General features: G+C 42.8%; 2 protein-coding genes across 9 annotated transcripts in view; both read right to left on the bottom strand.

The window, feature by feature from the left end:
• Nucleotides 1-3,373: 3,373 nt before the first annotated feature.
• On the bottom strand, nucleotides 3,374-38,031 carry cuedc1b (CUE domain containing 1b). Of its 7 annotated transcripts, XM_080006511.1 has the most exons (13): nucleotides 37,921-38,031; nucleotides 37,562-37,669; nucleotides 29,865-30,570; nucleotides 29,285-29,412; nucleotides 27,699-27,825; nucleotides 25,689-25,941; nucleotides 24,475-24,540; nucleotides 11,954-12,027; nucleotides 10,343-10,426; nucleotides 9,497-9,590; nucleotides 8,937-8,995; nucleotides 8,002-8,068; nucleotides 3,374-5,622 (listed from the first exon to the last, which is right to left on the bottom strand). In XM_080006511.1, the coding sequence occupies exons 3-13, from the start codon at nucleotides 30,180-30,182 to the stop codon at nucleotides 5,579-5,581; spliced, it is 1,314 nt and encodes a 437-aa protein (XP_079862637.1). In that variant the 5' UTR covers nucleotides 30,183-30,570; nucleotides 37,562-37,669; nucleotides 37,921-38,031; the 3' UTR covers nucleotides 3,374-5,578. The 7 variants fall into 7 exon arrangements, 3 of the variants coding, with proteins under 3 accessions (XP_079862637.1, XP_079862638.1, XP_079862639.1); XM_080006512.1 differs by lacking the exon at nucleotides 11,954-12,027; XR_013844313.1 differs by having other exon boundaries at nucleotides 5,604-5,622; nucleotides 8,937-9,590.
• Nucleotides 38,032-55,120: 17,089 nt separating this feature from the next.
• Nucleotides 55,121-72,089, bottom strand: part of LOC307235349 (vascular endothelial zinc finger 1-like) — an 18,903-nt gene continuing 1,934 nt past the window's right edge. Inside the window, exons 2-7 of one of the 2 annotated variants that reach the window (XM_080007398.1) lie at nucleotides 62,502-63,256; nucleotides 60,712-60,781; nucleotides 60,374-60,539; nucleotides 59,056-59,097; nucleotides 58,578-58,646; nucleotides 55,121-58,329 (exon numbers count right to left, since the gene is read on the bottom strand). In XM_080007398.1, the coding sequence (XP_079863524.1) occupies nucleotides 57,965-58,329; nucleotides 58,578-58,646; nucleotides 59,056-59,097; nucleotides 60,374-60,539; nucleotides 60,712-60,781; nucleotides 62,502-63,256 (1,467 nt within the window). In that variant the 3' untranslated portion in view covers nucleotides 55,121-57,964. The remainder of the gene's footprint in view (nucleotides 58,330-58,577; nucleotides 58,647-59,055; nucleotides 59,098-60,373; nucleotides 60,540-60,711; nucleotides 60,782-62,501; nucleotides 63,257-72,089) is intronic. The other variant, XM_080007399.1, reaches the window with a different exon arrangement.

Raw genomic sequence — 72,089 nt, forward strand, 5'->3', positions numbered from 1 at the left:
AGCCCGTCTGGCACCAACAACCATGCCACGTTCAAAGTCACTTAAATCCCCTTTCTTCCCCATTCTGATACTCGGTTTGAACTTAAGCAAGCCATCCTCACCATGTCTACATGTCTAAATGCAATGAGTTGCTGCCATGTGATTAGCTATTTGTGTTAACAAGCAATCGAACAGGTGCACCTAATATAGTGGCCAGTGAGTGTATACTGTATATATGTATATATATGGTTGTGCGTGAAAATCCCAGTAGGTCAACAGTTTCTGAAATACTCAGACCAGCCCGTCTGGCCTTTCTTCCCCATTCTAATGCTCGGTTTGAACTTCAGCAAGTCACCCTCAACATGTCTACATGGCTAAACGCAAAGTTGCGGCCATGTGATTGGCTGATTAGCTATTTGTGTTAACAAGCAATTGAACAGGTGTACCTGATAAAGTGGACGGTGCGGATGCACGCACACGCAAATCCGCTATCTCGCAAATTTCTAAAATCGCCAGGAACAGCCAAATAAGTTGAAAAACTTTTCTCGAAGGAAAATGTGATTTTTCCAGATGTGTTCCTTGGTGGGGTTTTTTTTTATTATTTATCTCTCAACGTATTTTCAAAACAGTTTGACTTATAAATAATAGAAAAATGTTAAACCGCAGTTAAATATTCCCACACACAATAGCTTAGTTGGGGAAACGCAGTTCACTTACCAAGACGCTGAATAGCACTGACCAATGGTTTCCTTTAAAGTCACAGTCCAGGTGAAGATCATTACTCCATATTCCATGTGACGTTAAGTCACAATGTGAAACCCTTTTGATAGAATTCAACATTTTAATCGTACATGTTTTATACACACAGGGAGACATCATTGTGGAGGGGGCATGTACCAACGTGTACCTTCGAAGAAGAAATGCTGACCTCACTTCCATAAACAAGACGAGGCTCCTTCGGTTTCACTTGTCTGTGAAAACTTTCATCTCCGTGTTGTTACGGATTATGAGAAGCGGGTGGCAGATCTAAATCATATCTTGGACCTTAATCTAACCAGTGTGATAGATTCAAATCAGTGTAAGCAGTGCATACTAGACTTAATTTTCCACGATGAAAGGCAGTTCTCCGACAACGCGCAGAGAACGACAGCTATGATGAATCTGATACCGGCGTTATCCCGGACTTGGAGAACATTTCAAACAGCGGATTTTAACCTGAATGTGACAATAAAACGAAAAATATTTTCAAGAACTACCGGAGGAGACTGACTATACGGCCTTCTTACAATGGAAGAAGTTGATGACATGATGAAGTCCGCTGAGGTTGGTGATGCAGATTATGAACAAGTAGTAATGCAAGAGATTCTCAATTTTACCTGCAAATGCAGCCAGGAGTCAAAAGAAAATGAAAAGAGGCAGCCCCAAGCAGGCTCTCAGAGTGTAGCTGGGGTAGGGTTGGCACACACACACACACACACACACACACACACACACACACACACACACACACACACACACACACACACACACACACACACACACACACACACACACACACACACACACACACACACACCTCATTGAAACAATGCTTCATTCCTCCTGAAAAGTGATGAAATTAAAAGCAATTTTCTCATGCAGGTATAGCATGCCTTTTGCATGTCAGTAAAGCAAAGAAACTGTGAAAAGAGATAAATCATTGCTAAAGACATGGACAAGTTTGTTGGTACCCTTCGACAAAAAAACCCCCACAATTTTCTTTGAAATAACTTGAAACTCAAAAGTAATTGGCATCCATCATTGTTTATTCCATATTTAATAGAAATCAGACTTTGCTTTTGATTTTTGATTCAACAGATCAAAAATCATGCCAATGAAAATGGCAAGGAAAAAAAGTGATGGGACCCTTACCTTAATATTGTGTTGCACAACCTTTAGAGGCAATCACTGCAATCAAGTGATTTCTGTAGCTCTCAATGAGACTGCATGTTTCAGCTCTTTCCCGAGATGTTCAATAGGATTTAGACAGGGCTCATAGAAGGCCACTTCAGAATAGTCCAATGTTTTTTTGTTATCCATTCTTGGGTGCTTTTAGCTGTGTGTTTTGGGTCATATCCTGTTGGAGGACCCAACCTGCGACTGAGACAGAGCTTTCTGACACTGGGCAGTACGCTTCACTCCAGAATGCCTTGATAGTCTTGAGATTTCATTGTGCGGTGCAGTTTCAAGGCACCCCGCGCCAGACGCAGCAAAGCAGCCCCAAAACATAACCGAGCCTCCTCCATGTTTCACAGTAGGTATGGTGTTTTCCTTTGAAAGCTGTTTTTTCGTCTGTAAACATAAGAGCTGATGTGACTTGCCAAAATTCTCCAGTTTGGACTCATCTGTCCAAAGGCCATTCTCCCAGAAGCATTGTGGCTTGTCAGTATGCATTTTAGCAAATTCCAGTCTGGCTTTTTTTTCTTCCAAAAGTGGATCAGGGTCTTCTTCCATGGAGCCCACTGTCACTCAAAAAGCAACAGATGGTGCAATCGAACACTGATGTACCTTGACCTTGGAGTTCAGCTTGTACCTCTTTGGAAGTTATCCTCGGCTCTTTCTACCATTCGCACTATCCTTCTGTTCAATCTGGGGTCAATTTTCCTCTTGCTGCCTCGTCCAGGGAGGTTGACTACAGCCCCATGGATCTTAAAGTTCTTAATATTTGCAACTGTAGTCACAGGAACATCAAGCTGATGGAGATGGTCTTATAGCCTTGACCTTTAACATGCTTGTCTATAATTTTCTTTCTGATCTCCTCAGACAACACTCTCCTTTGCTTTCTCTGGTTCATGTTCAGTGTGGTGCACACAATGATACCAATCAGCAGACTACTTTTCTCCATTTACATTGGCTGAATGACTGATAAGATTGAAGACGTGTGATACCAATTAAAGTTAACAGTTAGTTTGAAATATCACTATAATCCAATTATTTATAATCTTTTCTAAGGGGTACCAACAAATCTGTCCAGGCCATTTTAGAATAGAATTAATCTCTTAAGCAATAACTGATCTCTTTTTAAGGTTTCTTTGCTTTACTCTTACATACCAAAGGCATGCAGGTATACAAGAGGGAATTGCTTTTAATTTTATCACTTTTCAGGAGGAATGAAACATTGTTTCAATGAGCTGTAAGGATACCAACAAATTTGTCCACGCACACACACGGTTATGTCTTTTCCATATAGAAACATTTTCTCAATTTATACTAAATGTATCAAATTTGAACACAAATTTGTCTTAATATTCCAGTCAATACATTAGCGACTGTGCCCCCCATGTAACCCCATGAAAAAAAAACCTTTTTAAAATTTTCATCATTTCTGCACAGCTTTTCATACCTTGGGATCTCCTGTGTAATAAGAATAAAAATGACATCCTAATTATATTGACATTAGCTGGCACAGGGACTAAATGCCAAACCAGTTTTATTATTATGGGAACTCGACAGTGTAGTGTTTGGATAAAGTTACCATGTACTACAAAGATTTAGCATACAGCCTCCTGTTTCAGGTAATAAAATACAAATCAGGTCACATCAGACCAATTTACATAGACTATAAATCAATACAGATCTGGCAATCAGAATTGGGCCACATCTGGCTTGAATCAATTTGCTCATATGTGGCAATTGGAGTCGGGCAAAATCTCGCTTGAATCTCAGCCCAGTTCCAGACGCACCCACAAACAAATCAGCACAGAAAAATCTGTTTTAAGTTTTAACTTTTCATCAAACATTTCCAACATAATATTGTTTAGCAGTAGCATCGACATCACTGGCTAGTGCTGAAGCACTTGGAATTAAGATTTCTTGGGCAGCAGTGGTATTTTCTCTCAAATATTTTAAGAGTGTAATAAAAAGGTGCCTCCATATGGGTTAGGGTTTCTTCTAAACAAATGCCAAGCTTTAATTTATTAACCAAGTTAACATACCCATAAAACTCTTTCAACTCGGAAATATACTTGATGTTTAAAATGTAGATAATACCACAACATATATATTTCTAGGGAGAAAATAATTTACAAACCAGAAATACAGGAATTGAATGCCTCATTTTGCCTCACTTGTATGCCAAATAAGGTTGTAGGTTTTCTGACAAATTAATATGAAAACATTTTTGACCCGTTAACTCCATCTACATTTTGACATGGCTTTACACGACTAGTCAAGATTAACAAGCGTAAATAGCTCACGTTTTCATCCCAAAATGGAACAGAGCAGCTTCTAAGTGTTAACGCTGCAATATAACTTTCTCATTTCGATTATAAATCAAGCTATCGATAAGAGAAGTAAAGATGCTAAAAGATGTACGCAAGCCAACAGAGAAACTATTCATTAGTGTAGAGTTGATTAATGCCGAGTTGATTAATTTGGCTACAGTTATCTAAAACACTGAGCACATTAAGTAGGGTATTCTGGCCTTGCTGATAAAAGACAAAGTCTCATTTTTTGGACCTTAATACGGACAAATTCAGAACCATTCAGATGAGCTACATCAAGTTTCATTACGACGAGGGAGCGACGATTTGTGCACCAAAATAAAACAAGCGAAGGTGGAGCTAAATCAAAGAAACAAACAAAACTGCAACAACAACAAAAAAAACACCACATATTAGCATATCTAACAGTCTAGACTAGTCACAGTGACTGTTGGGAAAGCAGATAGGTATAAATCGTCAGAGGGTTTTATTGAATGACGATATTAGTTTGCTTCCGCCTCCCCCATCCGTCTCAAACATTAACTAAGACAAGCGTTTCCTATGGATAGATAAATTTAACATTTAATTCATATAGAAATTTGCTGAGTGTCCCAACACAAAATACCTTTACCACAATTTCTTCAGTTTCTTTTTGCAAAGCATGGCTTTATTGGAACAGCTGTCTTCGCCAGCGTGTTTTTAAGACGGCTCAGCGATATATTGGTGTCGAAATAAGAAAATGTGCTTGATCTCTGTTCTGTTTGTGACTGGTCTGCACCAGTTCTGTACACTCAAAGGCTTAATATGCTTAGACTCATAGGCTAGAAAAACTTACAGTTTCAGGTATTTTATTGAAGTTTGGATTGAACTAATCTGTCTGTGGCAGTGTTCAAAGACCGCTGAAAGCGATACTTTCGGCGTAAAGTAACAGCTTTAAGTAACTTGATCATTAACATGAAAAAAAAAACATCTTTATGATTTGGCTTCTAAATGCTCAGCCATAACTGCAGACATACATTGATACAACGGTTATGACTGACAAAACTATGACTATAACTGATGCAGCTCTGAGGGGTGTACATTTAAAGGAAGAATAAACAAAAATAAAGAGTACTGGTTGAGACTACTGCATATTTCTGTGATGTCCAACATGGCATGTCAGCTAATTTGTTTTGAGACAGATAATGCAGTCGTGGGCAATTATAAGCCTGATGTAACATTAACAAAGAGAGTCGCTGCTTTTGGAGCAAGGATCTTGGTTCATCTCTCCCACGGTAGCCTGTGTGGAGCCTTAGCTTGGCTGGTACGAGACAAGGAAGAGCCTGGAGAACCACCCGCAGCCCTGACCATAGGTCACGCTATGAATGCTGCAGTAACCCTCTAGTGGTTTGGCAGGGAGGATCTGAGGGGAAAAATTAAGAGGAATCTAGTTTATTACAGGTCCAATGGATCATTTGGATTCACACACACACACACACACACACACACACACACACACACACACACACACACACACACACACACACACACACACACACACACACACACACACACACACTTTCAGTATCTCTATATTTAAGAAAAAAGGTCCAAAGGTGTAAAAAAAAGTTTTTATATTAGTCTGCCATAAATAACTATGACTGTGGGGGGTCGGAGGTTGAAGTTCATTGGTGGGTTTTTATAATTTGCATAAGTTCATCTGATTGGAAGGGAGGTGTCCAGGATAGTGGGTAATTGGCTCAGGTGTCTAGGGGACAGGTTCCTGGCTGAGAGTTTTGGAACGAGAAAGGGAAGTGATGCATGCGAGTGTCTGAAGAGAAGTTTGTAAAACAAAAAAATAAAAAAATAAAAGGGACACTGTCATCCCAGGGGGTTATTTTCCAACTGGATACTTTAATAGATTGCACTCTTTACAAATACTTTCCCACATAGTTCTATGTTGTGTTTCTATTGAAAAGGTTCACGTAGACATGCACAGTTGAACAAAATTAATGTTACACCTCTCGCGCAAAAATAGAGAAATGCCACGTGGCTAACGTAGCTGGTGGAGCTCCAGAAGTGGATTCAATAGAAAAGCCTCGCACCTATACTGCGCCAACCCATCCTGTGGGGTTCACGTGTGCGTATTGAACTATAGGGGGCGTACTGAATGGTTCGATAACACACCGTGTACTTTTGACACACACACACACACACACACACACACACACACACACACACACACACACACACTTTAAGTAGAAAAGCCTAACCAGGGACAGGGGCCACAAATTAGCCTCGGCTAGAAATCCTATATGCAACACATCTGTTTTTGTAACCTGTTACAATGTTTTTTGCATTTGCCCTGACAAATTAATAAATAAAAACATCTGACACACACACACACACACACACACACACACACACACACACACACACACACACACACACACACACACACACACACACACACACACACACACACACACACACACACACACACACTTTGGCCCCTCAAACACATGTCGTGGTAATTATGCCTTTTCCATATAGAAACATTTTCTCAAATTATATTAAATGTATCAAATTTGAACACAAATCTGTCTTAATATTCCAGTCAATACACTAACGACTGTGGCCACACACACTTTGGAGTGAAATTTAACAGGATCAGTCTAATTTAAAAACTATCCATAATTATAGATAATCAGTTTGTAGACGTCAGTTTTCCTCATTACAGTCCTCAAGTATCCTGTGTGGTCAAAGTTTTAATTAAAAATCTACTGTTGCGCACCTGATTCAATTTATTCTGCATGAAAATTTGCAGCCCTCGGTTAAATCGGGTGCGCAGACAACTGACAGGGCACGGCTTCTATTTGTCGGAAAGGCTATATAATTGGTGCAGGCCAGAGAATCAGTTCAAAAGAACCAAGAGTCCAGGAGGGCAGCGGATGACATAATGTAGTAGAAGCATTAGTGATACTAACGCCCATTCTTCGGCAGAGGCAGGTGACAATAAGAAAATATAAGTCCGGCACTTGCATGAATAACAAATAACTCTGGTACAACTTTCAAGTAAGTGTGGTTATCTAGTAATCAAAAAACAAATGTGCCAATACGCCAGCAGTGAATTCCAAAAGAACAAACAGAATAACAAGCAATAGCTTTACTGCGCGGCATGCATGTAGGAAATGTCGTTTAAAAATGAGTTTTACTGGCATAAATGACTCACACGGGGCACAAACGAAAATAAGAACATGTAAAACAAGTAAATGCTTCTGAATTAGTAAAAATACTTTTTACTTTTACACCAATAATAAAGTCAGCAGGCTCTATCACATTATTTGATTTAACAAAAGTGTATGGCTCCCAAGCGACACCTTGTGACGTAGAAAGAGAATAGCTTTTGACCGTTACACATGCGGGTGAGCGCAATGAACGTCTTTAGAAAAGGTAAAAAATGTTGTTTTCTATAACGACACAGAAGACCTGTAACGTTATTAATTGATATTGCTATAAAATATTGCTCAATATATTCATATAGTCTTCATTGCAAAATTATATTACATTGTGCAATAGACTATTATACTACTATATTCTCAATATTTAATACATGCTACTGTCTCACTTTCACTATGTACTATATTATTGCCAACTGAATTAAAAACATTCTCCTTGTTCAGGTTTGGATTTTTGCTTTTATTGAGATTAATGCATTTTGTTTTTGCGTGTGCCCTGACAGGAGATGTTATTCGCCAAATATTAGGATTTAATCCACAAAAATGAGCTGGAAATTCCTCACCATGATACCGGTTCCTTGTGTTGCTCAGTCTCGTCCTGAGCTGCTGCTCTTTTGGACTGGGTGTCTTCTGGAATAAGGTATGGAAATGATTGTAAACACAGAAAGAATGAGAGAGGTTCTATCCTCATTACTCATAATAATGAATAATTTTTTAAACAATTTTGGTTGGATGTGATTACAGGGCGACAGCAGCTTGATTTTATTTTATTTTTTTTTTTTTTTTCCTCTTTTCTTTACGGATAGATACCCCATTTTTCGACCCAGGCCTTATTATAATGTTGGTTCCCATAAATTTTATAACTGCTCGTAGCACAACCTCGCTCAGGGCTTTTTCTGCTACATCCTCCTGTAAGCTCCCAACAGTCAAGTCTTGATACAGCATATCATACTGAAAAAAAAATGGTCAATCGTGCATTTAATAATTTTTTTCTGCTATATCCACTCTACACGAGAAATGTGAAGCTGCCGCTAATGGATGAACTTGCAGCAGCAAAAATTAGTCTTCAGTAAAATATTATGTCATTGTTAAAAATAAAACAGTGACAAAGATGCGCATAACTATAATGTCAGTTTTCAAAAAGGATATTTCGCTTTTATTTTTCTAATAGCACGTTTCTCAATAGTTAAAGCATTAAGCAAGATTGCGCTATGAATGGTGGGAAACGACATCTGAATAAGACCTTGATTGAAAAATAACTATCCCGCAATGTCCCTCCAGAGATTAAGTATCTATCCATCTAGCTATCTGTCTATAACAGGAAAATCCTACACATTCTATAATTCCATCAGTTCCCCGAGTGGTGGAAACTTCATGAAGAATGTTGAGAACTAACCTGTCAACGATATATTTAAATTTTACAATTCTTTGGCCATCCCACTACCCTCAAAAGATCCAGTGGATCGTGTATCCAAATGAGTGAAGGAGGCGTTCTTACCGCAGGGGTTTCCCTCCACGTCGTCCAGGAGATTGGCTGTGGAGTTGGCTGTACTAAGGCTATACAATAGCTGGGCTAAGGGTAACAAAGTCAGGCGCCACCTGCCCAAATGGAAAAATCTCACAGTATGTAATCTCATGTATGTTTACATTTTTCATATTTTTCTTTTCATGACCATTTTTTGTTTTCTTACATAAAAACCTCCAGGCTATAAAAAAAAAACAAGATTAGCGTAGTAAGTTAGAACTAGGTATACACTAGCAATTACAAAATGGGGATGGTAGCTCAGGCGGTAGAGCTGGTCGTCTAGTAATCTAAAGGTTGCTGGTTTGATCCCAGGCTCCTCCTGCTAGCATGCTGTAGTGTCCTTGAGCAAGACACTTAACCCCTAATTGCTCCTGATGGCTGCGTCCGTCGGTGATTGAACAATTGTAAGTCGCTTTGGATAAAAGCGTCTGCTAAATGAAATGTAATGTAATGTAATACAAAAAGCACGGTTGGTGAAAAGGTGCGCTGAAAAAAAACAAACAAAAAAACCCCCCAAAAAACAGAAAGGATACGAGTGGTGCTTGAGAAGTGTCCTCCTTTTGGATTTTCTTCTCTTCGTCTTCTCCGAGAAGGTTCTAGCGATTTCGAACAGCTTTTTTCTTGTTGCTAAGAAAAGGGCAAACAAGTCAGATGAGGGATTCAACTGGCAGACCCTAAGTGACCTCCGTAAGGCAAATGTACAAGGCTGCACATAAGGGGGGACGGGCGCTGTGTTCAAGCTCAATTCACAGTACAATCAACAGAACAATTACATATGCGTTATTTTGATTAAATACACCATTTACACAATACACATTTGGAAAACCCGGATTGGATATGTATCGCCAATCGGATGATGATAGAGATGATATTGCAAAGTCTAAATCAAGATATTCGGTTCAGTGCTATAATGTGTTAGTATTAATTTCTAAACTGATATAATTTTCTGATTTTCTAATTAAACACAAGGAAAATACACCATACTGGTTATGGTACAGTGTGGATACAGATATAACTGTAAAAACAGAATTGAGAATGAAAGAAATAATTGTTATAATCTTTGCATGATCATTTTTAAGATTATATAATAATCATATATATTATATAAGGATTATATAATAATTATGAGATTTAGAATGGGTAGATATACAGTATGTACATATACCTAGTGATGTACGGCGAGAAGTATCGATAGGTAAAGATATATATATATATAAAACACAAGTATATTCATATATTGAAATTAGTCGTAGTTATTGCTGGAAATGTAGCTCAGAATATTTGAATAAAAATACATTTGGAAAATAAAGACATAAATTTACTGGATGTGTTTCTTTATGCTTTTTTTTTTTAAGTCAATTTGAACTGAGCAGCCTCACATTTCCCCATATGCTTGAGTTTATCTCGGAACATGGCGTCCTCCGAGATGGAGTCCTCCGTAGAGCCTGAAGCGCAGTGTTCCGCTGAGGAGACCGAGAACAGTGCAGTCACAAAACACAGGCCCCCCACAGGCAGGCACACACAGGCCCCCTGCAGGCAGGCAGGCAGGCACACACAGAGGCACACACCTTACTAGTACCAGGTTGGACCCCTTTTGCCTTCAGAACTGCCTTAATTCTTCGTGTCATAGATTCAACAAGGTGTTGTAACCATTCCTCAGAGATTTTGGTCCATATTGACATGATAGCATCACGCAGTTGCTGCAGATTTGTCGGCTGCACATCCTTGATGCGAATCTCCTGTTCCACCACATCCCAAAGGTGCTCTATTGGATAAAGATCTGGTGACTGTGGAGGCCATTGGAGGACAGCAAACTCATTGTCCTGTTCTAGAAACCAGTTTGAGATGATTTGAGCTTTGTGACATGGTGCATTATCCTGCTGGAAGTAGCCATCAGAAGATGGGTACACTGTGGTCAACTCAAATAACCACTCGTTACAACCAAGGTATGCAGAATACCATCTCTGAATGCACAACACGTTGAACCTTGAAGCAGATGGGCTACAGCAGCAGAAGACCACACCCAGTGCCACTCCTGTCAGCTAAGAATAGGAAACTGAGGCTACAATTCGCACAGGCTCACCAAAAAAGGACAATAGAAGATTGGAAAAATGTTGCCCTGTCTGAGGAGTCTCGATTTTAGCGCAACATTCAGATGGTAGGGTCAGAATTTGGCGTAAACAACATGAAAGCATGGATCCATCCTGCCTTGTATCAACGGTTCAGGCTGGTGGTGGTGGTGTAATAGGGTGGGGGATATTTTCTTGGCACACTTTGGGCCCCTTCGTACCAATTGAGCATCATTTAAACACCACAGCATACCTGAGTATTGTTGCTGACCATGTCCATCCCTTTATGACCACAGTGTACCCATCTTCTGATGGCTACTTCCAGCAGGATAATGCACCATGTCACAAAGCTCAATTCATCTCAAACTGGTTTCTTGAACATGACAATGAGTTCACTTTTCTCCAATGGCCTTCACAGTGACTGGATCTCAATCCAAAAGAGCACCTTTGGGATGTGGTGGAACAGGAGATTCTCATCATGGATGTGCAGCCGACAAATCTGCAACAATTGCGTGATGCTATCATGTCAATATGGACCAAAATCTCTGAGGAATGGTTCCAACACCTTGTTGAATCTATGACATGAAGAAATAAGGCAGTTCTGAAGGCAAAAGGGGTCCAACCTGGTACTAGTAAGGTGTACCTAATAAAGTGGCCGGTGAGAGCGCACACAGACACACAGGCGCGCGCAAAACTTGTGCATTTCTAAAATCGCCAGGAGCAGCCAAATAAGTTGAAAAAAAACTTTTCGAGAAGGAAAATGTGATTTTTCCAGATTCGTGTTCCTTTGTGTTTTTTTTGTTATTATTTATCTCTCAACGTGTTTTCAAAACCGAGTTTGATTAATAAATAGTAGAAAAATGTTAAACCGTGGAGTTAAATATTCCCGTTATCATACATGGGGAAACGCAGTTCACTTACCAAGACGCTGAATAGCGCTGAAAAACGCCGACCAATGGTTTCCTTTAAAGCGACGGTCCAGGTGAAGATCGTTCCTGCATATTCCATGTGATGTCAAGTCACAATGTGAAACTGTTTCGATAAGAGTTCAACATTTAAATCTCACGTGTTTATTACACACAGGGAGCCATCATTGTGGAGGGGGCGTGTACCAACGTGTACCATCGAAGAAGAAATGCTGACGTTACTTCCGTAAACAAGACGAGGCTCCTTCGGTTTCACTTGTCTGTGAAAACTTTCTTCTCCGTGTTGTTATAGATAACGAGAAGCGGGTGGCGGATCTAAATCATATCGCGGCCCTGAATCTGACCAGTGCGATAGATCCATGGGGATGGTAGCTCAGGCGGTAGAGCTGGTGGTCTAGTGATCTAAAGGTTGCTGGTTCGATCCCAGGCTCCTCCTGCTAGCATGCTGTAGTGTCCTTGAGCAAGACACTTAACCCCTAATTGCTCCTGATGGCTGCGTCCGTCGGTGTTTGATTGATTGTAAGTCGCTTTGGATAAAAGCGTTTTCTAAATGACTAAATGTAATGTAATCCAAGTCAGTGTCAGCAGGGCATACTGGACTTCATTTTCTGTGAAAAAAGTCAGTTCTCCGACAGCGCGCAGAGAATGACAGCGACACTGAATCTGATATAGCCGTTATCCCAGACTTGGAGAACATTTCAAGCGGATTTTTACCTTAATGTGACGATAAAACTGAATATTTTCAAGAACTTCGGGAGGAGACTGACGATAGGCCCTTGTCGTTGTTACAGTGGAAGAAGTTGATGACGTGATGAAGCCCGTTGAGGTTGATGAGTGGCGATTGTGGCGCCACCCCTTGCGGTCGCCCTGCGCCGGCGCTCCGGTTGACTCTTGCACTTTAGTATTTTTTTCCATTTTTTATCATAATGTACGCATAAAAGCATCGGCAGTTACCTCATACGACCGCGATGCACTCATGGATATAAAAAATTCTCTAAACGAACAACTTTGGGACTTTTTATCCGTGGAAGAAGAGTGGCCGGCGGAAATCCTACGCGGGAACACTCAACAACAACAACAAAAATGTAGCCGCTGTTCCACGAGCGGGCCCACGGAGGAAGCACCGTGGTAAACGAGGCGGCATTCGGGTCAGAATGAGGACGCAACCTTACCGTCCACCTCTGCCAAGCATCCTTCTTGCCAACGTCCAGTCCCTGGAGAACAAGATGGATGAACTTCGAGCGAGGAAGACACGAGGAACTGTTGCGTCCTCTGTCTGACGGAGACATGGTTGAACCCACTGGTGCCGGATGAAGCCATACATCCAGCTGAGTCCCTCTCCGTGTTCCGCGGCGACAGAACGGGGGAGTCGGGGAAATCCAAAGGTGGAGGCGTCTGCCTAATGGTAAACAACCGCTGGTGTAACGCCAACAACACCAAATTCCTTTCCCACTGCTCGCCCAACCTGGAACAGCTGACTATCCTATGCCGTCCATTTTATCTCCCCCGGGAATTTAGCACGGTCATCATTACAGCTGTTTATATCCCACCGCAAGCGGACACCGACGCAGCTCTGTCGGTCCTGTACGATCTGTTGTGCGGATTTCAGAATAGACATCCCGACGCGGCTGTGGTGGTGACTGGGGACTTTAACAGGGCCAGCCTTAAAAAAATTCTGCCTAATTTCCACCAACACATCACGTGTGCCACCAGGGGAGACAGAACTCTGGACCATTGTTATACACCATACAAGAACGGATACAAGACGGTCTGGCTCCTTGCTTTCGGAAATCAGATCACGCCACGATCTCGCTGGTTCCTGTTTACAGGCCTCTGATCGCGTGAGCACTGGTGGTGACGAGGGATGTGAAGCGGTGGACAGACTAATCAGAGGCTGCGCTTCAGGACGCTCTGACTGACGTAGACTGGGACATCACAACTGCATAGTATGCGGTAATGGGGGACTGCATTTGTGCTCTACTTTCAGCTGTTGTATGAGAAAAGCATAGCTTTAACCTGTGATGAAACAGGGCACCTTGCTTTCTTATTCTTAGCATTCCCAAGATATTAACACGTTGACGCTTGCATCCAGTCTCATACTAATTAAAGACATTCTTTTCGACCTGTACTGGTGAAGTGTATTCCAAATAATGAACATTCCAAATGTAAATTGCCTGTCTATCATGATTTTTGAAGGACAACATGAACCATAATGAACATCCAGTTGGGAATGACACTTGGGATGCCCTCTAATGTTTACATGTATGAATTGTGTACTTCTGCAATAAATAAATGTGTCTGAACAGGGACTTGAACCCTGGACACTCAGATTTAAAGTGTGGCATTCTGCAGTCTGAGCTTGTGAGGCTCCGCATGGAAGGATTTAGCCAAACTATTTGTTGAAATCCAAATCAGTGTGCACACATTCCTTAATGTGCTTTCACTTGTAGGTGAGCACCCAGGTAATCTTAATGATGAGGTTTCCCAAGGAAATGTTCACCTCTCACGGGGGGGAATTAGCTCAAATGGTAGAGCGCTTGCTTAGCATGCGAGAGGTAGCAGGATCAATTTAATATTATATAAAATATATATATATATATATATAAAATATTATTTGTCACATACATATACATACTTCCATACATATATGCAGTGAAATGTAATGCAACGCACCCGGTGATAGCACACAATATGTCCTAGGAAAAAATAAAAAATAAAATAAAAAGTAGAAAATTCCTTTCTAATAGGCCGACTAACTGACTCCTAAAACGTAATACAGTAAGTGGAATACTTATAGAATAAGATAAAAATATATTGAATAAAATACAATAAAAATAAATTGAAATAAAATGGAATAGCTAGAAGGAATATGCCTATGTATATACAGATATGTGCATTTAAAGTGGCATGTGAATTAAAGTGGCGTGTGAATGTGAATAGTGTGAGGTAGTGTTTGGGATAATACAGCACAGTATACAACAGTACGGCGCAGCAATACGGCATCACGAACAACCCTGAACAGTGATACAGTATGCGGTACAGTATGCTACATACAGTATAGTAGGTAGTGGAGCCTAGTGCATGGCTCAGTTAGGACCCCTGGTGATGTCAGCGTTGACACTTCTAATGGCGTGCGGGAAAAAACTCTGTCTCAGTCTCTCTGTTCTCGCTGCGTGACTGCGGAGGCGCTTGCCTGACCGCAGCAGCTGAAACAGTCCGTTGTTGGGGTGATGAGGATCCTTCATGATCCTACGGGCTCTGCTACTACACCTCCTGGTGTATAACTCCTGCAAGGGGGGGAGGGTAGTTCCAGTGGTACGTTCAGCTGAACGCACCACCCTCTGCAGGGCCCGCCTGTCCTGGGCAGTACAGTTCCCAAACCAGGCAGTGATGTTGCCTGACAGGATGCTCTCCACTGCTCCAGAGTAGAAGGACTTGAGGATCCTCACCGAGACCCGGAATTTCCTCAGCTGCCTGAGGTGGTAGAGACGCTGCCTCGCCTTTCTCACCAGAGTGTCTGTGTGAACAGTCCATGTTAAGTCCTCTGTGATGTGGACTCCCAGATATCTGAAGCTGCTCACCCTATCGACAGAAGTCCCATTACTCCACAAGGGCGCGTGCGTCCTCGATTGTGATCCTCGCCTAAAGTCCACAATCAGCTCCTTGGTTTTGCTGACATTCAGGTGTAGGCTGTTGTCCTGGCACCAGAGTGACAGGTCAGCCACCTCCTCGCGGTAGGCCTTCTCATTGCAGTCGGTGATCAGGCCCACGACCACGGTGTCGTCAGCAAACTTGATGATGGTGTTGGAGCTGGACCTGGCCACACAGTCATGTGTGTACAGGGAGTACAGTAGGGGGCTGAGGACGCAGCCCTGGGGGGATCCTGTGTTCAGGGTGAGGGAGCTTGACATGTACTTCCCCACCTTGACCACCTGGGGGCGGCCTGTGAGGAAGTCCAGGATCCAGGTGCACAGCGGACCATTCAATCCTAGCTCCATCAGCTTGACAGCCAGTCTGGTGGGAACTATGGTGTTGAAAGCTGAACTATAATCAATGAACAGCATTCTCACATAGGCCCCCTTCTGGCCATCCAGGTGCGTGAGCGTGGTGTGCAGTACCTGGGAGACCGCGTCATCCGTGGATCTGTTCTGCCGGTACGCGAACTGCAACGGGTCCAAGGTGCGGGGGAGGGAGGCGCAGATGTAATCCTTAATCAGCCTCTCGAAACATTCATGACCACCGAGGTGAGGGCCACCGGACGGTAGTCATTCAGGCAGGTTGGAGAGGCGATCTTCGGGACAGGAACGACGGTGGACCTCTTGAGGCAGGATGGGACCACTGATTCAGCCAGGGAGATGTTGAATATTGTGGTGAACACCGGAGCTAGCTGGTTAGCACAGGTCTTCAGTACTCGCCCAGATATGCCGTCTGGGCCCGCAGCTTTCCTGGTGTTCTTCCGCATCAAAGCCCTCCTGACCTCGTGCACGGACACTGAGAGTGCGCGCTCATCCCCAGCGGTGTAACTCCAATTAGCCGGCTAGCGGTGCTGCTGCCAGACTCGAACCGCGCATAAAAGGAGTTCAGTTGGTTGGCCAGGGAGGCGGCCACACTCGTGGCTGGGGAGGAGCTGCTCTTGTAGTTTGTTATTGTTCGCAGCCCCTCCCACAAGCGTCTTGTGTCCCCCCGCTCCATCTGCAGCTCCACGGTGTCTCTGTACGTCCGTTTGGCGTCCCTCACCGCCCTCCGCAGATTGTACGACGCCGCTTTGTAGTTGTCCATGTTACCAGATACAATTCCGTCGTTGTAAGCGGCCGTGCGCGCATTCAGAGCGCAGCGGATGGATTTATCAACCCATGGTTTCTGGTTTGGAAATATCCGAACTTTCACCGTGGGAACGATTTCATCCGCGAGCGTAGCCACAAAACTTACTACAACCTCCGTAAACTCGCTGACGTCACTTGAACTTGTTTGGAGCATGTCCCAGTCTACGTCAGTCAGAGCGTCCTGAAGCGCAGCCTCTGATTGGTCCGTCCACCGCTTCACTTCCCTCGTCACCACCAGATCCCGCGCGATCAGAGGCCTGTAAACAGGAAGCAGCGAGATCGCGGCGTGATCTGATTTCCCGAAAGCAGGGAGCGACACGGGCTTGTATCCGTTCTTGTAAGGAGTGTAACAATGGTCCAGAGTTCTGTCTCCCCTGGTGGCACACGTGATGTGTTGGTGGAAATTCGGCAGAACTTTTTTAAGGTTGGCCCTGTTAAAGTCCCCGGTCACCACCACAGCCGCGTCGGGATGTCTGTTCTGAAATCCGCACAACACATCGTACAGAACCGACAGAGCTGCGTCGGTGTCCGCTTGCGGTGGGATATAAACGCCTATCAGATCAACGCCTGCATTCTCCAGTAAACTTGCTCTTTCAAATCAAAGGGCTTGGCATTTTAACAATCAGGCACAATGGCTCTCAAAGGGGGATATCAAGACTAAACAAAAGATGTGGCCAAGCCTATTTCATTCTGCTCAGGGTTGTGCAAACCCCATTAAACTAGGTGCTTTACAATTCCGTCTAAAAGGGCAGGCCTTGTTCAGGACGTTTGCCCGTCAGCGAGTTTATGGAGGTTGTAGTAAGTTTTGTAACTATGCTAGCAGACAACATCGTTCTCACGGTGAAAGTTTGGATAATTCCAACGCAGAAACCATGGGTTGATAAATCCATCCGCTGCGTTCTGAATGCTCGCACGGCCGCTTACAACGACGGTCTTGTATCTGGAAATATGGACAATTACAAAGTGGCGTCGTAAAATCTGCGGAGGGCGGTGAGGGACGCCAAACGGACGTACAGGGAGACCGTGGAGCTACAGATGGAGCGGGGGGACACAAGACGCTTGTGGCAGGGGCTGCAGACTATTACGAATTACAACAGCAGCTCCTCCCCAGCCACGAGTGTGGACGCCTCCCTAGCCAACCAACTGAACTCCTGTTATGCACGGTTTGAGTGTGGCAACAGCACCGCTACCCGCCGGCTAATTGGAGTTACACCGCTCGGGATGAGCGCGCAATCTCAGTGTCCGTGCACGAGGTCAGGAGGGCTCTGATGCGGGTGAACACCAAGAAAGCTGCGGGCCCAGACGGCATATCTGGGCGTGTACTGAAGACCTGTGCTAACCAGCTAGCTCCGGTGTTCACTACAATATTCAACATCTCCCTGGCTGAATCAGTGGTCCCGTCCTGCTTCAAGAGGTCCACCGTCGTTCCTGTGCCGAAGATCGCCTCTCCAACCTGCCTGAATGACTACCGTCCGGTGGCCCTCACCTCGGTGGTCATGAAGTGTTTCGAGAGGCTGATTAAGGACTATATCTGCGCCTCCCTCCCCCGCACCTTGGACCCGTTGCAGTTCGCGTTCCGGCAGAACAGATCCACAGATTACGCGGTCTCCCAGGAACTGCACACCACGCTCACGCATCTGGATGGCCAGAAGGGGGCCTATGTGAGAATGCTGTTCATTGATTACAGTTCAGTCTCGGTGAGGATCCTCAAGTCCTTCTACTCTGGAGCAGTGGAGAGCATCCTGACAGGCAACATTACCGCCTGGTTTGGGAGCTGTACTGCTCAGGAAAGGCGGGCCCTGCAGAGGGTGGTGCGTTCAGCTGAACGTACCACTGGAACTACCCTCCCCCCCTTGCAGGAGTTATACACCAGGAGGTGTAGTAGCAGAGCCCACAGGATCATGAAGGATCCTCATCACCCCAACAACGGACTGTTCCAGCTGCTGCGGTCAGGCAAGCGCCTCCGCAGTCACACAGCGAGAACAGAGAGACAGAGACGGAGTTTTTTCCCGCAAGCCATTAGAACTGTCAATGCTGACCTCACCAGGGGTCCTCACTGAGACACACACATAGGCTCCACTACCTTACTGTACTATATGTAGCATACTGTACTGCATACTGTGTCACTGTTCAGGGTTGTTCGTGATGCCGTATTGCTGCGCTGTACTGTTGTATACTGTGCTGTATTATCCCAAACACTACCTCACTTTATTTACATGCCACTTCAATTCACATGCCACTTTAATGCACATATCTGTATATACATAATTGTCTATTCCATATACATAAGCATATTCCCTCTATCTATTCCATTTTATTTTATTGTATTTTATTTTATATATTTTTATTTTTATTCTATAAGTATTCGGCTTACTGTATTACGTTTTAGGAGTCAGTTAGTTGGTCTATTAGAAATAAATTTTTCCTAGGACCTATTGTGTGTTATCACCGGGTGCGTTGCATTACATTTCACTGCATATATGTATGAAAGTATGTCAATGTATGTGACGAATAAACCTCTTGAATCTTGAATCTTGATGCAGATTATGAACAAGAAGTAATGCAAGAGAGTCACAATTTCACCTGCACATGCAGACAGGATTCAAAAGAAAATGAAAAGAGGCAGCCCCAAAAAGGCTCTCAGGGTATAGCTGGGGTAGGGTTGGGGTTAGCCCAAAAAAGAACTCCAACTTCTTCCACATTAATATATTAAATGACACACCGAGGCTGATATACAGAGACTCATTATTGATGGACTCTACAATTTGTTGTGTTGTCCGCACTTTTAAACTCCTAAATAATTCCACTTTTAGAAAAAATGTATATTCTCACTGTTATATAAAAGCTTTTTCAAAAACAAAAGATGTTGTGTGTCGATGACGCTGTTCAACATTCCCTCAAAACACAAGAAGAATCAAGAGATTGCCCCATTCAGCAGGGTGTCAAGTAGCCATGTGACAACTAGCTAGGCTGTGTTTGTCCTCTAACCCATTTGCATTCTGGGAGCTGGCTGAATGAACCAAGTGTGGGGGAAAACTTCGAAGGTAATTATCTCAAAAACACAGTTTGCCACACCCTCGTTATAAACAAGTCATAGCCTTAAAAATATTTGCTTGAGTTTCATAAGTGACACCTTGTTTAGAAGCTCTGATTCTTCACTTCAAAAGAAGCAAAAAAAAAAAAATTAAAAATTAAAAATAAATAAATAAATTAATTAAAAAAATAAAAAATAATAAAAATAAATAAAAAGAAAAATAAAAATAAAAAGAAAAAAGAAAGTCAAAAGCCACTGCACTGCACCACACATGCACACGCACTTTGCTGGGGGTATGGGTGGTTTGTTAGGCTCCACTTATTCTTTTCCCTGCTACTTTTTGCTGCTTTAGCCATTGTTTTTTAACAAATATTCACCAGGACAAGGACAAGCTTAAAACAAAGAAGTGATTTAAACTATAAGGACAGAGATAATGGAATTGTTTGTACACTGCTGCTTTGCTGTTGGCTCTTGCTGGTGCCACTTGAACAATGCGGAAAAACAAATGCCAAAAATAGCCGACTACTTTGCATCTTTAAATGAAATGCCGAGATTGAATTTCCTTGGTCATAGCTAGCTACCTTGTGATTTTCTCGATCACCAGGCAAAACAAATATTTCCAGGGCACACCAAATAATAACAAACAAAACACTCGGAGAAGAGGAAAGTGATATGCTCTCAGTATACTCGTGATCCTGATTTTACTATCTGGCGACGTACAATTAAACCCCAGCCCATCAACCAACCCATCAAACGACAGAGAGGCGGTTGAGCGCGGGCTTCCCTGGGGCGGCAGGCTCAGTTGGAGTGGCAGTCTCAGTTGGAGCGGCGCGCAAGGGTCAGCTGGAGGGGCAGACGCGCTGCTAGGCTTGTCCGGGCTGGGGCTTGCGTGGGACGAGCTGCACGTTAGGACTGACCAACAAGAACTCAATCCACCTGTCAGCCCTGTTTTCTACTTCGGGGGACATGAACTGTCTGGTGAGTCTGAACAACCATGCTCTCACAGGCGACCCAAGTTGCCAGAGCGGACGATATGCACAGCTAATGGGATTCTTAAACCACACTGTGAAAAAGGTATCCGATAAGCACGAAAACTGCATGAATTATGATTTTTCCAGACTGTAAATCATGCAAAGGTGATGTGGGACTCCATGTCTAAACCTAAAGGTGGACTGGGTGGACCCTTGAATATTCGAATTCAAATATCAAAAGGAGATCAAATTCAACATCTCCTGACTACTTCATTGTAATATTGCAACCAGTATGTTTGATGTTCCCGGCTATGTTTGCTGTAGAAAGGATAGATCATCTGGCAGGGGAGGGGGCGTATTGTTTAATGTCAAAGACACTTTTAAATGTAATGAAATCAAACTGGACACATCTTTAGAATGTCTAGCCTTAAATGTAGTATTGTCCCCCAAGATGAATTTTGGCATTGTAATCCTGTATAACCCACCATCACATGATGTCTAATTTTATCAAAGTTTGGATGAATTGCTTAAACCAGACATGTTAAACTCAAGGCCCACGGGCCACATCCGGCCCACTGGACAATTGTATCCGGCCCGCGAGATAATATTTTATGTCAATCAGAATTGGCCCACTGGTATATAGCACGTACAGCATTAATACCACAAATCCCAGACTGCATTGCAAGCGCCAGCTATTGGTTGAGACGTCAATCAACGGCTGCAAAGAAACTTGGGTCACTTTCCGTGCTGACTGTCGATGATGCACAAGGTTTCTGCTGCTATTTTTCCAAGTGCACATTTTGCTGAAAAACTGGGCATATACTCTCAGTGATCCGTTTGCGGTTGACGTGGAAAAGGCACCTAAGAACATTCAAATGGAGCTGCTCGACCTCCAATGTAGTGACACACTTGATGCGAAGTATGACTCTGTGGGCGCTGCACAGTTCCCACATTTCATCCCTGAAACGATGCTGCAACTCCGCCTACAAGCTGCTCAAATGCTCTGCATGTTTGGTAGCACATACCTGCATGAGCAACTTTTCTCTGTGATGAAGATTAACAAAACATCACACAGGAGTCGTCTCAGTGACGGACACCTTCATTCCATCCTGAAAATTGCCACAGCGCAGAGCCTGACTCTAGACATTGATGAACTTGCAGCTAAGAAAAGATGCCAAGCATCTGGCTTGGGCTAATGTGCATCAGAGCAAAATGTACCTAAATGTTTTGGCATTTTTCTCCTATAATCACAAGGAATACTTCTAATAGTTATATTCCCGAAATATTTGCACATTTTCAACAGACTATCAAAAATAAAACAAGTTATTATTACTACTACAAAAACATTTTCAGCAGAAATGTCTCAGAAGAAAACTCCTGACAGAGAGGAACACAAAGAAATAATGCCATTGATATGTCTTGAAATTTGATCTCATTACATTGTAAAATCTGTAAGCTTTGTTTCTTTTGAATTCTCTATGGTGCCTTTGGAGAAGTTAAGTTACTTTGTGATAATACATCTGAAAAAAAATTCTTATTTTCAATAAATATCAACACTGTTTGGCCCACAACTTGGACCCAGTTTTTATTTTTGGCCCCCTCTGTGATTGAGTTTGAAAAACTCAACTGTTAAATTGTCGATCTGAATCTCTCTTTTTTGGAGACTTAAATATATATTGGTTAGACAAAATATGCAAACAAAAGTTGAAAATGATAATGTCAAAACACAATTTAACAGAAGGTTAAACAACAAGAATTACTCGAATGAGTAAAACCATGATTGATCTGATAGTCACAAACAGACCCGAACAAGGTACAAGGACGTATAACTTAATAATAGCCTTTCTGACCATACCATGACCCTGATTGTCAGAAACTAACAAAACAGCGTCTAACCATGTTTATGAATGAACATAAACCAGGGAATGCAGTCATTCCTGAAAATAAAATGCCCCAATTTGAAAACAAACTAAATAATATTGACTGGAATGATGTTTTACAAACCAATGATTTAGACAACTGCTGTAACACTTTGATGAAAACACTCAAAGAACTGATTGTGAAATATACACATCCTTAAATGCATGCGACGAAGAGTCTCTTTACCCTCTGAATAATGATATTCACCAGTTAATGAAAAAAAGAGATCTTGCACTGACAAAGGCACTGTCCACTAAAACGAATACGGACCTCCTTATCTTTAAGAAACTGAGAAATAGGGTAGTTAGGGAACTGCGCAAGACAAAAACCGCAATTTACGCAACTGATTGCGGAATCTGAAGGAAATACCACCTCTCCTTGGAAACACCTCAATAAACGAAACTTAAGCCTAGTCAATGAAAATCAATAACAGAGCTGGAAGTAAATGGAGTGATCACTGACAGTATAGAAATTGCAAATGAATTTAATAATTACTTCATTCAATCAGTGCAAGAGCTTGCTGAAAATTTTGAACCAGTAAAACTATCACAGGTTAATACGACAGACTCATCACAGTCTTTCTATATTAAGGAGGTTGGCCAAAAGAAAGTAGTTAAAATCATCAACAAGTTAAGTAACTCAAAGGCAAAGGATGTCTTTTGGTTGGATACTGCACTTCAAAACACACCACCCTGATCAAACCCATAACGCATTTGATAAACCTCTCCATAGGAACTGGTAAATTCCCACGAAGCTGGAAAACAGCGGTCATAACGGCAATCTTAACGGCAATCCGGATAACGCCGGTATCAGATTCATCATAGCTGTCGTTCTCTGCGTCACAGTCAGAGAACTGACTCATCGCGGAAAATGAGGTCCAGTTTGTGCTGCTTACATTGACTTGGATCTAGCGCACTGGTCGGATTAAGGTCCACAATATGATTTAGAGCTTCCTCCACCCGCTTCTCGTAATCCATAACAACACGGAGATGAAAATTTTCACAGACAAGTGAAACCGGGTCCTCGGCTTGTTTACGGAAGTGACGTCAGCGTGACTTCTTCGGTCGTACACGTTGGTGTAAGCCCCCTCCACAATAATGTCTGTGTGTGTGTGTGTGTGTGTGTGTGTGTGTGTGTGTGTGTGTGTGTGTGTAAAAGTAGTACGATTTAAAGGTTGAACTCTATCAAAACCGTTTCACATTGTGACTTCACATCACATGGAATATGGAGGAATGATCTTCACCTGACGAGCGCTTTAAAGGAAACCATCGATCGGCGTTGTTCAGCCTATCGGTAAGTGAACTGTGTTTCCCCATGTAATCTAACGGGAACAAAAAAACTCCACGGTATACCATTTTTCTACTATTTATTAATCAAACTCAGTTTTGAAAATATGTTGAGACATATAAAAACACAAAGGAACACAAATCTGGAAAAATCAAATTTTCCTTTTAGAAAGGTTTTTAACTTATTTGGCTGCTCCTGGCGATTTTAGAAATGCGCGACAATGCAGGTTTAGCCGCGGTTGTGAAGTGGATTCAATAGAAAAGCCTCGCACCTATACTGCGCCAACCCATCCTGTGGGGTTCACGTGTGCGTATTGAACTATAGGGGGCGTACTGAATGGTTCGATAACACACCGTGTACTTTTGACACACACACACACACACACACACACACACACACACACACACACACACACACACACACACACACACACACACACACACACACACACACACACACACACACAATGAGTGATATCTACCTGTGGAACTCTCCATGCTAGATGAATGATTGGACTTTGATTTCCTTGATTCATACTTCAAGCGATCTAAAAAACAAGAGAGCAGATGTTATTAACACTGATGGAGAGTACAACTTTCGCACCAGGGACTAAAATGGATTGGACACTTGGACACTCTTCAACACCAAACTCTAATATATCTTCAACCCCACGGTTTAAAAACTACATCGAACACCTGGTGGTGTCACTGGTGTCAAATGCTCTGATATTCATTTCAGGTGCCTTCGGGGCCATTTTATAAGCTGTGGGAGTCAGAATGAGAATGGGAAATCAGAACCAACGGATAAGACTAGGGCTTTCCCTGAATAGAATATAATTGCATGCCACCAAAAGGCGTCTTGTTTTCTCAGACTTGAGATTTTAAACGTGGATATTGATTTTTTTCTTTCCAATAGCCTCAGAGCTTTTCCGCCCGGATTTGTTGAAATTATTTGGCTATGACAGAAAAAAAGACAAGGGAGTGAGAGGTCAAGAAATAAATGACTAATTCTGGCATTCTGATCTCAAGATGCTATTTAAGTCATCAATTAGGCAAGAGAAAAAAAGAAAAAAAGAATAGCCTTATCAGAGAAACACATTTTCAATGGTACAGTTGCCACCACGACTCTCGATCCAACAATGAAATTGCAGAAATTTTTATTTTTGTCTGAAATGTTGAAGTAACAACAAATATGCAGCTACTCAAAGAGAACAGTTTTGCTGATACATACTCTTGAGAACTTCTACATTATAAAGTTTAAAAATCAGGATCAGGATTTAGGATCATTACCGTGAAAAGTGTTTCCATTTTTACATTCGATTGGGATGTTCCTGCCTGACTACCGACACATTTGAACCCAAACTATTGGAATGCATAAATCCCCTAGAACATACAGTGGGGGAAAAATTAATTATAATAATTTATATATTTTATTTAATGTGATTTTCTTTTTGATATTCTGTCTCTCACTGTTATAATAAACCTACCAAAAATTACCACTAAAATTATAGACCGTTCATTTCTTTGTCAGTGGGCAAACTTAAAAAAAAATCAGTGAGGGCTCAAATAATTATTTCCCCCACTGTAAATCACATTCTCAAGCACAAAATAGAAAGACAAAACAGGACAGCTGTGAATCGCGAGAGCTGAGTGTCTCTTCATAAGTGATGAGCGTGTGCAAGATTCAAAGTTCTACCTCTTTCCAAGGCAATCAGGAACTCGCGGTTCCTCTGCAGCTCCCTCATGAATTCCTCGTTCTGTAAGAATAGGGCGATACGCTCGTCCTCCAGGTATTGCTTCAACTTCCTCTCCTGTTCGCTTGCTCCCCCCGTGGTGCCCGGCCCTGCACTACTCCGTGCATCTACTGGCTTCGCGCCTCCTCTGGCCACCTGTTGACTTGCGGAGGTGAGGTAGGAGGAAGGCTGCGACGGGAGGCTGCTCTGAGAGCTCTGTAGTCATTTTATTTATTTATTTTTTAATTCAGTCAAAAAGGAAGAAAGGGAAGGGAGGCACACAAAGATTTGGATTTTGCCATGTATTTCCACATATTTTTAAGTTTCTTCTCAGCTCGAGTATCGCAACCGGGCCCGTTTCCATACCTTTTTGGGATATTTTTGGCCCATTTCTATTCCGATTGTGTGTTTGAGGCCTAATAACTTCCATGTTTAACATGACACACACTCATAATTTCTTACAGTATCTCAAAGAAACACCTACAGCACAATTAAGTTGAGTTAACATTGAGACAACATTAACAGTTAAATGTTATCTTTAAGGCTGCATTACCAAAAAGTTATGCAGTTTTCTGCTCTCTGTAGAGTGTTATAGCTGTTTTAATTAACACCTATAGCTGCTTGGTTATAATATCCACTTTACCATGAGAGTTACATTTTCAATAGCACTTTTTGCATCTTGGCCTGCCTGTTGCAGCAGCTCCCCACTTTTCCCCCACATTTTATTAAAACATTTTCAGCTGTCTTTACTAATTTAGTTAGTTTAGTTTCACTTGGTTAAGTTTGTTGATTGTTTAAAGTTAACTTTAAGTTATGTAGCTCATGAAGCTTTGACTCCACTGGCTGAACCGCCGAAGGAGCTTCGGAGACAGCGCATGGGGAAAGAGAGCAAGTGCAAGGCAAGGGAGAAGGACGCCTCAGTCATCATGAGGAATGTAAGATCTCTGGCCAATTCACTGCTTTGGTGTGCTGGCCTGTTTACAGGGAGTGCCGTCTGTTTTGCTTCACGCAAAATGGATGGTGAATGGGAATATACCGGAAAGTTCTGTCGATTTAGTGGACTTCACACTGCTATGAGCAGACCAGGGGAAACAGAGAGGTAAGAAGTGGGAGGTCTAGCCATCTGTGTTATCTCAAAATGGTGTAGCCCTGGATATATAACTTAAGTCAAGCTGCCGTGGAAAATTGCAGACTACGACTATACAATAATATTATTCCTTGAAGGCAAATATCTGCTTTGAACTTTCAACCACCATTGTATTGATGTTAGTGTAACAAATGGTCAAAGAGACATAATGTCAGAGGGCAACAGGGGGGGGGGGCCTCACCGGAAGTTTTATCATGAGGTGTTATCAACAGGGTTGGTTTTACGATTGTTTTTATTTGACCCCCACTGGGCAGTGTGCTTTCAGTTCAAGGAACCGATCATTCACTGTCTTCAGATAGGTCTGCTTGACCCCAAATAGTATGTCTTGGGTGTGTTTCTTCCCCAGTTACTAACCCTCTCTCCAATCACAATGTACTGTACTTTCCTTAAACAGTCTTGTTGAACCCTATAAGACACCACTCTAGCCAAAAATGCTAGAACTCCTCTGGTGTGCTACCAGTTCTGTCAGATGCCTTCTCTTGAGCTCAATAAAGAATAATCTGTTTTATGCTCCTATCCTGGTGGGTTACAATTGTTTATTGCAGTTTTTATAATTTCCTCAACAAACTCTCTTTACTCCATTCATTGAACGGCTGGCTTAAGAACTTACCATCTACCTTGGGAGTATTCGCACTCCATGGTTGTTTTTTTTACATCCCAATTGAATCATGATGACCCATATACCCAATATCTGTATGGTTATCATATCGGTTATATTTTTATAAAGCAGCAATATTCATACCCAAAATATTGTGAAATTATCAATATCAGATATTTGTCAAAGATTTCGTGATTATGTCAATATTGCCCAGCACTACTTGCTTACCTGTATATTGTTCAACTGTTGGGGGAGGATCCGTAGAAAGTTATCGGGGAGATTGCCTAGAAGTGGAGGGTTCCAGTTCCGGTAGCTTCTCACCGGCTGGTGTCCCGGTGGCTGCTGGGCTTCGAACCTAAAAGGGATACTGAAGTTATGAAAGGCAATACACGAGCAATGCCATTATAAATACATTAATCGAGGCACACAGCAAGCTGAAACACTGCAAAGTCATCGCCATTGTTTTTAACTGCCTCCTTCCGACACTCAGAGAGGAGATGACCAGAGAAAGCAAGAGAGAGCTTCTACTAGGCTTGAGCGATATCCAAAATGTTATATTGTGATGTAGTCCCGCCCAAATATCGTAATACAAGATATTATCGTCGTTGTTGACATGGGGGAGCAGTGACTGAGAAAGTGTTCCCATTACGCACCGTGTCTTTTTGGTTTCATTCAAATACAATAAAAACCCCTCTTTGAAAAGCTATTTGTTTTCTTTGGAGAGACGGTGAACCTTTATGCCGGATCACAGATCGCAAGTTGCAAGTGGGTGTTCATGTAACGTGCATTATAATAACAGGATAAAACAGATAGAATCTTACAAAAATGCAAAGGAATAATATTTCAATGAAGAATTATAAATAAGGGGAATCAAAAATATATTTTTATGTGTGTGAATTGTCCGTGTTCGGATCCTCCATGCATCCCGATAGCCATGCCCCGTTCCTCCAAATAAAACAACTAAAAATAGTGTGGGGACGGGGCACGGAGAAACCGGGGACGACTCGTAGACTCGTTAAGATTATTTTCTGCGCATAACGCATGGAGAGGGGGTGATCGGGGATCGGTTTCCTTCCATACTGTTCCATACGCACTTGTTTTGTTTCATAAGCAGACGCAAAATAAAAACGCTAAATTCTAAAATCTAATTCATCTAAAAGCGTCATTGGTGCCGTCAGAGCTGCCACCACCATCCACGCCCACCACCAGGTCCAAATCCTCCATCCGCTTCCTCGTTGTTGTGCACATACGTCCACATAATGAATGAGCTTCGTCCGTCACTCCCCGTGGTCCCACGGACAGAGGCGATATTTAGATACTGTGAAAATATTGCATATGGTGGCAAATATTGTGATATTCAATATTATCGAATATCGGCCCAAGCCTAGCCTCTACTGAAGTACATATGACCAAAAAAAGGTTGTTAGAAAGGTCAAGAAACCCTTTGGTATATTTGGCCGATATTTCCAGGAAATAACATAATATTAAAATGGATTGGCTGATCTTGAAGGGTCGTTTATCATGGTATCATTGTCCCATCGGACTGCATCGAAACCTGCTGAAGGGGTACCGTATAGCTCCAAAAAAAGGCCAAACCTATCCTTAAATAGTACTTGTTTTTAATGATTATTTCCTGTATTTATGCAGGTTAAGTAAATAAAGGTCCCACTGAGATTAGGATCTCTTTTGCAAGTTACCTTACAAGAAAAAAATCACGCTTAGTGTGAAAATGAATAGTTCATTTAGCTATTAAGCCAGTTACATTATAAAGGGTTATTAATGCTTCTAAATAAGGCTCATAGATCCTTCCTTACCTTGGTGGGGGGTTGGGAGGGGCATCTGGGTATTTCCTGTCATATATGTGCATGTCATACGTCGGAGGGGAGTAGACAGGAGGCGGTTCCTCATCTGAACTGTCAGGCTCCAATGTTCGATCCAGGATCTAGCCAGAGCCATAAATAAATAAATAAATAAATAAATAATAATAGGCAACTTGAGTTGCCAGGTAACTTCTGTAAAAAGTAGATTATATGAAAATAGTATGAATTGGATTACATGTTCAATACACTTTTGACTACAAAAAAACCAAAGTGTACTGTGATTTCTGAAGAACAATTAAATGTAAATTGGTATCGTGTAATATACTATACAGTAATTAACTACAATATACAGCATTTTATGGCAACTTTTCTGGCAGTCGTTCACTGTAAATTCTAGTAAACGTTCTGAAATTTGTTAGAGCCGTCTAATTCAATAATCGCTTACTTAAATAGCTGCTGCCTTAGTAAATCAGTTCAATTTCATGCATTTCAATTTCATGCAGACTGCCAGCGCAATTTGCAATAAAAGGTGCAACATAGATTGCAATGTTGGCAAATCTGTTATTCCACTGACCTCAGGAGGAATGCTGTCATCCGAGTCCGAGCTATCATCTGAGGCCTGTCTGTCAACGCTCATTTGGAGCAGCTGATCAATGGTGGCATCCACTGCTCCGTTGTTAGAGCGGAGCACACATTCTATGACCTCATAGTCCATAGTGGGGAACATGGTCTTGAAGTCCTCCATGGCCTGGTTGAACTCTAGTCGCCGAACTTGCCGGTTAGGTCTGCTGTTGTTGAGCTGCCCTGGCGTTGAGCTGCCATCACTGTCCCTGCCACCTCCCCCACTCCTGGAGCTTCCATTGCTGCTACTCCGCCTAAACAGGCTGGTCATCCTCGGGACTGGCCCGAGGCAGTCAGCGTGATAAGGTGGGCCTTCACGGCTACAGCAACTCCTCTCCTCTGGCTGTCAGAGGACTAGCGAGGTTTCTCTTTCCAATGCTTTCAGGTTTTTTCCTCCCACTCAATTTTCCACTCAGTTTGTCATTCAAACACAATCATGGTTGGTATTGGTGAGGATTACCAAAAAGTTAACATTTTTATCTCCTTCCAATTCAGTTTGCCATTCAACTTTATGCCTTGTTCACTGATGTTTAGTGACAATTAAATGACCGGATGAATATTTGACAGATATTAAGCGTTGTTTAAAGGTTCCGTCAACATGACCTGTTTGGAGCTTGTACCAAACAGGGGGCCTTCATAGAAAGTCCTGTCATCAGCACCTAAAAAAAAATAAAATAATAAAAAGACATGGTAATTGCTAATAGATATGAATACGAAACAAATGGTGCAATACACAAGGTCTTTCACAATGTGTAGTCCAGACAACTGTGATTAACCTATGATGTCCTCTTGTTAAGATGCAACGACTGGCCAAGACATCTGATTAAGTCTCCCTGTACTGATTAGAACTGACTTTGGATGCACATCACTGAAGCAATGGTGTGAGGGGCCAAATACAGTCATCCATACTTGTGACCATTTTTTTTTTTTCTAAAGGAAAAATTATCTGTAGGACAAACATGTTTGAATATGGTTGTTTTATGTCTTGGACCACAGCAGATTCTATTCATGGTAAACCTGGATCTCGTTCTAGCTGAAGCTCTCAGAATTTATATTTAGGTCAACATTAAGTGGAGTATTACAGCTACACCTATTCCTGACTGGTTAGTGGAAACGATGAAATCCCCACTAAGGTAAGCACAATAACTTGGGACTACAAGTAGGTTTAGCCACATCTTCCCAACTAAGTATATTGACGAGGAGGAATATAGATAACCTCTGTAATAGGAAACCGCTATATTGGTTATGGGTGCAAATTTCTATGTAAATGTGTCGTACTAAGCGGATCTAAAAGGTTCACTTGTTCACGCTGTTTTCGCACCAAAATTAGCAGGTTGACCCATTTGGTTTTTTTTTTAAACCCAGATCAACCCGCTAAAAATAGGCAATTGACATATTTCCGATTGCCAGGATAAACAGTTTATTTTTGATGCATCACATTTGACATCATGAACATGTCTAAAAAGGGCCGTGTCATGTTCCAGTATGATTGGGAATAAAACAGCGGAGGAGACAGCAACTTAAACAGACAACATAATACTGGGGAGGGAAAATAAAAAATAAAAATTTAAAAAAGGATTTCGAGCCGTTCAAAAGAATCGGATCATTCATTAATGACCCAACACTACAAGAAAAGCAGCATGTACAAATCTGATTCACGCACCAACTCTGCTTCGCACACCGAAGGACTGGTGCGCACTGCCGCACGCATACCCCATTCTGCCAGTATGCAAACTGGTCCTTCGGTGGCGGGGAGCGGGGACCAGCGGGGAGCATGGGGGTCCTCCGTTGGGGTCCCCACAGTGTGATCCCCACACTCGTATTTCACAGTCCCCCATGCGGAAAAGAGTCTAACTTCTGATTTTTCTCCAACGCACGTTGCATCATGTAGGTAAAGGGGCCAAAATGAGTGGGTGAACCTGGGTGTCCTGTTCACATCAGAACCGACCGGAAGTGGATCTGATTAAAACCCAGGTCTATTGCCGGGTAATTTGACCCAGGTATTTCCTTTCCCACTGGTGACAATTGCCGATTGTTAGTGGATGTTATAGGGTTTTTGGTGCAGTGGGAAAGGGGTTTTAGAAAGGCAGGGTTCAAAAAGGCACTATACTTTCTTAAAGAGTGTCTCTACTTCTGAACATAAGCACTTTATGGTGGACAGAAGAGGCTAGACAACTTAAATCTGTTATTTTCGCTGACTTGTTAGTTTTGAAGAGTGGGACAAGAGCTCAAGACAACCCCCACTCCAGGATATTTTGATGTCTGCACAGTGTGGAAAAAAATGGGCTGCCATGTTGGGTTCACGTTTGTATTGGAGATATAAGGGCAATAAAGTTGCTGACAAAAATGGCAAAAGACAAAATAAAATAACAAGGCAGCCTGAAAAACATTACAACAAGCCGGATTTCCCAATTGAGCAGCCAAAATTATCATACATTCAATATCTACCTCGAAGAGCCAGGGTTGTGTTACGTACAGTGTATAGGCAGATATGGGCCATAGTTGGCAACAATGATGGCTTTGGCTCGGATTGTGTTGGTTTAACAGCAATAGATTACAAGTTTATTTTTAATATACCAAGACATAACACCAAAAATATAGGAAATGTGGCCTTTAAAAACAAACAAAAAAAAAAAAGGCAAAAAATTTATATATGCAACAGTAGTCTAGATTTTCAATGTTACACCCAAGGATTTCTGCCATTGTGACTGCTATCCAATTACAGATGCAGAATGGGATCGACAATGGGCAGTGTGACGGTAAGAGAGTTAAAAAAAAAAACAAAAAAAAAACAGGATCCCATCATTATTTTTCTGACAAAGCAAATTCCCATTAGGTTGATGCCACACTGGTTATTGTGCTTTGCGTCTTGGGATGAGAATGGAGACATTGGGTTTGCTGTTCCATCTGTGGCCCTTCCTGGCACTGTCTGGCAGGAGCACAGTAGCAGCGCAGGATATGTGGTCAAGGAAATGTATTCAAGGTGAAGGGGGTCTGGCACAAGCTGGTGAATATCAGAGGGAGACAGAGAGTTTGGATCAAGCCTGCCAGCAGAGAATTTTCATTTGAAGCGACACACTAAAACGGAGCATCAGGAACAGGATTATAGAGGCATGTTAGAATGACGAGAATGGCTAGAATGCATAATCTGTTTTTTTAGCAGAGAACTTCAAATAAATGTTTTGAGGACCTCGGAGACCTATATAAACCTGCTGAAAAGGAGCATTATAGGTCCCCTTTAAATTAGGCCTTGTAGATCTGATACAAATCAAGATTCAGGAACTGAATGGCTTATTTCTCACCTCAAATTAGTTCAGAAATTTTGGTGGACTGATAAGGTGAAATCAGTTAAGGTTTATTGACTAAATACAGCGGAAGCAGGAAGTAAAGCTCAAACCACATTGGGTTACAGAACTAGGTCCCTAGTTCTCAGGGGGGCGGTGCACCCACTGAAACAGAGGATCCTGGAACAGTTTAGAGACATGTTAGAATGGCTAGGGTGCATAATCTCAGAGTGGTATTTTCACCTCAGAGACATTAAATTGTTGAAAAGGAGCATAATAGGTTCCCTTTTAAACTAAGGAATACATACACTACTCACAAAAAGTTAGGGATATTTGGCTTTCGGGTGAAATTTATGGAAAATGTAAAAAGTTCACGCTACAGTGATATTATATCATGACAGTAGGGCATTTAAGTAGAAGCATGCAATGGTGATTTCCTCATCTCAAACAATTGATTGAAACAAAAGCCAACAACAGTGGTGGGTATACCACAACAAAAAATGTCAATGTCTCAATAACTTGTCATGTGCCCTTGAGCATCAATTACAGCTTGACAACGACATCTCATGCTGTTCACAAGTCGACTTATTGTCTGCTGAGGCATGACCCCCCACTCTTCTTGAAGGGTGGCCCTCAGGTCATTGAGGTTCTGGGGTACAGTGTCACGAACCTCTACACGGCGACTCAGCTGATCCCATAGGTTTTCTATGGGATTCAGGTCTGGAGAAAGTGCAGGCCACTCCATTTGAGGTACCCCAGTCTCCAGCAGCCGTTCCCTAATGATGCCACCTCGATGAGCTGGAACATTGTCCTCCATGAAGATGAAAAGAGGCCTGTGTTGTTCATGCAGGGGCACAATGACTGGATGAATGATGTTATTCAGGTAGTATGGGCTTGTCACTGAGGCCCACTGGTCCCACGTCCAGCGTAAATGCTCCCTGGCCCATGCAAGACAATGATGCCTGTGCCTGGTGGTGTGGTCAGGTACCGTTGCAGGTGGTCTAGCACGCAGACGACGCTGATGGTTTTGAATGGTCTCACGTGGCACTTGGGTGCCTCTCACCTCCCTTAAATGTGCCTGGAGTTGAGTGGCATCATCATCCGGTTCCGCAGGGCACTGTTCACAGTGAAGCGGTCATCAGTGTGGGATGTGGCCAAAGGACGTCCACTTCTATGCCTTTCTGTGACTCTTCCAGTCTCTCTGTATCTCTGTTGCAACCTGCTGATGACACTGAGCTCAGTGGCCACTTCCCTCTGACAACATCCTGTTTGAAGCCTCGCAATGGCGAGGTACTGTTGATCAGTTGTTAGGTGTCATCTTGGTCTCATGATGTCAAAATGTGAACAGCATGATGGAGAGGACTGTTTAAATACCAATTCTAATTGAACCAGGAAATGTATTGGTCGATTCATGAATCAAACACCTGTTGTGAATTTTGCCGTTCAGCTCCTTGTTAGAGAACAGCAAGTTGTGAAAAAAGTACTGAAACATTGAACAGTTGGACATGTGCATCTAAAAGTTTAGAGAAGGTCAAATTAAGTTCACCTGGAAAGGTTATAGTGCATTTTAGGTTCATCGTGAAATTTCACCCGAAAGCCGAATATCCCTAACTTTTTGTGAGTAGTGTAAGTCACATATTAGCGTTATGGTTGGATGTCACAATATTAACTATCAATAAATATTTTTATACAATTGGGTAAGATGTTATTTTGACATAAGGCATTAACAACATGAGCACTTATATTGCACTATATAAAATAAATGATGTATAAAGATATTTTTAAAAAATAGCTTTGTTTTTTTTAACTAATGCCACTATTTTATTCTGATTTCTACAGTTTCTTGCACTTGTATCTGGTTGAATTTTAGTTAAAGTTTGTGGTTGTTTCAATGGTCGATCGACAGACCTGGACAAATTTGTTGGTACCCTTACAGCTCATTGAAACAATGCTTCATTCCTCCTGAAAAGTGATGAAATTAAAAGCAATTTTCTCATGTATGCCTGCATGCCTTTGGTATGTCAGAGTAAAGCAAAGAAACTGGGAAAAGAGATAAATTATTGCTAAAGAGATCAACTATATTCTAAAATGGCCTGGACAAAAATGATGGGACCCTCAACCAAATATTTTGTTGCACAACCTTTAGAGGCAATCACTGCAATCAAGTGATTTTTATAGCTCTCAATGAGACTTCTGCACCTGTCAACAGGTGGTTTGGCCCACCCTGAGCAAACTGCTCCAGCTGTCTCAGGTTTGAAGGGTGCCTTCTCCAGACTGCATGTTTTCCATAGATGTTTGATAGGATTCAGATCAGGGCTCATAGAAAGCCACTTCAGAATAGTCCAATGTTTTGTTGTTATCCATTCTTGAGTGCTTTTAGCTGTGTGTTTTGGGTCATTATCCTGTTGGAGGACCCATGACCTGCAACTGAGACAGAGCTTTCTGACACTGGGCAGTACGTTTCGCTCCAGAATGCCTTGATAGTCTTGAGATTTCATTGTGCCCTGCAGATTCAAGGCACCCCATGCCAGACGCAACACAGCAGCACCAAAACATCCTCCTCCATGTTTCACAGTAGGTATAGCGCTTTTCTTGGAAAGCGTCATTTTTTCGTCTGTGAACATAGAGCTGATGTGACTTCTAAAAACTCCAGTTTTGACTCTCTCAGAAGCATTGTGGCTTGCCAATATGCATTTAAGCAAATTCCAGTCTGGCTTTATGTTTTTCTTTCAAAAGTGGAGTCCTCTCCTGGGTCTTCTTCCAGGAGCCCACGGTCACTCAAAATGCAATGGATGATGCGATCAGACACTGAGGTAACTTGACCTTGGAGTTCAGCTTGTACCTCTTTGGAAGTTGACTTTGGCTCTTTTTTTACCATTCGCACTATCCTTCCGTTTAATCTGGGGTCAATTTTCCTTTTGCGGCTGCATCCAAGGAGGTTGGCTACAATCCAATGGACCTTTAAGTTCTTAATAATATTTGCAACTGTAGTCACAGGAACATCAAGCTGCTTGGAGATGGTCTTATAGCCTTGACCTTTAACATGCTGCCTGTAATTTTCTTTCTGATCTCCTCAGACAACTCGCTCCTTTGCTTTCTCTGGTTCAGGTTCAGTGTGGTGCACAAGATGATACCAAACAGCCGAGTGACTACTTTTCTCCATGTAAATAGGCTGAATGACTGATTATAAGATTGAAGATATGTGATACCAATTAAAGAAAACAGTTTGAAATATCACTATAATCCAATTATTTATAATCTTTTCTAAGGGGTACCAACAAATCTGTCCAGGCCATTTTAGAATATACTTTATCTTTTTAGCAATAATTTATCTCTTCACAGTTTATTTGCTTTACTCTATGACATAACAAAGGGTAAATGTCAATGAATTGCTTTGCACTTGCATTTTTTTTTTTTTTTTTTTCCTCCGCACTTTGCAAACAGTACATAGAGAGTTTTAAAGTCTCATTCATGGAACATGGCAAATGTCCAACTGGCCAAACTAGACGGAGGACTAAACTACACATAGACGCAGCTCTTCCGACGACCGCTATGTCATACAACGTTGGATACTATTGCGGCCTAGGTGTGAAGCAAGCTACTTGAAATCAGTTCAACAGAAGTGAGGCTTCCTGCCTCCATGCCTAGGTGTTGTGAAAGGTTGTGCAGTCTGATTAGGTGGGGCCTAAAACTATAGATCACTGATTCTTATCACCAGCACTACTGTCTAAGACAAATACTAGAGCCAGCCATTTAACAGTAATGGTGCGCCACCAACTGGGGACGAATAATCTTAAATGTTTTATTTATTTTTTTACATATGCCGGCATTATCTTCTCTGGTTGGGACTACAATACTTCAAATATGAGAGTGTCCAATTGTCAATGTGCTTCCAAAATAGTGATGACATCTTCGATTATGTTTCTTGAAAAAGGTCACTCGGTAATACATAAATAAGTCGTTCCATTTTTTTGCCTCTTCAAAGATTCGTTCGAGAGTCATACGTCACTATACACAAAGTGGGCTGCTGTATTATTGAATTGTATCGGCTGTTATTGAGAATTATAAGACCAAACCATTTAATTTGCAATGGCTTTGAACCATTTGTAGTCGTTAGAATGTGTATTCGGGCAGGCCTTTCGCGCCATGAACTACATTTCCCCCTTCTGCAGGCTACACTGTGCTGCTAGCGATAGCTCCTTCATATCGTTTCGTTACCGAGAAAAATAGCAACTAGTCAGCCGTTAGCGCACTCTAAAGCATATCAACATGGGAATAAACCATAGTAACTATTAACCACATTGCTTGATTTACCGTGTATTTAAAATGATAATGCAGACATTAATGCACATCGTCTAAAACTCACATTTGCCGACTGAGCTGGTCAAAGCCCAGTGTAACGGTGCAGCCCCTGGACCAGATCAGGACAGCGGGACCAGAAAACAGAGGGCCCTGGCGTCAGTGCTTGCCGACGCTAATCCAACCAAAAACATGACCAAATACAGGTTCCAGTAAATAAATGCTCATTACGATTTCTCACAAAATGTGTTTTTGAAGCAGATATACGGCAAAAATCCTTGTTCTGATTTTTTTTTTTTTTTTTTTTTAACAGTAAATGCTATCCTAGCCACCCTCAGCACGTAATAAAGCTGGCAACATTTAAGTAGTCGGGGGAGAAAATAAAAACCTCACACAAAACAAAACGTTTAAACCTTACTTACGCACCTAAAGATTTAAATAGCCGTATTCCTCAAATGTCCTGACTTTGAAGAAAGAAAACAACGAAGCTCGGTAGGGGGAAGACAGCAGGGTTATGTTTCATCCTGGTTGGAAATGTGTTTGGAGACCACCGGGAGGGGGCACTGTGTCCTTTGCTGTACGGTTGCAGCACACCCGCCTCCAGATGTTAATGCTACATTCCAATGGAACTCTGTCATTACGTGACGACACTGAAGTTACCTTTCGATTTACAGCTCCCGAGTCAGAAGTTAAGAGGAACGTTCAAGGAATCTTAACGCTGAAGTTAAGAGGAAAGTTCAAGGAATCTTAACGCTGAAGTTAAGAGGAAAGTTCAAGGAATCTTAACGCTGAAGTTAAGAGGAAAGTTCAAGGAATCTTAACGCTGAAGTTAAGAGGAACGTTCAAGGAATCTTAACGCTGAAGTTAAGAGGAAAGTTCAAGGAATCTTAACGCTGAAGTTAAGAGGAAAGTTCAAGGAATCTTAACGCTGAAGTTAAGAGGAACGTTCAAGGAATCTTAACGCTGAAGTTAAGAGGAAAGTTCAAGGAATCTTAACGCAGAAGTTAAGAGGAACGTTCAAGGAATCTTAACGCTGAAGTTAAGAGGAACGTTCAAGGAATCTTAACGCTGAAGTTAAGAGGAACGTTCAAGGAATCTTAACGCTGAAGTTAAGAGGAACGTTCAAGGAATCTTAACGCTGAAGTTAAGAGGAAAGTTCAAGGAATCTTAACGCTGAAGTTAAGAGGAACGTTCAAGGAATCTTAACGCTGAAGTTAAGAGGAACGTTCAAGGAATCTTAACGCTGAAGTTAAGAGGAAAGTTCAAGGAATCTTAACGCTGAAGTTAAGAGGAAAGTTCAAGGAATCTTAACGCTGAAGTTAAGAGGAAAGTTCAAGGAATCTTAACGCTGAAGTTAAGAGGAAAGTTCAAGGAATCTTAACGCTGAAGTTAAGAGGAAAGTTCAAGGAATCTTAACGCTGAAGTTAAGAGGAACGTTCAAGGAATCCTAACGCTGAAGTTAAGAGGAAAGTTCAAGGAATCTTAACGCTGAAGTTAAGAGGAAAGTTCAAGGAATCTTAACGCTGAAGTTAAGAGGAAAGTTCAAGGAATCTTAACGCTGAAGTTAAGAGGAAAGTTCAAGGAATCTTAACGCTGAAGTTAAGAGGAACGTTCAAGGAATCTTAACGCTGAAGTTAAGAGGAAAGTTCAAGGAATCTTAACGCTGAAGTTAAGAGGAAAGTTCAAGGAATCTTAACGCTGAAGTTAAGAGGAAAGTTCAAGGAATCCTAACGCTGAAGTTAAGAGGAAAGTTCAAGGAATCTTAACGCTGAAGTTAAGAGGAAAGTTCAAGGAATCTTAACGCAGAAGTTAAGAGGAAAGTTCAAGGAATCTTAACGCTGAAGTTAAGAGGAAAGTTCAAGGAATCTTAACGCTGAAGGAGCCGTCGATTCACGACGTCTGTTTTCATGGTGCGTTCAAATACCTCGGAACTTCTAGACCTACACGTAGACCACTGAAAACCAGGTCTAGATCTCTACTTATAGTTGTCAACCCTAGACTAGATCATAAGAAGCCCATACTGCATTTCTAACACAATTTCTGATTCGGGAAAATATTATTCTATTTGTTAAAACAGGAACAAGGTGGAGTTCACTGTATATTTTCTACACTGACCGCTCAGGACCGGGTATATTTCAAAAAATACATTACTTATAATTGTCAAACCTGGACTAGATTATAATAAGAAATCCATATTGTATTTCTAACACAATTTCTGATTTGTTAAAGTATTATTCTATTCATGAAAAAAGGGGAGATATCACTGCTTTTTGATATCACTGGGGGGGTGAACTTTACTTTAAGTCCACTTCATTCATGATTGTTATGTAGATCTTGTCTCATTTTAAAACAAAAGTAGTTATTCTTACCGCTTTTAAAAACAATTAGAACATCTTCATAGATTGGTCAATTAACGCTTCAAATTCTTCATTCAGAAAAGAAATTACTGTTGTTCGCTCACCTTTCCTTTCACTGCTTTAGCAAATGTTGATTTCCTCACCTTTGCTAAAGCCTTTATCTGGTCTGTGTTAGAAGTACCTTAAGTCAACCATTAGTGTGCTTGTTCTTCATTTGACCTATACTCAAGATATTTTTATGAAAAGCTTTGTCAATACTTTGTCACAATTATCAACATTTGATTGAGAAATAATTGAATTCATTTGTCCACTAACATCATTACAGTCCCTGCTGTTCTCCTGCCCACCAGTTGTCCTCATTCTGTTCCTACCTTTGTCAGTCACCTGACATTGCACCTGCATGCGATTGTAAATTTTGAACTATGCAAGTTTTGTTTTTTTTTTGCTATTCACCAGCCTTTACCTTTTGAAGTCCTGTGTTATGCCTGCTGACTAAGTAAATTGTTTTTGGTGTTTTTAATGCGCCTGCTTTTTGAGTTTGTCAAGATTGCTCTGCCAGTCCAGAGCGCGCACCCGAGAGCAGGCCTTTTATCCTTGAGCTGCCCTCAACGAGCCTAAATGAATGCATGTGCAGGAAGGTAGAAGCCCTCCACCACCATTCCCTTCGGCCCCTTACTATTCAGGTACATTTAATAAAATTAGAATATCATGAAAAAGTTCAATATTTTGTCACTCATTTCAGAAAGTGAAAACCATATATTATATAGATTCATTACACGTAGAGTGAAATATTTCAAGCCTTTATTTCTTTTGATGATTGTGGCTATAGATAAGGAAAACCCAAAATTCAGTGTCTCAGAAAATGACATAAGATCAATAAAAAAAAAAAAAAAAAAGGATATTTTAACAGAAATGTCAGGCTTCTGAAAAGTATATTCATCTCTATTCACTCAATACTTGGTTGGGCCTCTTTTTTGCATGAATGACTGCATCAAAGCGGCGTGGCATGGAGGCGATCAGCCTGTGGCATTGCTCAGGTGTAATGGAAGACCAGGTTGCTTTGATAGCAGCCTTCAGGTCATCTGCATTGTTGGGTCTGGTGTCTCATCTTCCTCTTGACGATACCCCATAGATTCGCTCTGGAGTTCAGATCAGGCAAGTTTGCTGGCCAATCAAGCACAGTAACACCATGGTCATTGAACCAGCTTGTGGTACCTTTGGCTGTGGACTTCAGAAAACACAATGGACCAACACAAGCAGATGACATGGCAGCCCAAAGCATCACTGACTGTGTAAACTTCACACTGGACTTCAAGCAACATGGATTCTGTGCCTCTCCACTTTTCCTCCAGACTCTGGGACCTTGATTTCCAAATGACTTGCAAAATTTACCTTCACCTGAAAAGAGGACTTCGGACCACTGAGCAACAGTCCAGTTCTTTTTCTCCACAGCTCAGGTAGACGCTTCTGACGTCATCTCTGGTTCAGGAGTGGCTTGACACGAGGAATGCGACATTTGTAGCCCATGCCTAGGATTCATCTGTGCGTAGTGGCTTTTGATGCGCTGACTCCAGCCTCAGTCCACTCCTTGTGAAGCTCCCCCAAATTCTTGAATGGATTTTGCTTGACAATCCTCTCAAGGCTGCGGTTATCCCTTTTGCTGGTGCACCTTTTCCTACCACACTTTTTCCTTCCACTCAACTTTCTATGAATATGCTTGGATACAGCACACTGTGAACAACCAGCTTCTTTAGCAATGACCTTTTGTGGCTTATCCTCCTTGTGGAGAGTGTCAATGACTGTCTTCTGGACATCTGTCAAGTCAGCAGTCTTCCCTGTGATTGTGTAGCCTACTGACCCAGACTGAGAGACCATTTAAAGGCTCAGGAAACCTTTGCAGGTGTTTTGAGTTCATTAGCTGATTAGGGTGTGACACCATGACTTTCCAGTGTTGTACTTTTTCACAATATTCTAATTTTCTGAGACACTGAATATGGGGTTTTCATTATCTATAGCCCAGTCATCAAAATTTCAAGAAATAAAGGCTTGAAATATTTCACTCTACGTGTAATGAATCTATATAATATATGGGTTTCACTTTCTGAAATGAGGGACAATAAATATTGAACTTTTTCACGATATTCTAATTTTATGAGATGTACCTGTATACACCGGTCAGCCACAACATTAAAACCACTGACAGATGAAGTGAATAACATTGCTCATCTCGTTACAATGGCACCTGTCAAGGGGTGGGATATATTAGGCAGCAAGTGAACAGCCAGTTCTTGAAGTTGATGTGTTGCAAGCAGGAGAAATGGGCAAGCATAAGGGTCTACTTGACAAGTGCCAAATTGTGATGGCTAGACGACTGGGTCAGAACATCTCCAAAACGCCAGGTCTTGTGGGGTGTTCACTTTACGCGGTACCTGCCAAAGGTGGTCCAAGGAAGGACAACTGGTGAACCGGTGACATGGGCGCCCATGGGCTCATTGATGTGCATGGGGAGCGAAGTCTAGCCCATCTGGTCCAATCCCACAGAAGAGCTACTGTAGCACAAATTGCTGAAATAGTTAATGCAGTGCATCGCAGCTTGCTGTGTAGCCGAAGACCAGTCAGAGTGACCCGAAAGCGCCTACAATCGGCATGTGAGTGTCAGAAATGGACCATGGTCTGGCCTGGTCTGATAAATCACATTTTCTTCTACATCATGTGGATGGCCACGGTTAGGGCCTGATCTGATTGAGCATCTGCAGGATGTGCCGGAACAACAAGCCCAACCAGACCCCCAATCCATGGGGGTCTCACCTCAACTCACAGGACTTAAAGGATCTGCTGCTAACATCTTTATGCCAGATACTGTAACAAAATAAGGTCACAATATATACATATATAAATCTATGTAATCACATAAACGTATATGCATACAAATAATGATGAACACAACTCCATATAACCCCAGTGACATATTTTCCATTATTCACATAATTTCCACAGATATCCAAGCCTTGGAGTCCAGACGCAGATGTCAGTATATAGGCCTCCCCACATCCCACAGACATTCCCAAGCTTTGGAGACCCAGACACAGCTGTCATTGATCACCTTGACGCAGCTACCGAGAGCGAGATCAACAATCGTCACATAGTTCACCAATGACCAGTAATGCCAAACTGAAGATATATTGTTTCTGACTTCCCATAATAAACCGTTTGACTCTGAGAGCCACTCTTTAGCACACTCTGATCCGACCCTAGTACAAGTAAAACCAATGTCTGTCTGGCTCTTTATTTAGGACCACCGATTGACAAACTGCAAATTATAACGACCCTTACATTTCTGTAACAATACCACAGGACACTTTCAGAGGTCCTCTGGAGTCCATGCACCGACGGGTCAGAGCTGTTTCGGCGGCGCGGGGGGGAGCTACACAATGTAAGTGGTGGTTTTAATGGTGTGTGTGTGTGTGTACACACTCAGGACTGGGTATATTTCAAAAACCACTTTACTTATAGTTGTCAAACCTGGAGTAGATTATAATAAGAAACCCATATTGTATTTCTAACACAATTTCAAATTTGTGTGTGTGTGTGTGTGTGTGTGTGTGTGTGTGTGTGTGTGTGTGTGTGTAAGTACAGATCTAGACCTGGTTTTATGTGATCTGCGTGGACAAAAAGAGTCCAGAAATTCCAAGGAATTTGAACGCACCTTGAAAATAGACACTGTGAATCGAAAGCTCACTTTAGCATTACGTTTCCCTTAACTTTCCCCTTAACTGCCAAATTGGAAGCTGCGAATCGGAAGCTAACTTCAGCGTCGTGGACACCCCAGGGATGAATCCCGAATGCTTTAAAAGCCACTTCCAGACTATTTCACATCACGTTTCCCCCTCAGTTTACTACAAACATGGGCGTGGGTAAGAATTAAATGTCAGGTTCTAGAAACACCCTGACAACCAGGAATAAAGTAGAGAATGTCAATATGTTGATGTGTGAAGACTCGTCCGCATTACGTGGACATGAAAAGATTGAGCAGCGCAAACTGAAATTTGCAGATTTTCTTCTGCACACACATAATAACTGCTGTCTTTGAGGAGTACAAATCTCAAGACGGAGAACAGACTAATAGAGTTTTGTGGTACTCCAGCACTCTCACGAATGTGTCTTCCCGCACTAGATTCTCCCCTTATTTGATGCCAAAACAAACATGGAGTTTGTTTAGTTAGTTCACTATATAGTTCACTACTATGGCTGTTTGTGCAGCAAAATTGCAGCGCTGATGTTATACACTAATTAGACCCTTGTGACCCTGCTGCAGTTCCACAAGTCCTCCATTTCAGAAGTCCACACTCGTCGACTTGCTGCTTTGTCTGGCTTCGCCATCATGCAGGTGCACAATCTCATAGGCTGTTGAAAAAAAAATTATAAAAGAGAATAAAATATTCTTATGGATGACCACTTTTAGTCTAACAGTTATTGCACTTTGCAGTTACAGTATTAACAGCTGTGCACCGCCTGTGAAATGGTGCTGTAGGGTTGCCAGTTCAGTCAATTGAGTTTTGTTGATGGTAATGTTCTGGCACAAGGCAATGCAGTTTTCACCTGACAACCCCAACTTCACTTGAAGCAACACTTCACAGCTGGCCAGCAGATAGATCGATGGTTATACGTAAAAAAAGTTTGATACGATAGGATTGGATCAGGCAAAATTGCAAGCTCTTGCAATTAATGCCAGAATTAATGGAACTCGTGTTAATTCTCAAATTCCTGGAGGGACTGAATGGACTTTGTTATAAGAATTTAATATGTCTATGTTTTGCTGTACTTTTCACATGAACGTTTGTCCAAAGTAGGTGTACTTTGCTTTTCTTGTATAAGGCTAAATAGGGTTCATGTCTTAAAAAATACATGAACTAATCACTTTCTGTGCCATAATGTGAAGAGGAGAAAGCCAACATGTCTCGACCATCAGAGAAGGGAACTTCAACAGATGATCTGTCTCAAGGAAATTGCCCCATCAGCGAAACTGTCTCATCAGCAGGACCTATGTGGCGGCATCGCGACACCTCAATGACTCGTCAGCTTCGCCACTCCTAGAAAACTGTATAAAAAACTCAGATCTCCAGTGAGAATTGAGCACTTCCTCTGTGGCACTCTGTTGTGTTGTTACACTGAAACTGCTCCTCTTGTAGCAGATTAAATACTTTATTAACCTAAAGTATTTGTCTCCGATTTCCTCTGTAACGATAAGTCAGTCCACGAACAAAGTTCATAACAATTTAACTTTACAGACTTAACCAGGGATCCGACCCAGTAGACAATTTAATGCAGCCTGCTACTTTACTATAATATTTTGTTCAATTTCACATAGGCTCTGCCTGCTAGCTTCATCCTTATCGACTTCCTCCGCGTTAGAGAAAATTGGAATATACCCATCAGACTATCAGCTGTGGCCTGCCCCTATGAAAGGGCCCTGCGCCTGTTGTTCTGCTCCCAATTTTCTTCAGGGACCATTCATTGAAGTTGGAAGATGAGCATACTCTGCAAGACATCAATAACATATTTAGAGACTTTTATAATTAGCTATATCACTCGGATAATTAATCGAATATATCAAACATTCACTCATTCCTTGATGATATTGACCTTCCTAAACCTTCGACGGAGCAGGCTACCACCTTAGATCAACCACTTACTCTTGAAGAACTCAGGAAAGTGCTCTTCTCTATGCCCAACAATAAATCACCTGGATCAGATGGCTACCTAGTGGAATTTTCTAAACACTTCTGGCCACTTATCTCCCCATTATTCATCAGAATGGTTACAGAGGTCAAGTCAACCTCCTCCATGCCTCTGCACATGAATACTGCTCTCATTTCGGTTTTGCTCAAACCCAAAAAGGATCCAACCCCCACCTCCAGTTACAGACCCATAAGCCTAATTAATTGCGACCTTAAGATTATAAGTAAAACACTAACCAACAGAATTGAAAAAGTAATTCCATTTATAATTCACCCAGATCAAACAGGCTTCGTCAAAGGCAGACACTCATCCAGCAATATGTGTTGTTTATTCAGTCGGATCACCATATCTCAAAGGTACAACTTTAATACGATTATTGCCTCTTTGGATGCCGAAAAAGCATTTGATAGAGTTAATTGGACATATCTCTTTTCAATCCTCAACAAATTTGGCTTTGGAGAGTCCCTCATTCAATGGATCAGAATCCTCTACATCTCCTCTCCATCTGCTTCTGTCATCACCAATGGTTACACTTCACACTCTACACTCTACAACACGGCACAAGACAAGGATGTCCGCTCTCCCTCTTACTATTCGCCATCTTTATTGAACCCCTCGCGGCGGCTATCCATCAAAACAGTAATATTGTAGGCATACAAAGAGGAAACTCTGTTCACAAAATCAGTTTGTATGCTGACGATATCCCCTACCGGAGGTGATCAATGTTATATCTAAATTCTCAGCTATCTCAGACTATTTAATTAATTGGACTAAAACCACAGTCTTACCACTCGGTGGGGGGGACTGTAATGCTGCAACCCAGAAACTTCACTTAACCATCACAACGGGCAATATTAGATACCTTGGTATTGATATCTCCCCCAATCTATCAGATTTGTTTACCCTTAACTTCCATTGCTCAAATCCATTGAAGAAGACCTCATTCGATGGAACAACCTACCCATCTCACTAATTGGTAGGATAGCAGCAGTGAAAATGAATATACTTCCAAAAATAAACTATGTATTTTCAATGACCCCAGTGCAACCAACAGTACATTAGTTTGATACTCTTGACTCAATAGTCAACAAATTTTATTTGAAATACAAGAAACCGAGAATTAAACTAGCAACACTACAGAAAAACAAAGACTGTGGAGGCCTAGCAGCCCCAAACTTTAGATACTACTATCTAGCATAACATCTTCAATTTATAATTGAATGGTTACAACCAGAGCAACAATTGGCCCATGGATGGCGAGACATTGAACAATCTGAATGTCAGGAGTTATCATTATCCGACCTCCCATTCCTTACTGAATCAATAAGGAAACATAATTGCTTTAAAAACCCATTTATCGCAACAACTCTGTCAGCCTGGTGGAAATTCCTCAAACTCAGTGGTCACACTCTATTGCCAAACAAATTCACGCCAATCTGGCACAACCCAGATTTCTTGGTTAAAAACAGAGCAAGAATCTTTAGGTCTTGGAAAAGACAAGGAATTACTCATATGGAACACATTTTTCAAAACAATTTGCTTATATCCTCCCCAACCTTAAACCAAAGGTATAATATCAGTGGCCAAGGCTTCCTTCAATTCCAGCAGTCTCTAAAAGTTAAAATCAATTTGACGAACAACATCCTACAACCACCTGAAATGATTGAACATCTCACTCATATTGGTCACTTGAAAAATCCCTTTTCCAGAATATACAAACTTTTATTAAAAACAGGCGACACCTTATCTTTACCTACAATGAAATGGGAAAGAGACCTTGCTGTTCCAACCGATATCAACCAGTGGAAGCTTGTTTGCAACAATACCTTTTCTATGACCCGCAACTCCAAAATCCAACTCATCCAATATAAGATTTTTACACAGAGCCCATATCACGGAACACAAAATGTTCAAAATGGGTTTTGTGGATGAAGACATTTGCTCTCACTGTTCCCTTGATACCAGAGATGACTACTTTCATGCCTTCTGGCTCTGCCCAGCATTCTGTACCAACATCACCAAGAAGCTATCAATCCTTCTGGGTTTCAGCACTCCATTCTCCCCATCTATATGTCTTCTCAGTGACCTCTACTCAGTCGACCCACCACTGAAACACCACCAACCCATTTTGATCGCCTTAACAATGGCCAAGAAAACAATATTACTCAATTGGAAAAAGAGAGATAATCTCACCACATCCCAATGGTTGCAGTTATTAATAGATTACATCTCAATGGAAAAACTATTGGCAATATCCCAAAACAATGTTGATTCATTTAATGAAATATGGGCTACTTTTATCACTGACATAACTCCATCATTTAATACTTGAGTCTTCCTAAGTCGGTGCAATGTCGTTGTGCTTTGGGGCATGTGGGGGTCCTCCTGGTCTGCTGGGGCTCCGCGGTTGGGTGGACGCCTGGGCGGCTCTGGGGACATCCGTGGTGCATGGGCCGGTGTTCTGGGGGATCCTGGCGCTCCACAGGGGAGTTGGGTAGTCTGGGTGGTGGCGCCCGCTCCTTTACCTGAATTGAGCTGGCCTCTCTCCGGGGGTGAGGGGGATGTGCTCCTGGGGAGTATCTGCAGCTGGCATCCGTGTATAGGTTCCGGGCGTGGTTGTGGGTTCTGGGTCTCGGGCCCTGTGGTCAGCGAGTCGGTGCGCCGCTGGGATCGCCTGCCCTGCGGTCGGGGTGGCTGGGCTTGTGTATCCTTCTGCGTCCCCTGGGGGGGGGTGGCTCATCGTGCCAGGAGTCCTGAACCTGGCTGGCTGTGCTAGGTGCGGGGCTCACCATGTGGCCTCCGTCGTGGGGGGTGGTCTCCTGTCATCACACCGGGCTGCCGAGGTACCTGCCCTCTGACACTCTCGGTGCACGGGGCGCTCGTCGCTGGGGGGTCGGGCTGTAGGTGGGGGCTGACCAGGGGCCTGATGGGGGCGCGGTGCTGCCCGACATGGCGGAGCCACATGGCGGACGCTCTGTGTCCTTGGCTGATCGCTGTAGGTTGGCTGCCACCAGGTACGGGAGGTGGGCGCACTTGGGCGCCCACCTCCCGGAGGCGGGCGGAGGGCCTGTATACCTGGTACACGCTGCTACGTGTATGGGCACTTGGCACTCACGCCGGGCGGGGCGTCTGGTTGGCTGCGGTGGGGAGGGCCTCCCCCCTTGTGCGTTGGTGGGCGTGGGGGTCATGGCAGTTCCCCCGTGGGGCGGGCGGTTCGGGCGGGGTGTTGGTCTGTCACCGTGGGGCCGTGATCCAGGCCTGCGGTCCGTGCCTTGCACCTGTGGCCCGGGTTCTGTGCCGGCAGCTGCGTCTTGTGCCTGCACCCGGGGGTTGGTTGTATGTGTGCGCCCCTTGGGTGCGGGGTCTCCTCGTGCTCCCTGGGACTGGGTCATGCTCCTCGGGGCTGGGCATGGGGGTTGCTCCATGGCCCTCTGGCTTCTCTGGGGGCCCGGAGGTCTTCTGTTGCCGCAGGGCAGGGTACCCAGGGATTTCCTGCAGCCGAGGGGTGTCCATGGGGCTGTGGAGTTCGGGGGGGCTTCGGGGCCCCTTCAGCTCCTTGGAGGCGCCGCGACATAATACAGACCTTCTACACCAGTACCAATGGGGATAAGTCATGTACACTCACTGGTGGACACACACACACACACACACACACACACACACACACCTGCTTCGAGTGCTCCCCAGCACCCTCCTGGTTGCATTCCTCTCCTTTCCTCACTCATTTGCTGCCATAATTATGACAGAAAGAGGGCACGTGACCAGTTGTAGTTCCAGTTTTACTGGACCTAATTCACGGTTTTTCAATACATGTTGTCATCCAGTGTTTCTATGTTTATTTGTCTCACCATGGTGATTCTCCTCCTCTTGGAGTAGTGATCAGTTGTTTTTTGACACAAACATGATAAAAAAGTTCTCCAAAGAGGGGTGTTGGTGGTGGCTCTCCATAACCAAAAACTGTGCTCTTGTCATTCTACAGGTCATCCACAGGACAGAGTTTTTGCAGCAGTTCTTGATGATTTAAGAATTAATTAAGAGTTGCATTGCAGGTTGAGAACTTGAACTCCACTTGCAGACTAACTCTATCCTGAATGCAATGGCATACAAATACTCTGTGTTGTATGCCCAGCATGCTGACAGCACAAAAAAAAAAAAAAAAAAAAAAAAGATGTTGGAAGATGAAGTACTTGAAGATGAGCGATGCTAGTGTCCCACCACAACCCCAGGTTACCTTGGGCGGCGGTGCGAGGGATACCTGGTGTATTTGTTGCTGGTGGACTGACACATCCACTGTTTCGAAAGCCTGGGCTCCTTCCACTGCAAACAGGAAGATGAAGACTTTTATTACCTGTGCAGCGTATGCTGCCCTGCCAAAGGAACGAGACTACGGACTCATTCACTTCTTCTTCAACGACAGCATCCCTCTGGAGGACGCTATCGTTCTGTTTGGAGCGGGGGACAAGGAACCAGAGCAGGATCTGCCCCGCCCCTCTGTCTCCCCTGCCCCGGGCGGATCTACCATCATCAGGCGGATAATACACCGTAAACCGAATGGGTTGCCCCGTGGATGAGTTGAGGAGGCGGGTTCACCCGAAGCATTAATCATCCCATTGGCGGCAGATGTTAGCATACCAACAGTCCGTCTACCTCGCGGCAATTTCCCGGGGCTCATTTGCTTAGCGGTGGTGGGGCAGGGCACCTGACGAAATGGCGGAGGAGGTCTACAAAACCACATCTGTGGCCAGAAGGGACATCCTCTGCCCACAGTTCCCCGCCATCAACCGCTACATTGACGATGCCGGGACCGCATCTGGCTCATTCCAGGGGCTGGTCTCTCCTACCTACTCTTTACGGATGTAGAGGGAAGAGTTCATGCCCAGACAAAGGGGATCCCAACATTGCGGGCAACATTGCCCTCCTCAGCGCTTCTCTGGACAACCAACGCTTGCTGCTGACTATTCTCCCGGAGCCCAAAAAAATGAGTCTCCTTAACGGGCAGCTTGCTGGGGACAGTCTATTCAGACCCTCCTTCCTCGAGCTGACCGAGCAACTCCGCCACTCAGAGGAGGAGAGGCCGCACCTGGGCTGCCATGCACCACACCGACCAGCACCGTCGCCCCCACGTGCCCCTCCAGACCAACCAGCGCAGGCGACCACCAGCGAACATGCAGATCGGCGTCCTCAAGCCAGACCAACGAGTGCCGGGAGAACCCCCCACCGACTGGTTCCCACCTGGTCCAATGCACCTGTTAAAAAATCTGTGAATGATGTAAAAAGGTTTATTTTAATAAACAAAAATGCATCTCCAATAAATAGCAAAAACTTTATGATACCCCTCACTCTATCCACCCTGCCTCTCTTGAGCCACGGCGCGGGTATACGGAAAGGTGTTTTTTCTACGGGGTTCAGATGGCGGCCCAAGCTGGCCACAATCTTGCCCTCGGCTCTTCATGCCAAAAGGATGAGACTGGAGACCCCCCGATCAGCCACAGGTAAGCCACCAAGTCTCTCCACGACAGTCGCTGATTCAGGCAGCTTATTGCTTGCCTCGTTACCAGAAAAGGCACCTGTGACATTACAGCCGACAACGTGATTAGTGGAGACACTAGGGGCAGTTCTTCATGTTTAACCTCCACACTAGACCCAAACAAGGCTACCCAATCAGTTTCCAGCACTGACATCCAGCAAGCAGAATCTCTGCTGATAGCCCCCCCCCCTGGTCTCCCAGCTGAGCGAGATGAGAACCGTGTGGTGAAATATCAACGGCATTCTAATCTACATTTGCCGTCACCGGGTGAGCCCCCTCCCTTTTGGGCAGGGCCCCCCTTGGGCAAGACAGGCACACTGTCTGCGGAGGTGAGGGCAGAGGGAATTTACGAGAAGTTTATGGGAAATGCCCCTTGCTTGGAGGCCTCCTCCCTCTCCCTATACTACCTGAGAGGTGTCTCAGGTGCCCGCTACCACTGTGGCTAGACAGAACACTGAGAAGGGGTTACCCTTAGCCCCCCCCCCCCCCCCCCCCCACGCTCTCTTATCAGAGGAGATAGCGGCACGTCTAAGGAAGGGAGTCATATTGTCCTGCCAGCGAACAGCTGGAGCGGCATTTATTCCATCTACTTCCTGGTTCCCAAAAAGACAGGGGGATTGAGACTGATTCTGGATTCACAAGCTCTCAGCAAACTTATTATAAAGAGCCCGTTTCTCATGCTGACTACACAGCACCTGCTGCGTTACCTGATGCCGGGAGACTGGTCCACCTCGATCGATCTTAAGGATGCGTATTTTCAAATACCTGTTCTGTTGGCACACAGGCGGTTGCTCCACTTTGCCTTTATGGAAATAACGAGGACCAGCAGATACCATTCGGTTATTCCCTAGCACCGAGACAGCACTGAATCCACTTCAGAGGAGAGGTATGAGAATATTGTTATATCTAGACAATATTCTTGTGCTGTCTCACTCCACAGAGGTAGCGAGAAGACACACCAAGTCCCTGGTGACACAGCTCTCCCATATGGGTTTCGCCATCAACTGGAGTAAAGGAGTGTTTTCCCAAGGCAATGGGTGGATTACCTGGACATTCATCTAGACTCACTAACCACGAAAGCAACACTGACGGCCTCTACAGGTGGTGACGGCAGTGACTATTATGCCTCCGTTAGGACTGACGTCAGTGGCACACACAGTAGTGCTGCTGGGGCTGCCTCACATGCGCTCATTCCAGAGATGGTTCATTCGTCTGTACGTGGATGCTATGCTTCACAATAAACGTTTGTTGACCATTGGGGAATCCCCAGGTCCTGGCCCTCACGCACCCCTGGGAAGAACGCACGGATGCGTCTCTGACGGGATGTAGAGGCACATGCCACCCCTTTGCAGTAGGGGGGGGGGGGGTGGCCGAATCCCCCATCCGAAGACATAAACATGTTGGAACTGAACGCAGTGCTGTTGGTACTAGAAGGGTTCGCCTTTCTTTTAAGGAACTGCAATGTTCTAGTCAGGATAGACAACCAATCAAATCAACCAAAGGTGGTGGCATATATCAACTTGCAGGGTGGAGTGAGGTCGGTGAATCTGCATCGCTCAGCAGCTAGACTGTGGCACTTGGGTGCATGCCAACCTCTGGAGCCTGAGAGCTCTCTACATTCCCGAAATATAGAATGTAGGGGCCGATCTGATGTCACGCGGGAGTCCATCAGAGAGCGAGTGTTACCTGCACCCAGACATAGTTCGGCAGATCTGGCACCGCTTCGGAGAAACACAGTTAGACCTGTTTGCAACACTCACACTCACACTCACAGAACACAGTTTCTGCTCTGGCTCTCCCTTCACTGAGGAGAGGGGGAACCACCACTGGGAATGGCCACGTTCGCCCACAGCCCCTGACCCTGCGAGCTGCTATATGCGTTCCCTCCGATCCACCTCATAGACTGCCTGCTAACAAGCGTGAGAGTGCACATCCGCACCTTGGTTCCCAGAGCTGGTCCAGATATTGACGGAAGAACTACGGCCAATACACCAGGTTCCGAGATGAGATCTCCCAGGCTCAGGGAATGATAAAACAGCATTAAATTCTTGGTCAGCCACTGGTGGCCTGGCAGCTGAGAGGTTGAGACTACAACAACAGGGTTTGTCATCTGCAGTAATTAATACGATACAGAGTTCCAGGGCAGCTTCTACCAACACTTAGTACACTGGGAAATGGAGATCTTTTGAACGCTGGTGCGAAGAACAATGTCATTCCCACCTCCTTCCCAGTGGAATACATTCTTTCCTATCTCCAGTGGCTATTGGACATGGATTCATCCCCTTCTACTGCTAAGGTATACGTATCGGCTATTTTGGCCTGCCACAAGGGTTTTGGCTAAAATCTGGCATTTAGCCATCCCGATTAAGCGCTTCCAACATGGAGCAAGTCGTCTGGGACCCCTGTCACGCTCTTTCACCCCAAAATTGAAACAGATATTGGTTCTGCGCTGTCTCACAGGTGAGTGCTTTGAATTGGTTGACACCATCCCTTTAAAACAGCTGTCAAAATGACACTTCTGCTTGCACTGACGTCTGCAAAATATGTGGGGGGGCTGGCTGCCCCTGTCTGTGCACCCCAGCTGCCTTTTTATGAATGGCGATCTGAGTAAAGCTACATTGGAAGCCAATCCTGCCTTTATAATTAAGAACATCATCACACTTAATTCTTCCTTCTCACCACCGCATGCTAACGAAGAAGATAAATGTCTCCATTGCTTAGAAACCTTGTTACGACCTTTACTTCCTTCAGATAGTCATGTTTTATCATCTTCTCGGTACCCTGAGCCAGAGCCGTGGAAGACTTGCGTGGGTTCTGATCCGAGGACCTCACTAAGCCATTCAATCAGTAGTAGCAACGGGCGGTGTGTACAAAGTACAGGGACTTAATCTCAATCAATACAACCTTATGTCCCGTGCTTAATGGAAATCCCTTGTTCATGGGAAACAGTTGCAATCTTCAATCCCCATCACGATTAGGGTTCAGCGGGTTACCCGCGCCTGTCGGCAAAGGGTCCTATTCGTACTTTGGATGCATATGTCCGACGCATGATGGCAATAAGGTGCATAGCTCAGCTGTTCGTCTCCTACAGCAGGGTTACTATGGGAAAACCTCTGTCGAAGCAGCGGCTTTCTCAATGGTAATCAATGGTAACCTGTTGTCAGGGCTCACTCGACTAGTAGCGGCTTCCATTGCCCTGTTTGGAGGTGTGTCAGTGGAAGACATTTGCATGGCAGCGCCATGGGCGTCACCATGCCCCTTTGTCAGATTTTATCTACTGGATATATCTGGAGGATCCCTATCCTTTCCTTGGTGCTACACACAGCATCCCTTGTCTAGTGCTGACACGGATTAATTGGTTGTTTGGTTGGTTTAACTGCCGGTCCGGATACATCGTAGCCCTTCGCTGTTGGGGGTGAGTCACAATGCTATTTTAAAGTGGAAACCGCGTAGGGGTACTACGCCGTTCCCACTGCTCTGTTATGTTTTGGAAGTTATTATGCTGATTGGCCGGATGTACCGGCAGAGCTATTGCTTGGTCTCTTGACAGCGGGGGGTAGACTCAACTGGCTTCTCCTTATGCCGATAAGGACGAAGCTAGAGGTCAGAGCCTATGTGAAATAGAACGATAGTTGGCGTACTCAAACTCAAGTTCTATGATCATAGACAAAGCCCTCTAGCTTTTCCTGCCCTGGTGTCTTCCAAAGGTCGCTGCAGATCCTTGGGGTGGAATAGCGGTTGCAGGGCCCTTAATTAATCCATGCAATTTTACACATTTTCAGAATAAAAATAATTATGATTCTGTATTTTTAACAGACATTATAAGGGGGTAAAAAAATTTCCAATTACTCCTAGGTAATTTGACACCATTGTAACAAGAACTTTGAGTGATAAAATCAGTTTTTTGTTCGGTTCAGGTAGTGACTGTGGAATTGATAAAATGACAAAAAAAAAAAAAAAGTAAAAAAACTGGGGGTGGGAGAGAAAAGATTACAAACGCCAATGCAATTTCAAAATTTAATAGTTGCACAATTGAATAAAGACCCACTTATTATTTTGTGGTCACATATGGAGCAATGCTTGGCACAGAACCGTTTACAATCCTCTCATAAGCAGACACTTAAGAGGCACTTCATTTTAGTATGCCGACTGTGAGTGAACAAGCCAACAATGGCCTTTGGAAACTAGACCGACACCAACGATGTGTGTTTATTTCACTAAACATTTTGGACATGGCTAACTATTAAAAGCCAACTACTTAATCCTTTGACCAGATATCTGTCATTTAGGTCAGATCAGTTTGAAGAAGAGGCGTATTTGACTTTTTTTTTTTTCCCTTCATGTGTGACTGCATGGACAGCTCACAATCATGTTGTTTTCTTTTATTTAGACAAACCCAAATAAAAGGCACATGAAACATTGTGCATATGTGTACATAATTAGTCTTGACAGACGTACATTTAAAAAAAATGTAGGAATGTTTCCTTTCTGCTAATCAGAAAGCCTAAATCTTCAAATATATACAAAAATTACCGTTGTTAATGTTCTAATACAAAAAGATTTATAAAAAGGTTATCTTTTTTTTCCTTGCATGTGTCTATTATAGCTAACAGGATCTCTGAACTAAATAGTTTGTACAAAGATATACATTCATTTGCCTTCACAATAGCGGCCAAATTCATTGTGAAAAATACAAGGAAAGATTGTTTAAAATTACCTTCCAATTTATCATTTGGCCAAAATAAATGTATTGTCATTTTTTTCAGTTTCTGTTGCATTTAAATTAAAGCACATGGTTGAATGTTAAGGATACATTTAAAAAGCAGTCATTACGATACCAATATTAATTATACCAATGTGTGTATAATAACGATACTGGTTGAGGAGTTTAAAGAGAAATCGAGTCAAGATCATAAAAAAAAAAAAAAGATAATTTTGTCGACAGAACTGTGTAGCCTTTGGGCCGTCTGACTGGATGAAGGCTCCCTTCACAAAACAACTGTCACAGTACATCTAAAAGTGGAAGCATTAAAGTGTGGATACGTCTTGGAAAGTAGTTCAGGCACAATTGTAATGGTAGAAAGGACAAAAGTCACCACACATACTTTTTTTTTTTGTGTTTTCTTTCGATAAAATAAGCTACTCGCCTCCTATTGAACCAACTGTCCTTTATCAGACATGCAACACTGACAATGGGAAGGGTATTCCTGTTCCAAAAACAAAACAAAACAAACAAACTCCATTCCACATTTGGGCGACTCCTTTGGAGGAAAAGAGTAGGCGTGCATGCAATTCTACAAAAAGGCCCCCGAAAAAAAATGTTGGCTGCTTAGAATGCAGGCGTAGGCAGGAGAACCATAAGGGAATTTACTTTCAACATCCACCGGCGCTTTGGTTTAATCAACTGAAATGCCCCGGTACAGTACCGTCCCGTTTGCGGCGTACACATTCTGGAATTTAGTCACAAGTGCTTCAACCTAGAGACTACATTTGATGATTGAGTCTTAATTTGATTCATTAGGGAAGTTCCATTGAGAGACTATGATTTCCTTTCAACAGACTTAGCGTTCTTGCCTGACAACCTGAACAGAGCTTAAGAGATTTTGTTCTCCATTAATGCGATAACGATCCCAAAAATGGTGGTAGTAAAGCACTTGCATTGCCTAATTGTGAATGATAGCCAGATTTGCAGTTCCCTCACCTAAAGGTTAAGGCAAAAGAATGGCGTTAAATACTTTTTTGGGGTGGGGGGTATACATTTTTTTTTTTAAAAGAAGAAAGTGGGAAAATCATAGGTTTTCAAGAGGACTTATTGGTAAGCTTCCTGAGCTGAGACTTACAGTGATGGGATCCTATACCTGCAATGACACTACAGAAGGGAAATAATTCTTAAAAAAAAAAAAACTTCAATCAGAACAAATCACAAAAGTTGGCTTTGGGGCAGCTTGTATAGCATACCGGCTATGAGGCCACAGCTTGGCACTCACGACTTCTTTATTTAGAAATAAAAAGGCTTCGGTAATTAAAACTTTCAAGTCATTTTACCTTTCATAATACTGTCAAGGGCACGATTGAGGCGACGTCCCTTCAGAACGAGACATTTCTGCCTCATTTTTTCCCCCACTGTGCTGTCATCAATTGTGTTCTCGTTTAAAATACATCAAAAGCGCAAAGAAAACCAAACGTACAGTATCCAGTCGCGAAGAGTGACCATTTTCTTTCACCAGCGATTTAAAAAGCCATAGGGGAGGATTGTGGTTCAAAAAACTGGCCTTCGAACCGTCTCTTTGTGAGACAAATATTCACTAGCCCATCCACAGAAATGGAAGCCTCTGTCCCTTTGCTGTATTTTTGCCTTTAAAATACTTAAAATCTATTAAATACTGATAAGTCAGCAAAAAAAAACAAAAAAAAAAAACATTGGAACAAAAGAATATAAAACAAATCTCCTCTAAAAGGTACACATTTAAAAAACAATGCCAGCAACAAACTTACATTTTTTTTTTTTAAGATTTTCAATGCCAAAAAGGGTACAGCAAGTTCTGAGGCATCTCAAAGCCAGTCAGACATCCATCAAAACATCCAGTTGATAAAAATCCTTTTCCACTGGTTTAACTGACCAGGTAATACTGTCCTTCAGTGGCTAAGCAGGACTAAAACATTAAGAAAAAGAAAAAAGAATACAGGCCTTTCTATTTAATATTTCACTGCCAAAACTGCTGCAATAACGTACAGGCCCAGCAGGTGGGGCCCAAGGTAGTGTTCCTCACAGATAAACAAAGTAACATAACTAAAGAAGTTGCAGAAAGGGGGATTATTCTCTATTTAAGAGCCTTGAAGAAGTGCTCTACCAGGGGGGGGAGGAAGGTAGGACCTGGGATAGAAAAGGCATGCTCTCCATGGGTCTCATGGCAATGTTGAGGGGCCCCGTGATATTCATGGGCATGGGGGTGGTGATGGCGACCGGGTGGGCAATATTCATGTGGGCCGCAGTGGGGATGTTCACCGAGGCCAGGCTGACGGGCCCTGTAATGGTGAGGGGATGCTGGAGGTTGACCGGGGAGCTGATGTTGACCGTGCTGGTAGTGATGTTCATCTGGGCTGCGATGGTGACGGGGTTGCTAGCACTGCCGCCACGGTTCAAAGCTGAGGTGATGGCCGCAGAATTGGTGACGGGCGTGGCTGCGGCTGAATTGTGCACACTGTTGGAATCTAAAACAGAAAGGCAAACAGACAAAAACAAGAGCACAAGATAAGATTTACAAGGGCTCAGAATTCTTCGGGGATGTATTATCCCCCTTAATTAATCAAGCCACGCAAACATTCCACACAGCTCCTATGTTTTTTTTTCTGGGGGGGGGGGGGGGGGGGGGGGTGCGAGGTTGGTTGCTGGGGAAAGATCAACAATAATACATTGTTTCAACTGTTAGTAAGGTAACATACAAACAAAAAAAACCTACCTTGTGTGCGAGAGATGTCAATTAGGACTTGGAACGAGTTATTTAAAATCTCTCCTACAGTCAACTCACCTGAGGGGTAAATTCAGAAAGCAGGATCAACAAACTAACCAGCCGACAGTGACTTTAGCATTAACACAGTACAAGTTTAGGCCATTGAGCCAATGTGGTTGTTTGTTCATTTTTTAACGAGGCCTTTAAGTTAGTTTTGGAGTTCAGGTTTACACAAAAATCCATTTCTTTAAGGTTATCTGGTTAATAACTTGATCCTGCTTCCATCACATTTAACCCTTAGCACTGCATTATAACAAGACTATACATATCAGAAGAAAATCAGGACATAAAGATTTAACTCAAGGTGCTAGCCCCTTCTTTTCATGACATATTGTGAACATGTAGCCACTCATGCTTTATGACTGTATAACAAAGTCAGAAAAAAAGAAGGACTTGGGGGGGGTTCCGCTACGATCTACTGTATTACCTTTTCGAGGCCCTGAGTGGTTCCACTGCCAGTCACTTATGCCTATTTAAGAATACAGACACATTTTGGTTACAAGAGTACAGGCAGCAGTGCCCTTCTCTGGCTGTCATTTAAAGCAGAAGGGGATCTTTGGGTGTATTGGGGAAATGTGCCTTACATCTAAAATGTCATAATTTTGGAGTCATTATGACCAGGTTTGGTATGGATAATCCTATTTGCAGTGTCCCACCAACTAATCAGCACCATTGATGGGCGACATTTATTATTATTAATATTTTTTTTTATCAAACTGCTTTGGTTACCTGCAACTATGAAAACAGTCCCCATGTTTGAGCACACACATATTTCCAGAAACAGTGGGGAAGTCAAAGTCAAGTGCTGTTAGTGATTGAACATAATTTCTCAGCAAAATCATTAAAAATCATTTAATAGATGATGAAATGCTACTGGAGGTGGCCTCTAACACTGCTGTGACTCAAATCTACAGCAAAGCTGCCAGAAAAGGTTTGTAGCAATGTGTGCTGAAATGAGTTGCCCAAAACTGTAGAACATAATTAATACCAAATACAGCTATCTGGCACCATAACAGGCTTCATTTATACTGTCTGTCCTTGTCGTTAGTGTCATCTATCCTCAACCATATCTATACAACTATACATATTTTATCATTCTAACTCCACCTTATCTTGAAAATAAAAAATAGTCAAATGTATTGTATGCAGTCTTGAGATTTAACTGTTAAGAGGCAGCACAAATATTCACAGATGTAATACTGTTTCTAATGTTAATTGATCAAATACATTTGGATATTAGCCTACTTCATTAGCCATTACTTGCATCTCAAAGAAACTGAAAATAAACATTCATGACACAGCAAATGAAATGTAAATTCAGGTCTCGAGGTGATGATAGTAATAAAAATTGTGTAATCGATCTAACAACCCGCCCACCCACCCACCTATCCACAAATACATATAAATAATATAAAAATGACAAATCGCAATACTTCAGCTGACAACTTAAATATTCTTATCAAAATCTCGTGACAGAGCTGGTAAAATGAGGAGAGGGGCCTGCAGCCTACTCAGAACCATTCTGCAATGACTCACTGTATGATCTGATTGGAGTCCTACTACCACTTCATGGTGGGGGTAAATCTATACAAAATATTGTGGAGAAATACAGGCTGGTTCAGTAGGATGAAAGGGTAGTGTGTGAATGATGTACCCTAAAAACAAAAAAAAAAAAAAACACTGCAATAAGACAATTACGGTGGAAGGTGGAATTATAAGAACAGTTTCAGTTGAAGGGGCCTTACCTTTATTATTACATGTGTTGAAGCTGGCCTGACCGTGCGTCTTGAGGTGGCTAGTTATGTAGGCTGCACTGAGCATCTTGCCGCAGATGTTACAGGTGACCTTGCCCTCATGTCTAATCATGTGCGAGCGCAGACGGTCTTTGGTGGCGAACGCTGAGGTACATGCCTGAAATGGTGTCGGAAAACAGACTTTGAAATGATCCGTGTTAATTTATTTTCTTGGTGGTCCAATACAAAACAGTTATTAGTGATTTTCCCACTAAACTGATATTAGTGACTGTCTTCAGATATGTCATGGGAAGGGATTATGGGTAGAATGTGAAGGTCTGCATTCTTACCGTTACTTGGCATTTGAAGGGCCTCTCTGAGGAGTGAACATGCTTGACATGACAGCTTAAGTGGTCAGGCCTGTACAAAGGAAGAGGAAAGTTGGGTAAATTTGGGTCACTTAAAACTGCAGTTCATGCAGAGGTAGAGTTTCACTTACTATGAGGGCACATCTAGAGGTTTATCATTATTGCAATCTCAAGTTTTTCACATTCTCTATGCAATTCAAATAAAAAAGGGCAACAATTCCTAAGCATTTGCATTGGGATGGCTCATGCCTAAAAACAGGGACTCTTGTGAATTCTCATTTATATAATAGACTGGGGCTGATGATACTGTTCCATGTGGCATCATCAAGCACACTACCAACAAGAAAGTAACATGCCAACGACTGTGTGGTGCATGTAGTACCAAATAAGGTAAACTTTTTATAAAACAAGTACCTGGAAAAACCCTGCTGCTATCAGTTTTTGATAGTGACATTTACTTTAAAAAGTTCTTAAAATGTGTAGGCATTGCCAAATTGCCAAGCAGAAAATATGTTTTCCTCGCCAACCATCGGCGTTGATGAGCTACTCTGCTGCGCTGACTGCAAACCCCGCCAGAAGCCTGCTGGAAGTGTCGCCCTCCTTTACTATTATTGCACATCTTATTGTTTTACCCAAATTTCACTGTGCTACTCATTGCAGTTTGAGCCACACAGACACAAAATATGTATAAGAAAACAAATATGATCAACTCAATCCTGACAGATGCGCTATAATTTATATTCTGTAATGTCCAACCCAATCTTCCGTGATATTTCCCATGGTGAGTTCTCAATCTTTGTCTTTTTAATAGTTATGTTTGTATTACAAAAAATAAATAAAAAATGTACTTGGAAATTTCGCTACCAAGTCGAATGTGGAAATGTGGAGGAAAATACGTGGCGGAAATACATCCAAGGCCCAAAGCAAGTGGGCCAATCACAGCACTTGCCTTGCCCTATGTGTAGTTAGATTTCTGTAGAGGAGCATGTTAGCTCCGGTGGTGGTCTCTACAACCTACGCAATGACCGGAAGGAGCTCCTGTGGTGTTTTGACGTGACCGCTTGGCAGGGCCTTTCTGTGTGGGGCGTGTGTGTGTGGCAGTTTGTGTATTTGGCTGCAGTGGCCGCTGCAGAGAAATTCTAGGTTTATGTAAAATGTACTTGGCAAATGATTCTTCTTCATTGGGAAAAGCAGCTGCAGCCAAGCCACACTCAGTGACACCTCACCGTCTCGGCCTTGTCTAGCCACTTTTCAGTCAGATTGAAAAAGTCTATTAATAATGCACTTCAGGGAATAGCATAGTCCGTCAATTTTAATCCTTTTGCATTTATAATGCTCATATAGAAAACATTACCAGTTACGTTACAGCCATTTAATTGTCTAGTGGTGGTGGCAGGAGTCAAACTCCCAATCTGTTTCAGTTGCTAGCCAACTTGGCTTGAGCTTTTTTGAGCTTATTCTTCTTTGTTGAAAAACAGAAAACAAAGCATCTCAAATCTTTGACAAAAACAAGTAAATGCTTGTTTTGCCTCAATTATACATGCCATATCTTCCAAACTGACAGGATACTTTCAAACCAGCCATAATCTTTATAAATCAAATAATCGTAAATTCTGAGACATTAGGCTGCAATTCTTTCTGAAAAGATCACATCTACTTTAAAGATGAAAGTGTTAAAGCACGTGATAAGCCAATAACTTATCGATTAGCGCACACACACACACACACACACACACACACACACACACGCACACACACACACACACACATACCTGGAGAAGCCCTTCCCACATACAGAACAGATGTAAGGCTTGTGGACGCCGCCGTCATGGGAGCGCACATGGTATGTCATGCGGTCCTTCCGTTTGAACCTCTGCTGGCATATGGGGCATTCGAAGGGCTTCTCGTCTGAATGGGAGAGCTTGTGGCGGTTCAGGTGGTAGACATCGCGGAAGGCTTTGCCACACATATCGCAGCCGTGGTTCTTCTTGACAGGCTTGGGGGGCTTCTTAAGAATGCTCTGCTGGTGCTGGTGCTGGTGCTGGTGCTGCATGGGGGTCATGATGCTAACGCCTGTGGATGTAGAGGTGGTGGCCGTCGTCATGATGCCAGCCACGGTGGAGATGTACGAGGGATTGCTGTTGCCTTCCCGAGGTACAGTGGAGATCAGTGGCACCATGGTAGGAGCTGTCTGCATCTTCTTGGGCCGCGACACCATCTTTATTCCTGTGTGGCAAGATTCGTGCCGCCGCAGGTGGTAGCTATCCCTGAAGGCCTTGTTGCAGTAGCCACAGATAAAGGGCGTCTTAGACTTGGGTTCCTTCTTGACCATGGTGATGAGAGGCCCATCCCCAGTCCCACTGGCCACATTGTCTTTTAGGAGTTCTGCAGCGTTTACTGGGGGCTTCTGGTCCAACGGGATAGGCATAACTGGCTTCTGGTCGGGTGGCTCTGTTGCAGAGTTGAGGAGAGGAAGAAGGCTGTTCCCGCCCACTTGATGCTGGTGATGCAGGGCTTCGTTGGCCTGCTGTAGTAGCAAGACAATCACGTAGTGTGTGAGTACAAAAACATGGAGAACGAAATATGTGGTTCTTGTATTTAGACTAGTTCAGCTGCCAAGTGGCTATGTTTGACGGTGACATCTGAAGGAAGACTGTAGATCACACACCATTTACATTGACAAGCCTCTTCTCTCTCTCTCTCAGGTTCTGCTTGTTTTTAAACAATTTTAACAACCTTGCTAGTAACATGCTCAATATCTAATGTTCAAATTCATGTACGGCTGCTCCGTTCATTCATATTATAATTACGACTGCACGATATATCGTTTAAGCATAGTCAGTGCAATGTGTGTATGCGCAATAGTCACATCGCAGACTAGCAATATCGAGTAAAGCAAATTAAGTCAAACACGTCATGCACCAACTTTTGCTGCTTGACACAAAATAGATTTAAGGGTTCTTGGTAGGGTTATGTATTAAGAATCGGTTCCAAGTTGGGACCAGTTCCGTAGATTGGCTAAGACACGTATGTTTCCATTCTGCTTATCGGTTCTACATATTTCAGTCGCGTTCCTGACTCACTCACCTTATGTTGTCGCAGCATGGTAGCAACCAGGCCATCGGATGATTAATTTCCTGAGGCGGCATGTTCCCCCATGTTTGTTTACATGGCTTCCACGTGCAGATAACAAAGCACTGTGGTGTAAAATATTTTTTACTAATATTTTCCCATTATTTATTTAATTAGTTTTGGTTTGTAATTGTTTTTGTTGCTCATTCCTTATAAGAGAGGGTAATATTTATTTTTTATAAATGAAGGGAAAAAGACCTTCCTGTCACAATTGACAGTTTACTGATTACAGCCTAAATGTACCAAGAATAAAGATATTATTTTAATTTTCTATGCAGATGTATCCCCCGATGATTCGAGAATGATTCTCTCCAAATAGCGCTATTCAAGTCATCTGGTGAAAATTCCTGTATTTTTTTATAGCACAATATATAAAAACAATATATATAATATATCACAGAAAAAAATACTACAATGTCAGTTTTTTTTAAACACCATGCAGTCCTAATTATAATCGTGATCTTGAAGATTTATAACTTTTTATACAATCTCATTTCTACAAGACAAAGGTTACACTACAATTGCTCTAGGGAGATCAAACCAAGCACTCCAATAAGTTCGTGTTTCTCCCCATATTTTTGTGGGTAATATTGTCCAACACGGTCGCCATATTGGGGCGGTCAAGATCCGCCTGTACACAAATGTAGTGTGCGCTGGGGCCCTCCGGAGTCTATTGCAGCTCCGGGCTCCGAACCGACTAGGAGTTTGGAGAGCTGTGGTCGACTCCGTTATGCTGCATCCCTCAACACTCACTGCACCCACCCACCTGGCACTTGGGCTGCAGGAACGAAAATTTAATATAATTAGAATATTACAAAAAAAAATAACAATAAAGTTCAATAAATTCATCCAGTTTGTTGCACAGTGAACACGCATTAGAGAGAAATATTCCCAGTAATGGTGTGCCGCATCGACGGAGACGCACGATGCACAAGCGCATCACCCTCGCCTCCGGCGTTTCACTGTGTGTACAAGAGCGCCTTTCACCACAATGTTCAGCAATTCCAAAGATGTGGTGAGAAGTGGGAAATGAACCCGACCATCAACGACGGAATGTCCTCAAGTGCAGAGGTTCCCAACCACTGGCTCGCAGACTGTGCTGGGCCGCGGGGTATTTGCCACCAGACCGTGAGAACACAGGCAGGATTTTTCCAGGAGCAATTCGCTCAACAGCAGAGCAGCAACAGGAAACTGAGTAAATTTAATTCATCTAGAGTTTTTGTTTGCTTTGTTTGGAGTTGCAGGTCTGAATTTTCATTATTACCAGCGTTCCACTCAGGCAAAAATAGCATCACTTTTTCTGCTCTTATTTTGGTGAGTAACTTAAAAGTAGTGTTATAAGTAACTTATTGTTTATTATTCTAAAATCTAGTTTTGATAAAGTGTGTTGTTTTTGTTATTTATAATTTTTAATATTCAAATAAAAGTTACTTACTGAGAAGCAAGTGTTTTTCTTGACAAATCAAGACTTGAACAATGGCATAGCCGCCAGTGCTGAAAAAAATACATATGTTTAAATCGAAAATCTAATTGAATCGTGACCTTAAAACCTAAAGTCAAATTGAATCGTGACACCCATAATATGATTACATGGTTTGCTGCAAAAAAATCAAACCGGTCGGCTCACCTCCCAAGTTTCAGGGTGTAAATGTTAAGCTTGGTTCTGTTTAGTTCTGTGAAGAAATTAAAACGGAAATCATGTGGATAGTTGTGCCTGCTAAATACAATATACAACGTTGCTGTTTACTGTTGCAAAGTGAATTGTAGTTCAAATGTATAAAATAATACAGCTGGCCATTGTTTTTTGCTCATGTTATCCTCATTTGATAGTAGCACAAACAGCTGCACGTAGCGGAATGTACTAGAGCCGAACAGCCAGCAGCATCAGGTTGCGCATCCAATTACATCACAGTGATTTCATAGTGACAGTGATATAATTTAGTTGTCAAAACCTCCATCACGGGCTTTTTGATGGCATGAACATGTTGCAGAGTCAGTTCCAGTACTGCACAAGCTCTTGAATATATCTCAAATAGAAAGTGACCAACTTCTTGAGCATCTAACCAACTAAGAGAGCCACCAAGTGTGATCTTTGTAGGGGGGTTTTAAGGAAGCAGCTGTTCGGCTAGGTGCCGAATGACAAAGATGTGAAACTCATTCCGATGATATAACTCAGAACAAACCAGAATATGGCAAGAATGACACAATCATTGGCTTGGTTCTATTCAGGCTTTTAGCTGCGTTTGTTGATAATATTGTCTTTTTTTCTCAGCACTTGAGACTTGTATGTCTGTCACTGTACAGTGACACAAATAAAAAATATAAAAGGGGATGGTAGCTCAGGAGGTAGAGCTGGTGGTCTAGTGATCCAAAGGTTGCTGGTTCGATCCCAGGCTCCTCCTGCTAGCATGCTGTAGTGTCCTTGAGCAAGACACTTAACCCCTAATTGCTCCTGATGGCTGTGTCCGTCGGTCTTTGACAATTGTAAGTCGCTTTGGATAAAAGCGTCTGCTAAATGACTAAATGTAATGTAATGTAATGTAAAAAAATAGAAAATGTATGTTGTATATGTGTTAAGATGCTGTTTTAAAGAACTTGCATACTGTTCAATGCCCCTACCTTCCCCAATAGTGAAGAATCTAAATCTGTTGCATATAAGGTGACCTCCCATGGTGATTCAGGTATTTTTATGTGACTACTGATCATTTGGAACAGCTTGTCCTACGTAAGCAGAGGTGAGCACAACCTGTGTAGTGGGTTTACATAGACATCCGAAAACAGATACTGTCAAAAATACAAACTGTATGGGGCTCTGCCGGGATTCATGACACATATTGGGTTGAATTTTGTTTGGTTCGGCAAAGATATCTAATATATAAAGATATACATCAATTAGCCATCATACCTTCATTCTTGACAATGGCACCTGTCAAGGGGTGGGATATATGAGGCAACAAGTGAACAGTCAGTTCTTGAAGTTGATGTGTTGGAATCAGGAAAAACGGGCAAGCGTAAGGATCTAAGTGACTTTGACAAGGGTGAAATTGTGATGGCTAGATGACTGGGTCAGAGCATCTCCAAAACAACAGGTCTTGTGGGGAGTTCCCGGTATGTAGTGGTTAGTATAGGGCTGGACAATATGGCCAAAAATCTTATCACAATAGTTTTTTTTTTTTTAATATTGATCGATGTCGATAATTATCACAACATATATTGAATAATAACACTAAATTTACAGTTTTACGTGTATTCTCGTGGCTTTACCTTAAACACTGAATAAATAAAATAAAAAATATGTTAACTAAAAAGAGAAAAAAATATGTAAATATATTAGGGGCTGCAGATATTCCTCTATTATCCCATTCAAATTTGTATGCTTTTTGTTTTTAATATTCAAATGTATATAAAAAAAATGTAATGCTCAAATTTAGTAGGGGGGAGGGGCTTACGCATGGTCCCGCAGCTCCAGTCAGAGCAATCTATTCTCCAAACAAAGCAAATAAAAACTCTATGTATTTAATTAACTCAGTTTCTAACTGCTGCAGAGCAGATTGCAGATCGCTCTTGAAAAAATCCTGGCAAATGCCCGTGGCTCGGTGCGGTCTGCGAGACAGTTTATTTCCCACTTTCATCACCACAGCAGTGGAATTACTGGACATTCTGATTAAAGGCACACTCTCCCTTGTACACACAGTAAAACGCCGGAGGAGAGGGAGACGCGCCGATGCGCTCGTGCATTTCTATCGACGCGGACTTTGCACCAGGCTTGGGCGATCGTTCAAAATTCCAATCACTGGGAGGCAGTGACCGTTGATGTACAATTTTATCGGGGGCACACGACTGTGCGTGGTGGGGTTCACACGCACATATAACGTAATGTAATGTGGTAAATGCTCGCTCCCCGTTCCAGAAGTGCAAGATTTATTATTTACAAGTAAAGTATTGACACAAAAACATCCAATTTTTAATCAATTTTTCGCCTGGTTTTATTTATTTTTAATTAATAGGTATCGAGGTAGCGGATTCCTCATGAACCTCCTGCGATGTGCACAGAGTGTAGTGCAGATTACGGCCTCCTGTGATCAGCGATCTGCACTCCGCTGTGCTGCTCCGTTTGACTAGAGCTGCAAAACACCTAGATCTCTGTCGATCGCCGATGACGGAGTCAGTTTAATTGTAAATCGGCCCAAGCCTACTTTGCACAGTTGCTGGATTGCGCACAGTTCATTCATTGTGCAACAAACTGGATGAACTTATAAACTTTATTGCTCTTCACATGTGGATTGATTCACTAACGTTATAATCAATTATTTATAAATAAAATAGACAATTGAATAGCTTTAGAATAGTTCATTTTTGAATATTCGAATTTATTTACTGCAGCACTAGAATATATATTATAAAACATCATTGTTGTCTAAGAACAGTGCGAAAAGTTGTCGAATCTGCACTCTGATTATATATGAGGACGTTTGGAGTGGACCGAGGAACTCTTTCTGCCTGTGTCAGACCAGATGTTACAGAAAATCGCTGATTTTTCTTGATCCTATTGCAGAAGATCATATCGTGAAAATTATAGGGATCATTTTATCGCCCAGCCCTAGGTTAGTACCTGCCAAAAGAAGGACAACTGGTGAACCGGCAACAGGGTCATGGGCACCCAAGGTTCATTGATGTGTGTGGGGTGCGAAGGCTAGCCCATCTGGTCCTATCCCACAGAAGAGCTACTGTAGCACAAATGGCGGAAAAGGTAATGCTGGCTATGATAGAAAGGTTTCAGAACACACAGTGCATCGCAGCTTGCTGTGTATGGGGCTGCTCAGCCGCAGACCGGTCAGAGTGCCCATGTTGACTCTTGTCCATCGCCAAAAGTACCTACAATGGACATGTGAGCATAAGAACTGGACCATGGAGTAATGGAAGAAGGTGGCCTGGTCGGATAAATCATGTTTTCTTTTACATAATGCAGCTGGCCGGGTGCGTATGCGTCGTTTAACTGGGGAAGGGATGGCACCAGTATGCACTATGGGAAGAAGGCAAGAGGTAGTGTGATGCTCTGGGCAATGTTCTGCTGGGAATCCTCGGGTCTTGGCATTCATGTGGATGTTACTTTGACATGTACCGCCTACCTAAACATTGTTGCAGACCAAGTACACCCCTTCATGGAAAGAAGAAGAAGAAACAGTCTTATTTGTCACACAACACACCACACTACAACACATGCTTGCACACACACATGCACATGCTTTGGATGGTGGCTGGTGAAATGGTTCCTCTGCATTGGCCTGTCCTTCCTCCGGGGCCACAGCCAGGAGCAGTGCGCAGCATACGTGGACGCGCCCGGGGACCAGGTGATAATTGTCCATCGCTGGTCAGACGATGATGTGTGCATGTTTTTGATGGGGGTCCTTACTGACGTGAGGTGGAGGAAACCCCATGTGAGCACGGGGAGAACATGCAAACTCCACACAGAAAGGCTCCTATTTGGGAGATAACCCGCCGGAGCACGGTGCCAACAGCGCCCTAGGCGGGAATCGAACCCAGGACCTTCTTGCTGTGAGGCAGCAGTGCAATGCATTGTTCAGGAATGGTTTGAGGAACATGACAAAGAGTTCCAGGTGTTGACTTGGCCTCCAAATTCTCCTGATCGCAATCCAATTAAGCATCTGTGGGATGGGCTTTACCAACAAGCTCGATCCATGGAGGCCCCACCTTCGCAACTTACAGGACTTAAAGGATCTGCTGCTAACGTCTTGGTACCAGATACTACAGGACACCTTTCAGAGGTCTTGTGGAGTCCATGCCTCTACAGGTCAAAGTTGTTTTGGAGGCACGAGGGGGACCTACACAATATAAGGCAGGTGGGTTCAATGTTGTGGCTGATCGGTGTATAGTGTCAGCAATGAACAAAGTGCCCATTTTAAAAATATATTTTTCAATGCATACAGGACCAACCCCAAATCGCAACATGAACCATGGGTTTTGTGAACCATCTCTGATTCACCTAATTGTTTTAGGGCTCATGCACCATAAAAGGACCATCGGTAAGCCATAGTCCACACATCAGAAAAAAAATAGAATCTCAATGAACAAACTCCTTTCTGTAGTAAACTTGGATCTAAAAAATAAAAATAAAAAATAGTGGTATGTTACTTTTGAAGTGGACCTATTATGCTCCTTTTCAACAAGTTAATATAGGTGTGTTTTTGAATAAAACATGTTTTTGAAGTGTTTTGCTGAAAATACCACTCAGATGAGATTATGCACCCTATCCATTCTAAACATGCATCTAAATCCATCGTGTTCCTGGCGCTGTTTAAATGGGAGGAGTCACCCTCCCAAGGCCACAAGTTCTGTGAGCCAATGGGGTTTAAGCACAAGTTCCAGGTTCTGTGAGCCAGTGGGGTTTGAGCTTTCCTCCGGGTTGCATTGTTTTTAGTCTGTAAACTTTTACTGATTTCACCTCATCAGTCTACCAAAATCTGTTTCTGAAAAAATCTGAGGCGAGAAATAAGCAACCCAGTTGCTGAATCTTCAATTATATTAGATCTACAAGGCCTAATTTAAAAGTTTGATCCAACTTTCACCGCGGGATATGGCTTTTTGGTTTCATTCAGTTACGGAAGCGTCAGAAAATGAAATAAATACATCTACAGTTTTGCTTGGAGAAACACAGAGCGGATCGTGCGCCGTTCTAAGTAGAAAAATAGCCTTGGTGATGTGAAGGAGGGCAGCCAAGCTGAAAGGCTTGTTTCACCACGTTTTCTGAAACCCACACCTCAAAAAACTGACTGAGTTGTCTTATTTCACAATTTGTGTGTTACTAGGCCCATCAGAGTTTTGAATAATAGGTCACCTCTAAGAATGTAACATGTCATTTCACACTATACTTGTTTGGCTGGGGGTGGGTTGAGGTATCCAACTTTAACAGACAAATTTGTCTCTTTAAACATTTAATTTTGAGAAATACCCAACTTTTTTTTTTTTAACCCACAAACGTCTTCTTGACTTGTAATCATTTTATTTCCTCATCTCACTTCAACAATAGCTGCAAAGAAAAGCTGAATAGTGATTTGCAAGTATGTCGGAAACAGTTAAGAAAGTATCATTCCTCTAGACTCTTAATTATAGTCCATCTAAAATATGGAATATTTATATAATATATATAAATATTTTAACCATACAAAGAAAATGCACAGTCGAGCAGGTGCCCATCAGCTATGTAGATAAACTAGTACACTAAACAACAACTGTTGAAAGAACTTAAAAATCTTTAATCTATCAAAGGAAATATACAAAGGATCTCACAAATGCACTACTTCAATACATAAAGCAATTGCAGAGGCACAAAGAAATGACCCAATAGCACTAATCATTTGTTGTATGGAGGACATCTTAAGTCTGCAGCTGCTAGCATTGTCCAATTGGTCATGCCCATCCCCAAAAGGATAGAAAGAATGGAGGGGTAGGGTATTTATGAATATTTTGGTCGGGGTAAGCAGAGGCTCACAACGTCTAACAACTTTACAACAGTTAATCCCAGGGACACCACAGTGTAGACAGCATTTTCCTGATCTGTAATCACCATAGGGAAGGGTTTAAGTCTAACCCATGGCTTTTCAGGTTCAGCCAAGCATCCCAACCCAGTCAGCCGGCGAGGGATGCGGTCTGAGACCAAGGGTTCCAAAACTTGCCTCTTTTTTGCTGTGTGCTCTTTTGTGGAGGACACAAATCCATGCTCTGATGCATGTATGGACCTTGGGGGATTGGGGGGCTTATTCAGCTGCCGTCCACATCCCAGCTTAATGCAAGCAGCCACACAGTGTAACTGTTTCTAAGCATGGTAAAAAATAACGGGCCGTCACAGGTTGTCATGTCCCCTTTATATCCTGTACACTAACGTGGGATGACCTAGAATTTTTACTGTCATTAGCATTTCTTCTGCTAAATGCGTATGGTGGAAATGCCTGGGCTGCAGTCTGTTTGTGAGTCAGTTTAACATTTACAAAGACACACATACACAATTGCAACAGGGAGGGCTTCCTGCTATGCAATCACCCTGCTCTGATGGTTTTCATACAAATCTGCTCTCAGGGTTAAGGTTTCTTTCAAAAGAAACAGTACTGAAACAGAGTAGGAGGTCATAGAAAACAACAAGAAACAGGCCAAGTAGACACTGTCTGTTCTGTTTTTCATTCACAGCAAGGAAACCTTTCTAACAGGGATCT

This window comes from Zeus faber, assembly GCF_960531495.2.
Source record: "Zeus faber genome assembly, chromosome: 9".
Taxonomy (NCBI): Eukaryota; Metazoa; Chordata; class Actinopteri; order Zeiformes; family Zeidae; genus Zeus; species Zeus faber.

What these genes read in the sequence shown, in the direction of transcription:
- cuedc1b (XM_080006511.1), bottom strand. Translation starts at nt 30,182, where the DNA reads ATGACCAGCCTGTTTAGGCGGAGTAGCAGCAATGGAAGCTCCAGGAGT. An exon ending in CCTCCCAACCCCCCACCAAG is followed by an intron (nt 27,826 to 29,284) that starts GTAAGGAAGGAT and finishes TATCCCTTTTAG; the next exon opens with GTTCGAAGCCCAGCAGCCAC. An exon ending in CACAAGGAACCGGTATCATG is followed by an intron (nt 5,623 to 8,001) that starts GTGAGGAATTTC and finishes TTTTCCCCTCAG; the next exon opens with ATCCTCCCTGCCAAACCACT.